This window comes from Pyrus communis, chromosome 16 (assembly GCF_963583255.1).
Source record: "Pyrus communis chromosome 16, drPyrComm1.1, whole genome shotgun sequence".
NCBI lineage: Eukaryota > Viridiplantae > Streptophyta > Magnoliopsida > Rosales > Rosaceae > Pyrus > Pyrus communis.
In genome coordinates, this window is record NC_084818.1 from 15,868,133 (window position 1) to 15,940,221 (window position 72,089).

General features: G+C 38.0%; 3 protein-coding genes and 1 long non-coding RNA gene across 5 annotated transcripts; 2 read left to right on the forward strand and 2 right to left on the reverse strand.

Moving 5' to 3' along the window:
- Positions 1-23,841: 23,841 nt before the first annotated feature.
- LOC137720585 (probable mitochondrial adenine nucleotide transporter BTL3) lies at positions 23,842-26,908 on the reverse strand. The gene is made up of 4 exons (XM_068459677.1): positions 26,260-26,908; positions 25,102-25,405; positions 24,383-24,850; positions 23,842-24,270 (listed from the first exon to the last, which is right to left on the reverse strand). The coding sequence occupies exons 1-4, from the start codon at positions 26,757-26,759 to the stop codon at positions 24,196-24,198; spliced, it is 1,347 nt and encodes a 448-aa protein (XP_068315778.1). The 5' UTR covers positions 26,760-26,908; the 3' UTR covers positions 23,842-24,195.
- A 90-nt stretch (positions 26,909-26,998) lies between these two features.
- Positions 26,999-29,756, forward strand: LOC137720586 (uncharacterized). Of its 2 annotated transcripts, XR_011066548.1 has the most exons (4): positions 26,999-27,459; positions 27,636-27,692; positions 27,986-28,064; positions 28,876-29,756. It is a non-coding gene; the product is annotated as an uncharacterized lncRNA (long non-coding RNA). The 2 variants fall into 2 exon arrangements; XR_011066547.1 differs by having other exon boundaries at positions 26,999-27,692.
- Positions 29,757-32,836: 3,080 nt separating this feature from the next.
- LOC137721338 (uncharacterized) lies at positions 32,837-39,644 on the forward strand. Its single transcript, XM_068460438.1, has 7 exons — positions 32,837-32,981; positions 34,703-34,821; positions 34,937-35,007; positions 35,937-36,221; positions 36,383-36,461; positions 36,936-37,044; positions 39,440-39,644. The coding sequence occupies exons 2-7, from the start codon at positions 34,707-34,709 to the stop codon at positions 39,522-39,524; spliced, it is 744 nt and encodes a 247-aa protein (XP_068316539.1). The 5' UTR covers positions 32,837-32,981; positions 34,703-34,706; the 3' UTR covers positions 39,525-39,644.
- A 23,762-nt stretch (positions 39,645-63,406) lies between these two features.
- Positions 63,407-65,838, reverse strand: LOC137720965 (ras-related protein RABH1e-like). Its single transcript, XM_068460091.1, has 6 exons — positions 65,603-65,838; positions 65,415-65,485; positions 64,807-64,895; positions 64,322-64,433; positions 63,925-64,015; positions 63,407-63,770 (listed from the first exon to the last, which is right to left on the reverse strand). Exons 1-6 carry the CDS (start codon positions 65,717-65,719, stop codon positions 63,627-63,629), a joined length of 624 nt encoding a protein of 207 aa, XP_068316192.1. The 5' UTR covers positions 65,720-65,838; the 3' UTR covers positions 63,407-63,626.
- Positions 65,839-72,089: the final 6,251 nt, after the last annotated feature.

A 72,089-nucleotide genomic window follows, 5' to 3' on the forward strand; every position in this document is an offset into this window, starting at 1 on the left:
CACATATCTACCAAGATTATGCATGATGTGTGCTTTAATCTTGGCTAAACAACCTGTGGTTAATTCAAATGATGATCAAGCATTAAAATCAACACACTAAGTCACAATTAAATCGGAGAATGAAACAAGAAATAGATAGATTAAATGAGAATTCCGAATTAACTACATGGCAATCTTGCAAGGCTACATCGAATCCCTAGAGAGAGATTAGTTACACTTCATGTTTACAAAAGGTTTGACATAAAAATATATAACATGAGTGAACATAGGATTAAGAAGAAAGAACCCTTGAAGCAAAACTGATGTCGAAATCCTTTAAGAAATGGGAGAGTGTATCTAATGGAATGAAGCCGAGAGGAAGTTCCTCATGGTACAAAACAAAGAGAATCAAAGAAACACCTAAACATTCCAACAACTCAAACTTGAATTGTATGAACGTTTAGGCCCTCTTATCTTCATCTTCGTCGTAGCACAAGGTCTAAGGGATGTTGTTGGTGTGTTGAATGGATTGGGGAATTATGGAAATGGATGAGGAGTGGTGTTTGGATTATAAGGGAATGGTAGCTCAAGGCAATAAGGGAAGATTGGATGTGTTTGTGATGTGTTGTGTATGAAAATGAGATGTGATTTTTGTGTATGAATGCATGGGTTTTTATAGGGGGAATGGGAGAATATGTGGGTGATTGTTTAAGAGTGAATGTGGTTGTTATGATTGAGAGTGCATGTGGATGAAATAATGATGGAAAAAGAGCTAGGTTGTTGGTGTGTGAATGCATGTATTGAATTTGTGGTGCAATGATGAAAGAGTAAGTGCATGTGTGTATGAATGGTGGTGCAATGATGAAATGATGAAGTAGGAAGGTGGAAATGCATGTGTTGAATTGGTGGTGCAATGATGAAAGAGTAAGTGCATGTGTGTGTGAATGGTGGTGCAATGATGAAATGATGAAGTAGGAAGGTGGAAATGCATGTGGCTAAGGGTTGTTGATTGGGCTAGAGGTTTTGCATGGCTCAAAGGATTGTTTGATTGGGCTAGGCCCTTTGTTTTATGTCCAAAGTGCATACAAGGCTTTCAAATTCGTCCAACACTTTGGCTCCAAGCATATGCTATCCATTCCAAGCCCAATTTTGCTCCAAAATGCTCCAAAATGCATCTTTTTGCTTCCTTAGCCATATGAACCTAAAAACACACGAAAATGGCTTAAACTACTAAAACAACTATGAATTAACAACATAGATGCACGAAAACAAGCTAAGTAAGTCGCCTAAATATGCTCCTATCACCCCTCCCCTAGCAATCTTCTACACTTGCCCATGCAAAGGACTGTCTTTCGTTACTTTCTTCGTCTTCTTCGTGCCGCATCGAGGTAAGAAAAAATTAATTTTCCTTGTGTTCTTGGATAATGCTGTCGTGGGGCAACTGTCGAGGTGGTGCGGTACGTCGGCTGGCAGGGGCCAAAATCCGGCTCTGCATGGGTCGATGAGGTGTTGTGGCAAGGGCCACTGCTTAGGTTGCTCGACTTAGCTAGAGCCAAGGGGAGCTTATGCAGTTGGCACTGCGGATTGAGGCGCTAGGGCGCAATGCTAGGCGAGCCGCATGGCTTATGTCTTTTGGGCTCTTGGACCTGACGCGGGCCGGGCTGGCAATTGAGAGAAATGAAGAGGTCGCGGGCCTTATAGGCTGTTGGAATGCTGGGCATGCAAGCCTCTTGCATACTAGTCCGAGAGAAAAAAATGAGGGAAAAGCCAGTATGGGTTGAGCTCCCCTGCTGAGTACCGTGAATGGTGTTGGTTGCTTAGTCCTCTTCACCGGAAGAAAGGTAGGCTGTTCCCGAGATAAGAGGTAAAGAGCATCAAGGTGAATGCATTGGCTCATCTAATCGCTGTTGTGGAGCCTACTATGAATGAATGTGGAAAGAAGAGATCTTCCCCGCCTGCTCAAGAGAGTCCAGTTGAGAAAAAACTGTAAACTTTCTCCACTGCTCGTAATGGTCCGCTTGCTACCGAGAGGCCTGTGATTGACATGACTTCTATAAATGTGAAGAAAAATGAGGCTGTTAGATCTGAGCCTGTGGCGCCTGCCATGTCGAGAATGGCTAGTATGATTGCTGATAGGATTGCTCAGCGTAGAGGTCATGTCATGCCCTCAGTGCCAAAGTCTGTACCAAGACGTCTGTGGGGAGCTAAGTCTGGTTCACCTTTGGAGAGGCTTGTTATTATGAAGAGCGATAAGGTGGACTCTACTGCTAAAGTGGCGCCAAGGCCCACTCCTCTTGTTACTGAAACTAATTTGCATGTTGGGCTGCTCGCATGAGCAGTTGTGAGAAATCCACTAAGCCTGCTTCTGGGAAGGCTGATGAGATCTGCATGCTTTTGAAACCAAATCTGCTCGAGGACATGGATGTGTGTGCCAAATTTATTAATGGCGTCAATTGGGTTATTGGCTGAAGTTCCTTTGTGATGCATATAACCGAGTATATGAGGACTGCTCTGCTAGCTATGATGCAGAAAAAGGCGATTTTGGCAGCCAAGTCTATGTTCCTTGATCAAGAGGATACCAAAGCTGCCAAGAAGGTGGCAAGAATTGTGGCAGTCGAAGCTTAGTCCTCAGCTGAGAAAGTCAAGAAGTTGGAATCTAAGCATACTGCTTTGAAAGGGTCTAATATCTCTGCCCCCACTTCTCTGCAGCTTGAGACCGCTTGCCAAGAGATCGTGGATTTGAAGACTAGGCTTGACGCGATCCAAGTAAAGTATGAAAATGCAAAGAAGGAGATTAAATGTTACATACCTTAGATTCAAGATTTGAGCGTACCGTTTCTGAGCTACGTTCCGTTGCTTATGCAAACGATGAAGAGTTGATTGTTGCTTATAACCAAGTGAACCACTTCAACAAGGTCGTTGATAGGTTTGAGTCCTAAGTGTTGGAGCTTCAAGGTGCGCTGAAGATCAATGAAAGTCTGAATAAGGAAGTGGATGAACTGCAGTGCGTCCGTGTTGGTCTGCTCAAGGAGAATGAACAGCTGAAAGGTGAAAAGGCTAGGCTCAAGGCTTCGCATGTGCAAAGTCAGGCCGATTTTTATAAGTTGGGTTATGTAAATCATCTCTTTGGTAGGCTGTCTGACTTTGAGTTTGTTGGGAAAAACTTCGAGACCTTATCTATTTCTTTGGAAAACTTACTTGCCTTTACCTTTGAGGTTTCTATTGGTGAAGTAGTTAGAGAGACTGGTGCCCAAGCTGGAGCAATCGAGGGTAAAGCGTCGAATGGTGCCGTTATTAAGAATGTCGCGGCTGCTGAAGGTGTGGCGACTAAGTAGTCATGGAGTGTTCAAGCTGCTGAAAAGTAGTCTTCTAAGTAGTCTTTAGGATTTTCTTTGTTTCTATTGTTGCTTTTCTCCATCTTCACTTCTTTTGCTCATGCCTTAACCTTTAGACTTTATAGACCAGTGATAGAAGTGTCATTTTTCTATAAACAAACAGGCCCGCGTAGCCTATGCAGCCATAGGTGTTGGTGTAGAACTTTGCAAAGTTGTTAAAGTTGTTAGCCATAGGGTCGGCAGCCGGACGCCTTGCTTACAGAAGCAGACAAGTCTTCGTAACCACTAGGATGTTAACCTTGGCTTTCTTTAATTTCGTAGGTTGTGTAGCAAGTATCACAACACTTTATGACTTGGTGTAGGTTGTTCCATGCTTGGTAGAAGGGAGGCTTATTGACTACATAACATGTTGCCAGTGGATAAAGCTTCAATTATGCACGCTCGCTTGTTTAACCTTTCACAAAAATGTGCAGTTGTATAAGTCTAACGTGATTTAACTGCTCGAAAGGCAAGCCGTAGACAATCTTCCAGAAATCGTATGCTACCTTAGTGCACTCAGTAGGTTTACCTTCTCGCATTGGAGAGCACCTATTTTATCCTCTCGCACTGGAGAGCAAACCCAGATGGGTGTTAGGGAATTGGTTTACCTTCTCGTACTGGAGAGCATGGTTGGTCCCTCGGGGGTGCAATTCCTACAATGAGTCCCTAAGAAGGGCCCTATCTTATTTTAAAGTGCATGAGTGATTAGTTGTTGTAAGCATGCAGCCACGCCAAGTTGTAGATTACTTCTGAATTCCTCATTGAAATACGAATGAAACGAATGAGAACTTAGCTATAAGGTAGGAACTACATAACAATTGGATAATCATTAGCTCGCAAGGTGATGCCCGTCAAGCTGCTTAAGTCTTCGGGCTTTGATGTGGTAGAAGGTCAGACATGGTACTTCCTCATATTGTAGGTGTTTCATTGCTTTTCGATCTCTTTGTCATTCATGGTGGCAAGGGTGTAACTATCATTGCCACCTATTTTGTTGATCTTGTACGAACCTTCCCAGATGGGATCCATCTTTTTGGAGCCTTCTCTGTGGGTAGTGATGAAGGGTTTTTTTAGGACTAGATCTCCGAGTTGGAACTGCCGGATCTTGTCCCTTTTATTATAGTTGGAGAGGAGCTACTTCTGGTAGGCTGCGATGTGGGTGATGGTCTGCTCGCGTTTCTCCTCTGCCAAATCTAAGCTTGTGGCCATCTTCTTAATGTTCTGCTCAATAATTGGCAGTAGAGTGTTGATACTTGGCCTGATGACATTTGGGAGGAATATTTTTTTTGAACCAAATGCCAAAGAGAAAGAAGTCTCACCGGTGGCTCATCATTTGGTCGTGCAATATGCTCATTGACATCCAGGGAGTTCGTCTGGCTACTTTCTCTTCTTGTCAGAGAAGAATTTCTTGAGGCAGTCGAGAATCGTCTTGTTGAATGCTTTGGCCTACCCATTGCCTTAAATGATATCTCGGTGTGGACATATGTTGCTTGATGCCATACTTTTAGATGTCGTTTGATGGATGCTTTGGCTCTACCAAGTCAATTGCCTACTGCATGAATGGCCAATGACTCATCTATGGGTGTAGCTCGCTGGTATCGGTTTGTAGCATTGGCAGCAGTTGCACTTTTGCACTAACTCCTTAGCGTCTTGATGCATGGTAGGCCATCAGTAGCCTATGTTAAGAGCCCTCCGCACTAAGGATCAGCCTCCGAAGTGATTTCCATAGACGTCTTCGTGGATTGAGCTTAGAACCTTTAGGTTATCGGGAGACGCTAGGCAGCGAAGATGTGGTCGAGTGTAGGATCTTCGAGCGAGAATGTTGTTCCACATGTAGTAGTGTACTGCCTTTATTCGGAGCTTTCTAGACTCCAACATTTCCGTGAGGAATGTGTCATTGACCAGATAGTCTATAATAGAACTTTGTCAGTTTGGAGTTGTACTAACCTGACACTTTGGTTGCCGGCTCCGCCTCTATGATTGGCTTGTCTAGATATTCCACTGGGATAGAGCGTTTAAGTTGGTGGTAGATGGTGGAGCCTAGGTCGGCTAGTACGTCTGCGTGGGCGTTGTCTGCCCGTGGAACTTGAGTGAGGGTGTAAGTATGAAATGCCTCAAGTTGCTTGCATACTTTCTCTAAGCATTGCGCCATCCTTGGATGTTTTGTCGTGTACTCCCTAGTAGTCTAGTTGGTGATTAGCTAAGAATCAGAATGAATTGCAAGCATTTTCATCGCTAAGTTTTTTGCCATTCGAAGGCCTGCTAATAGGGATTCGTACTTTGTTGTGTTGTTGAATGCCTTGAAGCCTAGAGTAATTGCATGCTCGAGCATCGAACCGTATAGGGTGACAAAGATCATGCCTGTTTCTAAGCCTTTGTAGTTAGATGCGCTATCAATGTGCAAATGCCAAAAGTCTCCATCAAACGAAGTAGGCTTGGCTAAGGCGTGCTCGGCTACCTCCGGAGCATTGTTGGGTCGCTTTGTTGCGTCACCTAGGCTAGGTGTGAAGGCATGGTAGGGAACCATGGAGCTAGGGCCATGTGACACGTAGCAGGAGATGCTCAACTGTCGATATCGGGCCGCTCTAGAGCTGAATTATGGAGCAAGGGTCGTCTAGGGACGTGTGACACACAGAAGGAGGTGGTGTTCAACTTGCTGATACAAGTTACTCCTATGTAGAATCTTTGATAGGAGCATATTTACGCACCTTAGTTTAGCTTGTTTTTGTGCATTTATAGTGTTTTTCCTTAGTAAAGTAGTCTTTTAAGCTAGTTCTATGTGCTTTCAGGTTTTTAGGGCAAAGTATGCAAAAGGATGCATTTTGGAGCCTTTTGGAGCAAATTAGAGCTTGGAATGGACATCATATGCTTGGAGCCAAGAGGATGGACGAAATTGAAGACTTGAAGATGATGATTCCTACTTGAGCAAGGTTTCCTAGTTGAAGTAGGAAAGTCCCTAAATGGAAGATGGTTTCCTAGTTGAATTAGGATTCCTAGTTAAAATGGGTTTCCTAGTTGAATTAGGATTCCTAGAAGAATGAAGATTCCTACTCAAATAAGGTTTCCTACTTGATGAAGGAAAGTCAAAATCCAAATGGTCTCAAGTGAAGCAACAAAGCAGTTTTCCAAGACCAAGAAGGAAAGGGAGTCCAAGATGATGAAGGAATGACAAAGACAAGGTTTCCTAATCCTAATAGGCAAAGTTTCCATGTGCAATGAGGAGTCCTTATCCATTTAGGGCACTTTATCCATTTAGAAACCTTATCCTTGTTCTAGAACCCTTAACCATCATTGCCGTGAGTTTTCCTTGCATTAGAGGGTTTCTAGAAGCCCTAATCTGCCCTATCCTTTAGTGCCGCACCTATCCCTTCTAGAAAGCTGATTTCCCTTGCCTTGCAAGGCATTCTAGAAGCCTTATCACCTCATCTCCTTACCTGCCGCACCTAGGAAGCATTATCCCTTTTTGTTTCTGATTTCTAAGCCTACTTCCTTGTGGATTTGGGTTATTCAAGTCCATATCTGATTACCCTAGGGTTTTAAGTGCCTATATATACTCATATTAACCCCTAGATCAGATCACCACCTCTCATACACATTCATTCATTCCAGAAATTCGTCCAACCCTCTCCACAACCTTGCCGCAGCCACTAAACACCTTTCTCCTTAGTTTTAAGCTTTGCCGCACCATCCCCTTCCCCTAAACACTACTACATCCTTCCATAACCATGCATCCATACACCTAAGGCCCTAAACCTGTCCCTAGACCTTTGTCGCACCAAGGAGGAGGAGAAGGAAGCTCGGAAGTTCATGCAATTCAAGTTCGCGTCACTGGAATTTCTAGGTGTTTCTTTTCCTTTGATTTCAATGTTTAATTTCAATTCTCTTTGTTTTGTGCGTATGAGGAACTAAACCCCCCCTTGGCTAGGGGGGGATTCGAAATACATGTTTATGCTTGCGATATGATTTGATTACTTCTAATTACGTTTCATAAGTTGTGAATTCAATTTACTTATCTATGTGAATTACATTGATTGGTGTGTGTTGGTTGAGAGTGCACGCTTAATTATCATGCATAAATTGGATGCTAGGATATAAGGAAATTTCACCTAATCGTTATGGAATTATATTCACAAGTAGTAAAGGTTGATGATCTCAATCGCGTTAAGTAAATTCTTGGCATAAGTTTCATGCAATCATAGTAACAAGTGCTTCGTCAATGCTTATGGTTTTCATAGAACTTAATGATTCTTGCTTGTATCTCTATTATGCAATCATGTAGGGGACTGGTGGGGAATGTTTTGGGTTGTCGTATGCAATCATCCAATTCAATAACGTTAGGAAAATTTGAAGGTTAATTTAAGCGAACCTAATTAACTTGGGGCGTTGAGAATTCATGGGTTATTGAAAGCAATTGGAAATCGTTTTATATGCAAGTATAACATGTGTGGAGATGAACCCCTTAGCTAGCTTCCCATCCATTCAACTCCATCAAATTCGTTTTTACAATCTGTTCTAATTTAAAAAGTTTGTTGTGTTTTTAAATTCGTGCAAAACCAATCCCCCTTTACTTTGTTGAGTCATAGTAGTTAGAAATCACTTTAGTTTGTGTTTTTAAGTGTCTTAGGTCAAAGTAAAACCAATTTTCGTCCAAAGTTGTGTCTAGTGTTCAAAACTGCCCAGATTGTGTTTTTAAGGCAGTTTTGAGTGTTTTGGTGCTGTTTTGAGTCTTTTGGTTTGTTTTGGTGTTTTAAAGTTTAGTTTTGCATTCTTTGAGTCTAGTATAGTGTTTTAAACTTGTTTTTACGTAATTGAGTCAGTTTCCAAGTGATTAACAATCCCTCCTAATCCCCGGTCCAGAACGATCCCTACTTACATTCTTCACTACAATTGATAAAAAGAGGGTTTAATTTGTGTGCTTATAATTTTCACATCAAATTTTTGGCGCCGTTGCCGGGGATTAGCAACTTTGCTAATCCCTTGGATTGTTATTTTCGTTTTCTTATTAGATCATATTCTTATGTTAATTTGTTTCATGTTTTAGGTACTTGTTTATGACTCGGAGTTCTAATCCGGTTCACGAACATATTTTAGACTTTGACGACGATTTTGAGCGTGATTTGAGACGTAAGAGGAAGAACCCGGAACCTAGTGAATCAAGTGCAAGTTCCGAGTCCGTCTCTGAATTTGAAGAAGAAGTGGAAGACATGGCAGCGGACAACCGAACAATCAAGGAGCTTTCTGCTTCGGGATTGGCCAATGCCGCACCCTTGTGCATCCAATACCCAAGGGCGGCTCAAGACAAGACTGCCGAGTTCGAATTGAAGTCAAGCCTGTTACATCACATTCCGAAGTACCATGGGCTATCCATGGAAGATCCGAACAAGCACTTGAAGGAGTTTGAAGTTGTTTGCTCAAGCATGACTCCGGTGAACGTGGATGAGAGCATCTTGAAGATGAAGGCCTTTCCCTTTTCTCTCCAAGAGAAAGCGAAAGATTGGTTGTACGAATTGGCTCCCGGAATTGTCACATCATGGGAGAGCATGAAACGAGCTTACTTGGAGAAGTTTTTCCCAACTTCTCGAGTCATCCTCCTACGAAAAAGGATAAGTGGAATTCAACAAGATGAAGGTGAATCATTTCCTACTTATTATGAACGTTTTAAATCTCTTGTTGCTTCATGTCCACAGCATCAAATAAAGGAGGAACTACTTCTACAATACTTTTACGAGGGACTTCTACCTATTGAACGTCAAATGCTAGATGCCTCAGCGGGAGGAGCCTTGGTGGACAAGACCCCCACAGCTGCAAAGACCTTGATTGCTAATCGAGCATTGAATGCTCAACAATACGAAGGCATTGGACAGAGGAGTACCCCACGGCAACACCAAGTCAATGAGGTAAGTACCATAACCGAATTTCAAAATCAAATGGCTAACCTTACTACGTTGCTTTCTCAGGTGGTGGAAGGTCCAAAAGTCAAAACCGTAGCTTCTTGTGGCGTATGCTCCATGCAAGGACACCCTACGGACAAGTGCCCACAATTAATCGAGAATGGAGGGTGGGAGACACTCAATGCCGTGGGATATGGCAACCAATACCAATCACGTGGTGATCCATTCTCTAATACTTACAATCCCGGTTGGCGTGATCATCCGAATTTCAATGGCGAGACCCCCAACAAGGTCAACAACAAAGCGAATTTAGGCAACAACCCCCGGGTTTCTATCAAAAACCGTTGGCACCACCACAAGCCTAAGCACAACCTGCCCAAAGCAATATAGGTAATTCAAGTGATAATGATAAGATTTTTCAATTACTTACTACTTTGACGCAGGAAGTCCAAACTCAAAACAAAGAGAGGCAAATCCAAGACAAGAGGGTGGACAACTTGGAGAAGCAAGTGGGACAGATTGCCGAGTTCATGGGGCAATTTCGTGAGCAAGGAAGGTTGCCTAGCTCAACGGTGGTCAATCCGAAAGGTGGATTCGAATCTGCAAAAGCTATGCATTTGCGAAGTGGAAAGCAAGTCGGATCTGACCTCAACCCATCCAAATCACGTTCCAACGAGGAGGACGAGTTGAGAATTGAAGAGGATGAGCAAAGGCCACTCACGGCCAAGGTGGAACCAAATGTGCCGCAAGTTCCAAGTGATACCAAGTCGTCCAATTCGTCCAATAAAGGTAAAAACGTGTCAAGTTTGGTTCCTACTAATGAATTTCCTGCGAATGTTCCTTTTCCTAGTAGGTTTAAGCAAACAAAGAAAGAAGAAGCGGAAAATGACATTTTGGAGACGTTTCGGAAAGTTCAAGTCAATATCCCCTTTTTGGATGCAATCAAGCAAGTCCCGAGGTACGCCAAGTTCTTGAAGGAACTTTGCACCAATAGGAGGAGGATTTCGACCAAGGAGGTGGTCAAAGTAGGTGAAAACGTCTCAGCCATCTTACAACGCAAGCTGCCCCCAAAATGCAAAGATCCGGGTAGTTTTACAATTCCGTGTGTTATTGGTAATTCTAGGTTTGAATCTGCCATGTTAGACCTAGGTGCATCTATAAATGTCATGCCATATTCAATTTATGCATCTATGAACCTAGGAGCGTTGAAAAACGATGGTGTGATCATACAATTAGCCGATAGATCTAATGCCTATCCAAAGGGAGTTTTGGAAGATGTGTTGGTGCAGGTTAATCATTTGATCTTCCCGGCGGACTTCTACGTACTTGAGATGGATGAATCGGACCATGCCCCTTCATTGCCCATCCTCCTCAGAAGGCCATTCATGAAAACTGCTCGTACGAATATTGACGTATATAATGGCACTTTGACCATGGAATTCGATGGGGAAGTTATTAATTTCAATCTTTCTGATTCTATGAAGTACCCTAGTGAGAATCATTCGTGTTTTGCTATTGATATAATTGACTCTTTGGTGCAGGACTATTTAGACAATTTGAAGGATGATGCACTTGAATTGGTCATTGCACAAGGAAGGAACATGCAAAACATGGAAACAACCACCAAGGAACCCCACGGCATGCATGAGGAATCCTTGGCCGTGCCCCCTAATGAGGATATTATTGCGATGGTGGCTGCCCTCGAGTCATTGCCATCACAATCGGGTAAGTTTTTGGACCCTATTTTAAGTTCAGTTTCGGCTAATAAAATGCTTCCCTCAGTTGTGCAGCCACCTACACTTGAACTTAAGCCGTTGCCTAGTCATTTGAAGTATGTTTTCTTGGGCGAGGATGACACGTTGCCCGTCATTATTTCATCCTCACTCACGGCACAAGAAGAGAGCAAATTGGTGCGAGTGCTTAAGGAGTACAAAACGGCAATTGGATGGACCTTGGCCGACATCAAGGGAATTAGCCTTACTACATGCATGCATCGCATACTTCTAGAGGAGGGGTCCAAAACATTCCGAGAGGCTCAACGCCGTTTCAACCCTCCGATGATGGAAGTTGTGAAGAAGGAGGTAATCAAGCTTTTGGATTGTGGAGTAATCTATCCAATCTCGGATAGTAAGTGGGTCTCACCCGTTCAATGCGTTCCGAAGAAATCTGGAGTGACTGTGGTTGCAAATGCCGAGAATGAACTTGTTCCTCAACGCATTCAAACCGGTTGGAGGGTGTGCATCGATTATAGGAAGCTAAACGCCGCAACAAGGAATGATCACTTCCCACTGCCGTTCATCGACCAAATGCTTGAGAGGTTAGCCAGTTATGCTTTCTATTGTTTTCTTGATGGTTATTCTGGTTATAATCAAATTGTCATAACACCCGAAGATCAAGAAAAAACCACTTTTACATGCCCCTTCGGTACTTTTGCATATCGTCGCATGCCTTTTGGTTTATGTAATGCACCTGCTACATTTCAACAATGCATGATGAGCATATTTTCTGATTATGTTGAGAAAATCATTGAAGTATTTATGGATGATTTTAGCGTGTTTGGTGATTCTTTTGATGGTTGCTTGCATAATCTTAGTTTAATCTTAAAACGTTGCATTGAAACTAACCTTGTTCTTAATTGGGAAAAATGCCATTTCATGGTTAAACAAGGCATAGTTTTAGGTCATATAGTCTCTGAAAACGGTATTGAGGTTGATAAGTCGAAAATAGATCTTGTACGTCACTTACCCTCTCCAACTTCGGTTAGAGAGGTTCGTTCTTTTCTTGGCCATGCAGGATTTTATCGTAGGTTTATCAAGGATTTCTCGAAGGTTGCACAACCTCTTTGCCGTCTCCTACAAAAAGACGTGACGTTTGAATTCACCAAGGAGTGCACGGCATCATTCAACCAACTTAAGGAGTTGTTGACCACGGCACCCATCATTGTTCCACCGGATTGGAGTCTACCTTTCGAGCTCATGTGTGATGCGTCCGACTATGCTTTAGGAGCAGTTTTAGGACAAAGAAAGGACAAGAGGCCGCATGTCATCTACTACGCCTCACGGACATTGAACGATGCACAATTGAACTACTCCACTACGGAAAAAGAACTTCTTACCGTTGTCTTTGCTTTAGATAAATTTTGATCATATCTAATTAGCACTAAAGTAATTGTTTTCACTGATCATGCAGCTCTGAAGTACTTGCTCACTAAAAAGGAGGCCAAGCCACGGCTAATTCGATGGATGTTGCTACTTCAAGAGTTCGACATAGAGATTCGGGACAAGAAGGGAAGTGAAAACGTGGTGGCTGACCACCTAAGCCGAATGGTGCACAATGAAGAGGCCCTACCCATTGCCGAGACATTCCCCGATGAACAATTGCTGTCCATTAAGGTTAGTGCACCTTGGTATGCCGATATTGTTAATTTTTTGGTGTCAAAACGTATTCCAAGTGAGTTCACTATGCACCAATGTGATAAACTTAGGCATGATGCACGGTTTTATGTGTAGGATGATCCGTACTTATGGAAATTTTACCCCGATCAGATTATACGTCGTTGTGTGCATGATTCTGAATGTCATTCAATTTTGAGTTTTTGTCATACATATGCATGTGGAGGGCACTTTGGCACACAACGCACGGCCCTCAAAGTGTTACAATGTGGATTTTATTGGCCTAGTATTTTTAAGGATGCTAGAACGTTTTGCCTAACATGTGATAAATGCCAAAGAATGGGTGGTATTAGTGCAAAGGACCAAATGCCGCAGGTTTCTATCTTAAATGTTGAAATTTTTGATGTTTGGGGTATTGATTTTATGGGTCCCTTCCCTTCATCGTATGGTTTCATGTATATTTTGCTTGCGGTTGATTATGTGTCAAAATGGGTGGAAGCCAAGGCCACCCGGACTAATGATTCTAAAGTGGTTGCAGATTTTATTATAACTAACATTTTTGCAAGGTTTGGAATTCCACGAGTGATCATTAGTGATGGAGGGTCACACTTTTGCAATCGGACCATTGAAGCGTTATTGAGGAAATACCATGTCACCCATAAGGTTTCTACACCTTACCATCCTCAAACGAATGGCCAAGCCGAGGTTTCCAACCGAGAGATCAAGCAAATACTTGAGAAGACTGTTGGGCCAACAAGGAAGGATTGGAGCTTACGGTTAGATGATGCACTTTGGGCGTATCGTACGGCGTACAAAACCCCCATTGGGATGTCCCCCTTTCGACTTGTCTATGGCAAGGCGTGCCATCTTCCCGTGGAGTTGGAGCATAAAGCTCTTTGGGCCGTCAAGAAGTTCAACATGCACTTAGATGAAGCGGGAAGTACTAGGAAATTCCAATTGAATGAGCTTGATGAAATACGGCACGAGGCGTACGATAATGCAAGCATTTACAAGCAAAAGACCAAAGCTTTCTATGACAACATGATCCGTGGGAAATCATTCTCAATTGGGCAGAAAGTGCTATTGTTCAATTCCCGTTTACGTTTGTTTCCCGGTAAGTTACGTTCTAAGTGGATTGGACCATTTGTTATTACTAATGTTTTTGTTCATGGTGCAGTCCAAATCCAAAGCTTGAAAACGGGACAAGAATTCAAGGTGAACGGGCATCGTTTGAAGCCCTATTATGACACCTTTGTGGAGCATGCCGTGGATGACATACCCTTGGAAGCCGTGGGCCCAAGTAAGGAGTGAATGAGGTCTTCGTCCGGCTGTACGACGTTAAAGCAAGCGTTACTTGGGAGGCAACCCATGCATTCAACAAAGGAAGCCTGAGAAAGCACTCCAATTCCAGATTTGCGTTCCTAAACTCTTCTCTTTGTTGCTATTTTGTTTCTGCCATGTTAGGTTGTTTAGTTGTTGTTTTGTTGTTTGTTTGTTAATTGTGTGAGTCTATGCTTGAAACATTGAGGACAATGTTTGATTTAAGTGTGGGGGGGGGGGGGTAACCAAGGTGTTTTGATGCAAATTCGTAGGGTTTTGTCACCCATAATTTCAAATGTTGTTTCTTGCTGTTTTTAGGTGTTTTTAGGCTGTTTTGGTGTGTTTTAGTATTTGTTGTTCTAAAAATCCGAAAATCCCAGAAAAAATTGAAAAAAAAATTGTTTTGAAAACCCAAAAAAAGTTGTTTTTAAGTTGTTTTTGTGTGTTTGTTTGTGTCTTAGGGTACCTTCCAACACAATGATGAGGATTCGGTTTGTAATTGCATGACTGTTAAAGAGAATGATTAACATGGATGAAAGTTTGATTTACTCTTTGTTTATGCTTGGTTGTGGTAATAACTTATGACTTCACATGTAATCAAAAAGAAAAAAAATTAGTTTTTGTAACATGCTTGAAGGAAGGAGCTCAAACAAATGCTACAACCTTATGAGACTTGAGCCTAAACGTTTATTTGGAGAGTTAAAATCTGTGCATTCTTGTTTTCTAAAGTCGTTGCATGATCTCATTATTCTTTGCTTGGTTGCTACTTAGAAGACGTTTCATCATTTAGTTCCAAACACTAGAACTCATGCCCAATTCATTCAAAGCATGTTATTGATTTGCATAACACATATTCAAGATGAAGTTGTGTAGTGACCACCATAGCCAAATTGCCATATTTCCCTATTTCATTTGTTTTGTAGGATTTAACCCCGTTGAGCCTTGTGTAGCCTACTTTCTTTGTTAACCCACAATTATCCTCACCTAGCCTAGAGTAGGACCACCCATACCTTTGTTCTTGAAGCATAGTAAAAGCATAACTCAAAGATGAATTCCTTTTGATCATTGCATTGTAGAAAACAAGTGTGGGGGAAGGATTCTTGATATATGGGTGTGCCAAAGTCTTGAATGAGGCACGAAAAAAAAAAAAAAGAGAAAAAAAAAAAAATTCCGTGCAAAATAGAAAGAAAAAAAAAAGAAAAAGTTGTGAAAAGTATGAAAAGGAGTTGAAAGAGCATAAAATGAGCTCTAAGTTGTTGGTTATTGAAGAAAGGGTCCAAAACGTTGCATTTGACCCTAAGTATGCACGTGTATTCCCCTTTGTGTTTAAAGTTATTTTCTGCACTCTAAAGTGAATTCTAAGTATCAAGTTCATTGCTTTGCTTACTATTGTTTAAAGAACGTTTGTTTTATCCTTTACCTTTCTTTGTTAGCCAATACCCCTAGCCCCATTACAACCCTTGACTTTAATCTTGAGTGTTATGTGTTTCAATTTGTGGAGTTTAAAATTGGTACGAGCATATGGTGTCACTGGTTCTCGCATCTAAGTAGTAGCGTTCCATTCATGAGATCATATCTAAACATGTTATTAACTCCGGAAAGTGCTTTCTTTGTCATACATATATGTGAGGATTCGTTTTCATATTTACATCTATCTCCTCACATATACCTAGTGTAGGGTGTGTAGTCAGAAAATCCGTGTGAAAATTGAGTGCATATCTAGTAAGGAATTGAGGAAATTCTCTAAGGCATGTTACTACGATCAGAATCATGTTTAAGTGGTTATTTGTGAACTAATGAGTAGTGACTATGATTAAGTAAAGGCTTAAGCGTAAAGATGGCTAAAATCTGTGGGAATGATGATTTTTAACATGTCATGTGCATTGGAAATCCCTGAGGCGATTGTTGGAAGGTGTAGGTTGTGTTTTACTCGTTTTACTTAGGTTATTTACTTTGTTTCATTTTGTTTTGCTCGAGGACTAGCAAAAGCTAAGTGTGGGGGAATTTGATAGGAGCATATTTACGCACCTTAGTTTAGCTTGTTTTTGTGCATTTATAGTGTTTTTCCTTAGTAAAGTAGTCTTTTAAGCTAGTTCTATGTGCTTTCAGGTTTTAAGGGCAAAGTATGCAAAAGGATGCATTTTGGAGCCTTTTGGAGCAAATTAGAGCTTGGAATGGACATCATATGCTTGGAGCCAAGAGGATGGATGAAATTGAAGACTTGAAGATGATGATTCCTACTTGAGCAAGGTTTCCTAGTTGAAGTAGGAAAGTCCCTAAATGGAAGATGGTTTCCTAGTTGAATTAGGATTCCTAGTTAAAATGGGTTTCCTAGTTGAATTAGGATTCCTAGAAGAATGAAGATTCCTACTCAAATAAGGTTTCCTACTTGATGAAGGAAAGTCAAAATCCAAATGGTCTCAAGTGAAGCAACAAAGAAGTTTTCCAAGACCAAGAAGGAAAAGGAGTCCAAGATGATGAAGGAATGACAAAGACAAGGTTTCCTAATCCTAATAGGCAAAGTTTCCATGTGCAATGAGGAGTCCTTATCCATTTAGGGCACTTTATCCATTTAGAAACCTTATCCTTGTTCTAGAACCCTTATCCATCCTTGCCGTGAGTTTTCCTTGCATTAGAGGGTTTCTAGAAGCCCTAATCTGCCCTATCCTTTAGTGCCGCACCTATCCCTTCTAGAAAGCTGATTTCCCTTGCCTTGCAAGGCATTCTAGAAGCCTTATCACCTCATCTCCTTACCTGCCGCACCTAGGAAGCATTATCCCTTTTTGTTTCTGATTTCTAAGCCTATTTCCTTGTGGATTTGGGTTATTCAAGTCCATATCTGATTACCCTAGGGTTTTAAGTGCCTATATATACTCATATTAACCCCTAGATCAGATCACCACCTCTCATACACATTCATTCATTCCAGAAATTCGTCCAACCCTCTCCACAACCTTGTCGCAGCCACTAAACACCTTTCTCCTTAGTTTTAAGCTTTGGCGCACCATCCCCTTCCCCTAAACACTACTACATCCTTCCATAACCATGCATCCATACACTTAAGGCCCTAAACCTGTCCCTAGACCTTTGCCGCACCAAGGAGGAAGAGAAGGAAGCTCGGAAGTTCATGCAATTCAAGTTCGCGTCACTGGAATTTCTAGGTGTTTCTTTTCCTTTGATTTCAATGTTTAATTTCAATTCTCTTTGTTTTGTGCGTATGAGGAACTAAACCCCCCCTTGGCTAGGGGGGGATTCGAAATACATGTTTATGCTTGCGATATGATTTGATTACTTCTAATTACGTTTCATAAGTTGTGAATTCAATTTACTTATCTATGTGAATTACATTGATTGGTGTGTGTTGGTTGAGAGTGCACGCTTAATTATCATGCATAAATTGGATGCTAGGATATAAGGAAATTTCACCTAATCGTTATGGAATTATATTCACAAGTAGTAAAGGTTGATGATCTCAATCGCGTTAAGTAAATTCTTGGCATAAGTTTCATGCAATCATAGTAACAAGTGCTTCGTCAATGCTTATGGTTTTCATAGAACTTAATGATTCTTGCTTGTATCTCTATTATGCAATCATGTAGGGGACTGGTGGGGAATGTTTTGGGTTGTCGTATGCAATCATCCAATTCAATAACATTAGGAAAATCTGAAGGTTAATTTAAGCGAACCTAATTAACTTGGGGCGTTAAGAATTCATGGGTTATTGAAAGCAATTGGAAATCGTTTTATATGCAAGTATAACATGTGTGGAGATGAACCCCTTAGCTAGCTTCCCATCCATTCAACTCCATCAAATTCGTTTTTACAATCTGTTCTAATTTAAAAAGTTTGTTTTGTTTTTAAATTCGTCCAAAACCAATCCCCCTTTTCTTTGTTGAGTCATAGTAGTTAGAAATCACTTTAGTTTGTGTTTTTAAGTGTCTTAGGTCAAAGTAAAACCAATTTTCGTCCAAAGTTGTGTCTAGTGTTCAAAACTGCCCAGATTGTGTTTTTAAGGCAGTTTTGAGTGTTTTGGTGCTGTTTTGAGTCTTTTGGTTTGTTTTGGTGTTTTAAAGTTTAGTTTTGCATTCTTTGAGTCTAGTATAGTGTTTTAAACTTGTTTTTACGTAATTGAGTCAGTTTCCAAGTGATTAACAATCCCTCCTAATCCCCGGTCCAAAACGATCCCTACTTACATTCTTCACTACAATTGATAAAAAGAGGGTTTAATTTGTGTGCTTATAATTTTCACATCAATCTTCTAGGGTGACGAGGACAAAACTTACTTCTGAGTATCCTTCTAGTGTTTGTCTGGCCTTGGCGTGCCTTTTAAGCTGAGTTATTGCGTTTGTAAAAAAACTTTGCACCACCAGTGTCTGCGCCTTTATTGTTGCACATCTGGATTGGGCGGAATAGTGCGTCATAAGCATGACTGCGTGTGTCTGAAGGTATAACTTGAGCTTCTGGGTTGCAACAACTATCGCCAAAGTTAGCTTTTGAATTTCTGGTTGGTGGTTTCCTCATCGAGGAGAGCTTTTGAACTGTGGAATACAGGTAGTTGGGCCTCCAGCTCTTCTCGTATGAGGGTAGAGCTTATTGCTGTTTCAGATGCGGCTGCTCGTCCAGTCAGAACTTGAATCTCCTTTAGAGTAATGGGGGACTTCATATTCAAGATTGCTCGAATTTGCCTTAAATGTGCATCGGCGAACCTCGTCCCAAAGTGCATGCTTATCTGCTAGAGCGAAAAAGTTTGCCAGACTTAGATCTTCTTTCGTGATCAATTCTCCGAACAGCAGGTAGTCTGCTAGGAGTCTTTTTTGGAAGACTGTTCTAGCTATCGAGTCGTTGCATCTGACTATCTTTGCCTTCTTTGTTTTGAACCTCTTCACATAGTCGCAAAATAACTTATTTGGGTTCTTCTTGACGTTGAACAAGTGGTAGGACTTTTTCTTAATTAAGCAATATAATGAATATTCTTTGGTGAAAACCAAAGAAAATTCGTCGAAACTCTAGATGGATTGTGGCAGTAGGGTGTAGAACCAATCTTGCGCCTCACCTTGTAAAATGGTGGCGAATATCTTGCACATGAGATCATCGTTGTTTCGATAGAGGATCATTGCGCTTCAATAATGCTTTAGGTGTCTCCAGGTCTCCATCCCTTTTAAAGGATGTGAAATGTGGCATGCTAAACTTGCATGGAATCTCTGCTTGCTCAATCTCATTCATGAAGGGTAACCTGCTTATGTTGGTCATGTCTCATCGTAGCACCTCGTTAGTGACCTTGTTGCGTTGGAAATCGTGCAATCTCTAGGTTAGAAGCCTTTCTACTTCTTCCTGAATTTGCCTTTGTTGGGGGTAACAGAGTTTTCGGTTGCCCTCGGTCGTGACCTACTGTTATCGACTTGTCTATGCCGCAGTTGCGGTGCATGTGGTTCGTTCCTAGCAGGCGAGGGAATTCTTCGCAGGCTGTTGATTGAGCTTGAGCTAGACTGAGTGACTACTTCTCTCCGTCCTTCGTGCTACCTACTCCGATGTGAGGTGAAGGGTGCTCCTTGCGGGCCTAGCCGCAAATGAACATTTTTCCTAGAAAGTTGCTCATGTTAACTATCGGAGTGTGGTCCCAACCGTGAATGTATGTTTGTCTGTGGGCCTAGTAGAGAGTGCATGCTTCTCAGCGCACTAAGATGGAAGTATATGCTATCTCGGGGGCCCAATAGGGAATGTAAACTGCCCAAACGCTCATTTCGTGGCTGGTCGAGTGGTTGCTTGCCGAGAAGCTGTTGGAGAGGTTCTTTGTTTGCCCTTGTCCTACTACGTTGCATCTCGGTGCGCTGCAAGAGCTAATTCACCAAGGTCGTCTGTTGTGCGAGGGCGCTCGTCAATTCTATGACTTATCGAGACAAGTGTTGTTCTTCATTTGGGTTGGAAGAGCTTGGAAGAAATGCGTCTCCTTAAGCAGTGGAAGTGTGGTAGACTCCGGGCATGAGATTTGAGTTGGAAAATGTTAAATTCGTGGAGAAATATGGTGAAAATGCCCCTGGTTCAATCATAGGCCTGGAAATTTGAAGCCGAGACGGTTGAACTAATCTTGGACCGATTTAGGCTGCTTAGAAGGCCATAGGAATAGGCTGGACCACGGGAGCAGGCTGGGCCACGATAGTGGGCTGCTCTGCATGTCGCACATGTGGGTGTGAGGCTAAGGCTTGACTTGGCAACGCGTTGGGACCGGCCACTTGGATGGTTTTTTGGGTGAGATTCTGATAAGAGCACATTTATGCGACTTTGTTAGTTTATTTCCTTGCATTTGCTTAGTTAGTTTCTATTTATTATAGTGATTTAAGTTATTTTCGTGTGTTTGTAGGTCTAATTAGCTAAAGGGGCAAGAAAAGACAATTTGGAGCATTTTAGAGCAGTTTTGGGCTTGGAATGGAATGGATAGCACATGCATGGAGTAAGGTGGATGAACGAATTTAAAGTTCAAGAAAGGCTAAGAATATGCTAAAGAGATGGAAGAATTAATTCAAGACAAAGAAGATTTGAAGCTCAGCAAAGAAAGAAGGAAACATGAGCCATACTACCTTATTTTGTCTTAACCAATCCTAATCCTACACTACCTATGTTCCAGCTGCTAGGGGGGTTCCTAATTAATTTAGGACACTTAAATATATGTTTCTAGAAGGCTTAATCCTATTCCTTAAGGGATGCTGCACCCTCTTCCTTCTAGAACAACAATTCCTTGCCGCAAACCCCTTTCCCTTTCTCTCTAGGTCTTGCCGCATATCCTTTTCCCTTTTCCTCTTGGATTCTGACATTTATTTACCCTTTTTCCTTGAGGATTTGGAGTGCAAATCTTTCCCAAATTTTAATTAATGTCTTTTCCTTTATTTCTATGCTTTCTGCCGCATATAAGGGAAGGAACCATTCATCCATCCATCCATCCTTCACCATAATTCACACCACATATCCATCATACACACAAACACCCTTGTGTCGCAGCCTTGCAAGGAGAAATGAGAGAAGACACTTGGAGTCGTGCCCTGCCATTCAAAGTTTGGATTGTTTGAGCGTTTCTAGGTGTATTCAATCTTTTGTTTTCAATGTTTAAATTTAATTGTACTTGTTTAATTGCGAACATGAGGAGCTAAATTCGTTTTGGCTAGAGGAGAATTCAAAGTCATGAACATATATGTGATATGAATTGATTTCATCCAATTATTGTTTCGCAAAAAAATGAATGCAATTTACTTAACTGCTTGATTGATAACTTATTCTTATATGTTGATTAAGGAGGCCTACTTAGTTTGCATGCATGAATTTGATGCTAAAATATAAGGGAGTTTCACCTAATTGTTATGAACTTATATTTGCAAGTAGTGGAAGTCGCTAGTCACGATCGTGTTAAGTGAATTCCTAGTAAGAGTATCATGCTTTTCATAATTACAAATGTCTTGTCAATGCTTATGATTTTCATAGAACTTAATGAGAATAATCTGATAGTTAATTTACTTGATAAGAATAATTTGATTGCATCGCTGAGTCCAATTCAATGAAATTAGGAAAATCTGATAGTTAATTTGTGCAGTTCACGGTTAATTTGGGGTATTGTCATTCATGGTTTATTGGAATAATATTTGGAAATCAATTTGTATGCATATGTGTCATGTGTGGAGAAGGACCCTCTAGCTAGCCATTCACCCATTAAAACACCCAATTTGTCCAAAGTTGTTTAGAGTCTTTAAATCTATTTGCTTTTACTTTAAATTCGTCAAAACCAATTCCTCCTTTAATATTTCGTGTTTTACTTAGTTAGAACCTGTTTTAATTTATTTCCTTTAGTGTTTTGAGTCAAAGTTAAGTTAGAATTCGTCCAAAATCACTCTTAGTTTCTGTTTTGAGTCAATTTACTTGTTTTGTGATGTTTTGAGTCATTCTAGTTTGTTTTGAGTTATTAGAGTCTAGTTTTCTGTTTTTGAGTCTAGTTTAGTGTAATTGAGTCTAATTTGAGTAGATTAGCAATCCCTCCTAATCCCTAGCCTAGAACGATTCCTATTTATCCATACTACAATTGTCAAAAAGAGGGTTTAATTTGTGTGCTATTTTATATCACATCATATTCATGATTTATTAGCTAATTAATAAATTAATTGGGTAATAAATCAATTAATTAGCTAATTAATATAATTAGAAAGGAATGATTTGAGGGTTAACTTCTGGAGAAGATTTGATGATGATGAATTAAATAGGTTTTGAATAATTACCTATTTTGAGCACTTTTGACCTTGATTGAGTCATGATTGTCCACTGCTCGAGTGTAGGAGTTCTGGTATTCCTCGAGGGTAATTTTGTCTTTTTACCCTAGAATCCACGTGTTGTCTCGATATTTTTCTCGATTATTTTTGGCTCCACAAACCCTAATTTCTCCCTCCCTCGCCAACAAATACATACTCACTGAACAAACAAAAAAAAAAGTATAAGATTACCAAGTCGCAGTTGCAGCGCAGCTTCAATCCACCTCAAGTCCATTCATCACCACAACTCCCTCTCTTTGCCTCTCTTTTCCAGTCTCCAATGAAAGATATCCACCGAGTAAAAAAAAAAAATCAAATTTTTTTAATTACACCTGGTCACAACTACTTGTGAGCTCGTCCTTTCTCAACCTTTAGATTGTCGTTTGTATGGATGGTCTGCACTCTTCGTCCGCACATTAGACAAGCCCTTATAAACATAGTTTCTAGATTGTAATGTATAACTTGAAAGTCAATTAGTGATTCTTCTTTACTACAATAAGTACAAGCAGAATGAGGTGAGATAATACAAACCCCATAATTCACTAAATGCTCTCATTTCTCTCTGCTCGCCGCCCTCTCCCTCTTTATTATAATTCTTCAGTTAAATATACCGATAACACGTTATCAACACGCTTTTGACGTTGCGTTAAAGAGTCTGTCCATCTTTAATGAGGGAAGTGTTACCTTTCAACCATTCTTATTATGGTTCACATATTATAACAGAGGTTATGGATTTGTCCATAGATTCACCTTCACAAGTCGGGGTTTCTTCAAAGGTTCTAGATGAACCAGCCTTATCAACTCCAATCCAAGCACATCTTTAATCCACATGAAATCGAGCGCTTACACCCTTCACCACCTCCCTCTCTCTGCCTCTCTTTCCCCACCTATACAACCCTCAATCTCCGACAAAAACACACCCATTGAATCGAAAAAAGTAAAGGTACATGATTTACCAACTCCCAATTAATCCACACTGAAATCGAACCCACCCGCTCTTCTTTCCAGGCCAAGGTAACCCTCTTTCCCTCCCTTGCCAACAAAAACACTCATTGAACAAAAAATAGAGGTATAAGATTACCATGTCACAATTGCAACGCATCTTCAATCCACCTCAAGTCCATTCCTCACCCCAGCTCCTCCTCTTTGCCTCTCTTTCCCCGTCTCCGATGAAAGATACCCACTGAGTAAAAAAAATTCAAAATTTTTTATTTACACTTGGTCACAACAACCCGGTTCTACTCGTGAGCTCGTCCCTTCTCAGCCTTTAGATCGTCATCCCTACGAATGGTCCGCACACTTCGTCCGAACATTAGACACGCCCTTATAGAGATTGTGATCTCTAATTGGGTACCATCTACAGTTTTATTACAGTAAAGCCCACCTTTAATTAACTGCAAAAACCTTCCTCAGAGCCTCAGATCCTTGTATGTTGACAATCATCTACCACAACATTCATGCCCATCATTATTCATGATTTTAATGATTAATTAGACAAAAACAAAATCGTTGATAAAAAAAAAAAGGACAAAAACAAATTCCAAGCATCTGTAAGTTCGCTAATTTATCTCAAAAAATACTAATCAACTACAAAACAATTACAAAAAACAGAATCTTTTTTCATTCAGTGGAGTCGGTTGAGTCAAATACAAAACAATTAATCTCAAAATAATAATACGCCCGGGTCAAGTACAATCAAACAATCAGCTTGCCCTTATTTATTCTTTCACTATATTTGACTGTTGTAGTCCTCTTTTAGCTACTCAAATGACACTAAAAATCCCAAGAAAAATTACAGCAAACTTTCTGTTAGTCAACAGAAAACATCGGAAACATTGTGCCTTGTTTCTTCTCTTTTTCCCAAGTACATATTGAAAACACAAAACAAGAAATGAAACACAACCAAACAATTCATTCTCGACAAGAACCTTTGGACCTTGATCTGGATAGAAAACTATTACGTCGACTCTACTCTGAGAAAAATCTTCATGAACTCGTATACAAGATAACTTATAGCAGCTGACGGTAAAACCTGGTGAGCACATGAGAAAAAGGTCAAGAAACTTCACCGCAAACCTGATCGAATGACAAAAGGGCTCGACAAAAGATGTGTTCTCATCTAAAGAATCGTGAGAGTACCATACCTGCAATAGGCTTGGTGTTAATCCTGCATAAAGAGCAGGTACACCTCCTTGCTCAACAATTTTCACACAAGTTGCGAAAGCACTTAACTTAGTTGCCCGAACTTGCATCTGAAGGTGTCTCCTCACAACTTCAAATGGATATGTAGCAGCTTCAGAACAAGCACCGGCAATTGCCCCATATAGTAATGTTCGAACGGGACCCAACTCCAGTTGTTCCATAGCATTCAGTTTATCACCTTCTTGTTTCTTGTGTTGGATCCTTTTAATCCCTTCAGGTGAATGCAGATAAGCTGATTTCAGTATATCATAAACACCATAGAAAACTGCACCTGAAGGTGCCATGCTCACAATCGAGGGTAGTAAACCCTTGTAAAGCGAAAAAAACCCTTCAGTTTGGATCATGTGGCGGAAAGCACCAATTACACCACCCAAGGTTTCTCCACCAGGTGCTACCATCTTTGTTCTGATCTGAAAGAATTGACATTTTAGAATAGGACTTGGGCCAATTCTTAAGTGCAAGCAATAGAATTCAGCCTATGCACACTCTTACGGTGTGACCTATAAAAGTGTGGGTCATAGACGATCAATCCTATTCTGCACATTGAACTACAAAGTTGAAGAAGAAATAATTTGAACACAAATTAACAGTGAAACCAGGAAAAAAGTGCTTACGAGATGAACTCAGCTGAAGCAAATAACAATAGAAGGTTGCAACATACCGTGTCCATAGGTAAGCAGAGCAAAGTGGCTGTAATTCCAGCCGCGGCACCAGCAAGAAACCTCTCGTAATTTGTGGACTCCTCATTCCGAAACAATTTCATCAGATGATTTCTGTAAGTATCGTAAGCATAGAAATTGATAGCCTTAAAGGGTGCCGTGCGAAGAATATTGACAAAATTTCCTCTCCAAAATCCCTTCAGCCCTTGAGAAGCTGCAATCGTCCTGATGAGCTCAAAAAGGTTCTTCTGTTCACCTCGAACTATATATTCCAGCTTTAGCCTCTCAAGAGGAGCAACAAACGTCCTAAGAAAAAGAAAACACCAAGAAGTTTCTTTTGAGTCCTGGAGAAGCATATGATGTACCATTAACCAAATTAAAGCATAACAAATGATTCAGAACCAAAATCACATCGAAAAGAGAAATGGACGCTCCATCTTTAGTTGCTTCAAAATCACAAGTTAACAGAAACTGACAATTGGGTTTTTGTTTTCCATTTATAGACCAACTCCAATGGAGTCATATAAATTTAGTTTTTAGTCCAAAATTTGCCCCCCATTGCATGTATCTCTAACGGTCGAGAATATCCAATAAAGGAATCATACAAATTTTGTTTTTAGTGCAAAGTTTTTGTTCAAATATCCACACAAAATCAAAACCACATCACAAAAATTTATTTGACCGGAATTTGAAATCAAAATAAAAAATTTCTCTTTATTTGGAGGATCAAAAACTTCAAAATCACCATCTTAAAAAAAAAAAAAAAAAACAAAACAAAACAAAAACGCTTGTTTTCATATGACAATGTATTAGAGTTTTAGTCAAAATAGAACGTAGCGGAAAAATTGCGTGATGGCAAAGGGTTTGAATATTTGACATGGATTTATTGATAAATTTTAGTTTTTATATTAATTTCATTTGCATTTAATGATAATTATATAAAAGGGCTGAAAAAAAATTCATATTTAAAATTTAAGTGAAGTTATACTGATTCAAATAAAATTTTCTTAAAAGTTTATTGAGTCCACCTGAGTCAGCTTAAAAATACAAAAATCTAAAACACGGGAATGGGAGAAGCATAATGTAATTCTATTGTCAATCTAAAAGCGTGCGGTAATTCACAAACAAATACAACTCATTCGGGTTTGGAGTGATCGAACCTTGAAACCATAGCAGCAACAGCTCCAGACCAAAGATGCTTGGTGGTATTCATAGCACCCGATCCCTTCCGTGCAGTCTCACCCTCACCCTCGAACACCGCCACAATGGCGGCCTCCTCCTCCTCCGAGGACGAAAAGCTTTTATCCCCATTTTGCCCCAGGACTTGTCCTGATTCCCGAACATACCTTTCCTCACCACCATCCCTTTCACTCCCCTTTATGGACAAGCTCACAGACAAAAGCAACCCGCCGCCACCACCTCGTCTTAAACCTTCAAAACGCAGCGTCTTGTGGCAGTGGCGCCTTAAACAACAGGCCGAACCGGAACCGGAACGCAAACGGGTACGGTGAGAAATCAAAGAAACGAAGGAAGGAGGGATGGTGTTGCTGGGGTGCAGGAACAGTCCTCCGAGGGAGATCGGATCGGGATCGGGATCGGACGGGTAGGAATTGATGAAACGGGTGAGGAGGTTGAAGCTGGAGTGGTCGGGTGGGAGCATTTCCGGGGACGTGAAAACGGCGTCGTAGAAGGGTGGAGGAGCGTGGGAACTAACGACATTTAGGGGTTAATAAGAGAGTGGGGAAGAGATGAGGGGGAGGAAGGAAGCCTGAAGAGGACGAGAGAGAGAGAGAGAGAGAGAGAGAGAGAGAGAGAGAGAGAATGGAACAATTAGAGAGAATGTTTGGAATTGTTGCGGGAAATGAAAGCGACGGGTGGGAATTTTGAATTGCTTGATGGTGGATTTGGTGCTTGGTTCCCATCGCCTTCACTTCATTTCAGTATCTCTGGTTTGGATGATTGCTTGATTGAACCCTTTCTGTTTGGAACTTTGGATCCCACCAACCTCCAAACCTCCAAATACTTGCTCCCTTTCCTTACAAACCATAAAATAATCGGACCAGAATCTGACGGCTGAGATTGGGCGAGCTCACGCGTAGAACCGGGTAATCTGCTACATCGAACGGGTCAAATTTCCCCGGGCAAAATCAGTCTCCTCTCCTTTTTCTGCAGACCACTCCATCAATTTCTTTGTCAATTTTCCCCCCAGCGAGTCGGGAGTGCTGAGCGTGAAGAGCAGCGGCACTTCTTCAAACAGAAAGATAGGATATTTTGTCGCTAAGAAGAAGATTGAGAGCTCTTCAAGCAAGCAGGCAGCTGATTTCAAGCACAAATTTGTGCACACTGTCACAAAAACTGAGGTTGAACCCATCACCCATGTCAAATATTTGATTAATTTTTTGAATTTTTTAACTTTTTGACCTCAAAGTTGTCTTCTTTGGATTGGTTTTTCAATTGGGTGAATTGGGTTTGAGGGGTTGTGAATTGATTTAGCTGTTTTTGATAGACTATGAGATGTTTTAATGACTCGCTATAGAGCCTAAGCTAAAGTCCCAAGAGCAACATTCTGGCCACCACCTTCTGGGACAACCAGGTATGTATGTATGTAGCCTTACATTCCGTTTGGTTGCTAAGAAAGTTTTTCTATAGGATTCGATCGGATTCAATTTCTGTCATCAGACTACCAGGCAATATAATATATGATTAGGATTCACGTATAATTATTTACTACAGTATGCTTATTGCTTATGTATATGTATGTATGATTCATGGGAACTGAAGTAGATACATGATTGGATTGAATTTATAATTTCTTGTCTTGTCTTTGCAACCAAACACAGTTTATTGGTAGGATTAAGTAATGACTGCTGGTATGCCCGTGTTTAGGTGCAATGCTGGGAGATACACCAGAGTGGACAAAATCTTGCTAGTGTGGCCAAGGCATCCATACCCCCACGACCAACCGGTAATCTCTCTCTCTCTCTCTCTCTCTCTCATGAAACTAGTTTGGTAGTCAAATTATTTTGTTTCGCAAGTTTGAATTCCAACATATTGTGTAATTAAGGATACATCCATACGCAACAATGTGTCAACTATAGTTTTTAATTATAACTAGGGTATGAATTAGAAATATCCGAGATGAGTTTATAAATGCTAGATGGCCTGCCTTTGCTTATAGAATTCGAACTTGGAACTTTTTACCACTCTACTGGGTCCTGGCAGAGCTAGGGGCGTTTACATCCGGCCATGGCCCTCTGATATGATTCATAACTTCTGCTCTTCATAGCAACTTAGCGTTATTTCTGGTTGAATATAAAACAAACAATAGTTTTGCTGTTTGTTTCTAGATATATACTCAGGAATCGAGATAAGAGTAGTTTTACACAATACTAAATATAACAAAAAAAAAAAAAAAAAGAAAAAAAAAACGGTGAGAAATATATTGGACGCAAAATGTTTTTACTGTTACAATTGGATGCACAATTTTGCTTAGATAAAAACAGTACAATCTCTGTGTAGAAGGACAATTGCTTTTAGAATTGTTATATGTTGTTGATTTTAAGCAAGTAATTTTTGTACTGTTATTCTACGATCTCGTTTAAAAAGATAAGAGTCCTTTTAATAAGGATCACCACTATTCCAAAGTTTTACTGATACATACATATCTTTGTGCATGCAAAAGTATGTGATTTAATTTGAGATCACATTAGATCAATGCATGTCAATTAGGGACATTCTGTGATATAACTGGGAAGGTTATATGTCTATCTGTATAGGTTTAGCGCTCAACTTGGAAGGATGATGGATCTACTGTGTTCTCTGGTGGTTGTGACAAGCAAGTTAAGAGTGGCCTTTGGCTGGTAACCAACCAGTGACCGCTACATACATGATGCACCCATAAAAGAGGTTGCTTGGGATCCCGGAGGAAATGAACTACTTAGTCACAGGAATCTGAGGAAGGAGGAGGGAAGAGAGAGGAGGCACGACACAGGTGTAAGCTATTACAATTACAGGGTGTACTCCAGCGCGAGCTTCCCAGGTAGTTGGAACCCAAGCCTTATCTACATTAATTTTGATGAGTGGACTTTGAGGGGCTTTGCAAGTGATGGTTCTCTGTACTGCAGGGCCCATGGAGAGATAGGAAAATTGATTGTACTGATGCAATGTCCGATACAAGCTTGGTGCCCTGTCGTCGAAAATAGCCGAGCATCGCTCTTTCCACATTAATTCTGGAAGGTTAGATGCTACCGATTAATTAGCCATAGAAGATGCCAGCAGTCTAGAGACACCATAGTTGGAGTTGGCCCAGGAATAGTCATCAAAGGCAGAGGGTGAGTGCGATCGGTGACGAGCAAATAATTGCTGGGAATTTGAAGCATGTCAATTTTATAAGTGGGCACCGCCAACGCCATCAATTTTATAAGCACCTATTTGTCGACGATATTCCTATGTCAAGACACAACTCACATGTCGGACGAGTCTCTGAAATAGTTAGAAAAACCCGTGACCCCCTATTCTCTCATGTTTCAGCTACTTTTTTGTCTCTTTTCTTTCTACTTTAAAGCTTCACGAGCACCAAAATTGCTACGTGAAGACAAATATCTAGCAAATAGTTAAAACCGTACACAAGATATTCACCTTTTGCTCAAGGTTTAAATATTAAAATGCCCTCCATCTTTTTCGATATGTCCTTAATGTATACCTACATGTTTTTGCTTTTGTGGTTGCATCTCGGAATTAAAATTTAAACGATGTGAATTAGTTCAATTGCTCACATCAGTAAAGTGGTTACTCAATAAGTGACAAATCGTTGATTAATTAGCGACCGAAAGCGACAAATTGATTGGCCATTTGTAAAAAAAGGGGGGAACGTGCACTTAGTTTAGGTATATGTTGAACAAGATGGTAGTGATATTGTTCTTTGTTCGGAAGAAAGAAGATGAGTGAGTGATTGGTGAAGAGAAGATTGTTTGTTCTTAAACTAATGGTATGGTTTGCACAAAGTGTAAAAAAAGCAAAAACTATCTTGGATGTGCAGCAATATATTCTCAAGTTCTTTCTACGTAATTAAAAATTTACAAATGGTGAATTCTTTTGATATATACATTTCACTTTGAATTTGGTCATCTAATAAATGTAATCAATATAATCACTATCTTTATGTTCTAAACTTAAAATTCAAAATTTAAGTTCTAAACTTATTCCAACTTGCTCCAATTCCTTGGGCCAAATATGAGTTTTAACCAATAACTCATTCCTAGGGCAAATTTAGGCCAAAATTTCTTCAGGGTTAATAGGCTGGCTCATCATATATGTGTACTTTTTTTTTTAGTTTTATATTTAAAAATTCATTGAATCAAACAACTAACTTCTAATATGATTAAATCCAACGATCAAAAAATTAAATGATTCAAATTTAAATCTAATGGCTAAAATAATTTTTAAAAATTCTTTCATGTGTAGTGTTCCACGAGTTTCATGATGTTGGTTTAGTGATTTTTTTAATATTTATCAGAATCAAAATATTTTTTTTTTTTTGTTAAAGTGTTCATAAAATTAAATTAGGATAGTCTACATAATTTATTATTATATTTTTTAAATTTACTTTAAAAAAATAATCATAAATTTATTTTTTAATAATCTCCAGCTAAAAATGTAACACAAAAGGGTTGGGACAAAAAAACTGCTTCTGAGCTAAAAATTTTAAGTTTCAATGTAAAAATAAATAAATAAATAAATAAATATTAATTTCTACTAATTAATAAAACTCTCTTTGTCAACCAAAAGAGGATGGAAGGACAAATTAGTCTTCTATCACACAAAAAAAAAATGATGGGCAATAATGTAATTTCACAAGTCCAAATTTTACTGTTTTTTATTGAAGCCTCACCTACATGTGATGTTAAAATACCTCCAATATTAAAATTTTTTTTTTTTTAAAAACCTCTCACTCCCCCACGTTCTCTTTCTCTCCCTCTCTCCTTCTCATTTTCTAAAAAAATGTGTTTATACACACAAAGTGTGTAAGCAAATGCTAGTGTGTGTGTATATATATATATATAATTTAAGGGAAAACTTGATATAAGTCCAATTTTTTGAACTAATAGTAAGAATAGTCCAATTTATTAAAATAAGTCCAATTCCTTAAATTTAATTATTTTAGAGTGCTACTATTACCACCTCTCTGTCTTATTTCTACACCCACTCTTTATTAAAAAAATTTAATTACCAATTTATCCTCACGTAATATGTCAAATAAGGACTAAGGGAAACAAGATCAGATCCTTCCACCCTCCCAGCAACTCGTAATCTCAATTCCCAAACGTCTCGTCGTCACTTTATTCCTTCTATATTTTAATTTATGTTTATTGGATCCTAAATTATTGAATCATGAATTGATCTTTGTATTCGTCCAAACACACTGAAAGTGTCAAGCCATATATGGATGTCATCGGAGTTTCTTTCTCTACCGATTTCACTTCTTATTCTTTCGGCTTTGATTCTATGATTGGTTGAGCGACTGACACTTCGTTCTATTGTTGCATCACCTCCGTGGTCAGCCATGGGGATAGTCAGGATGGTGGTAAAAAGTGCAGAAGGGTGGTCGTTGTTTTACTTCCCTCTATTTCAATCGTATAAATATAATCATTTTCCTTATATTAAAAATATTGTTTAAATAATTAAAAAATAGATGGAAGAACAGGCTAGAGAAGCAATATGGATGTCAAGGGGTAGGTTGTGCTTCTCATCAGTTAGTAATGGCTATGGGAAGGGGTAGGCTGTGTTGGTAAACGGTGTCAAGGGTGGAGATTGGAAGGGTCTTTGGGGATAATGGTGGGTGGGAAGATAGTAGGTTATTTTTCTTATTTTTATGGTGGGTGAGATTATAAGGTATGTCTAGAAATAGGACAATAGGGTGGATCTAGTAACACTCTTATTTTATTATTAATAATTATCTCTTCAAAGAAAAAAAATTTATTGTAAAAATCAAATTTCTTCCTAATTATCTTTTTAATTATTTCTTTGTATTTATTTTTTTGTTATTTCTTGTTCTTCCTCCTGCTTTAACCCATTTATAGATTTTATTTTGATTTTTATAATCAACCTATATCACAGGTTAATTGTATTTATCTACCTATACGACATATTCTTTTTCATAGTCAACTTGTTACAAATTAATGTGTCTTGCTTGTAGGTATATTATGTTTTTTTCTACCTTTTAGTTAGGTTTCACATCTCACTTATAGGTATAATATACATTCATATATTTACTACTTGAGTTAGAGTATAATGTTTTGCAGATAGATTTATGTTGGTATATTAGTTTTTTTTTGTTATAAGATATTAATTAGATATTTTGGAGTTGGAAAATGCATAATATTAAAAGATTTTAATTGATTTTTAATATTGTTAGAAAATATAAAATGAGTATAAAAGAAATAAAAACATTTAATTAGAGAATTGAAATCATTCCTAAAAACACTCTATGTTTTTGGCCCCAGATCTAAAAACCCCATAATTTAATTTCAAATATATAGTAGTTGCAGAAAAAAGGGCCAGGGGCAAAATGGTCAGTAGGTAGATACAATTGGATTAGATGGAACTTGTCGAGCGAGTGGGGGATGACGTCACAGCCAGTAGCCTTTCCTGCGAATCGCGCCATTTACAAAAGAACAAAGCTGAAATACAAAGCCCTCCTTCTCCTTCATCCCAGTTAACTCCCCTCTCTCTCTCTCTCTCTAAGACTATGGATTCTTGAAATTGCAGAAACTTGAAAAGCAAGCAGTAGCGGGTGACTCATAGTGGTGGGACGGAGACCTAATCTCTTTGCAATTACAAACTTGCTGCAATGGCGACTGTTAATACCTCCGATTCCGATAAGGTATCATTTCCAATCACATTTTCTCTCTCTCTACTTTTTAGTTTTAGGTAGCATTTTTGAATTTCTCTACTCCCTCACCTTGTCAGAAATTTAAATTTCCAAGTTGAAACAACAAATCATCTTTCACCTAACAATCTGCCATGAATTTTGGAGACACCCAACAACTTTAAAAAGCTGGTTTTCTCATGGCTGCAATGGTGGCTAATCTGGACATTTTTATGTTTAGTATTTTCTAGGTTAGTTTCTTGGCTCCGACTTCCATACTCCATCATTAAATGATACCCAAATCATCATTAAATGATACGGAGTATGGAAGATAAATCCGAGTTTTTCATAGATAGTGCATATCCAAAGGCCATGTTAAATCCTAGGTGGAATGTCTGCATATTTGAAATCAAAATTCTATCCAACCGAAGTGTTATTTGCTAATTGGATTTGAAGGCTTTGTGATTAGGAGTCAAATTTGACATCAATTTCAAAAAAAATTTGAAGTCATTTTCGGCTGGAGAAGTACAAAATTTGACATAAAACTTCAGATTGCCTCGGCCATCAATTGTAATTTTTTTATTTTAATAAATGATATTATCTACCTTGGAGGAGGGGGTGGGCTTAGCCTCAATGAGCTAGCAATAATGTGATTCAAATTTGCTTTTGGTGAAAATCGAATCTAAAAGCTCTCACTTGCAAGTGAAGAGGAATACCACTAGACGGTAGTACTAAGTGGCACCCTCAATTGTAATTTCACATTTCTTTTTGTGGGTCAAAACATTAACATACAGCTAGCTGGTTGATAGAGATTTTCATTTCACCGTTGGTGGGTGGGTGCACTAGGACAATCATGTTGGAATGAAGGGAATATCAAAGGGAAGATTAGTAGAATTAGAGCACTCTTTTACAATTCTTGCTGTTGATATTGATTGCATTCATGGAATCTTACTGACATCAAAGATTTCTACGCTAGTCAGTGAGAATCAAAGAACAAGAAAGGGTTTTTGTGAATAGAGCTCTTGAGATAACACGGAAATCCCAATGAATTTTATTCAACTGAACCTGATTAATTACCACTGAATCAGAGTTAAGGTTTAGACTTAAATGACTAAGCCTAACTAAATTGCAACTAACAGTACACATCCGCACATGGTCATGCTGATGTGGCACATCAAGGTTGCCCAGTGCTTTCCAACCGAATTTTATTTTGCTGGTGATTGTAATATGCTTGTTCAACTTTCGAATGGCAAGTCTACGTCACCTTTACTAATATTAAGCTTGTTTCATATTATTCTTCAGTAACTATCCATATGTTTTCACTTAGTGGGAAAAGGCTTTGTTGTTGTTGTTCTAACTATCCGTATATTAGATATATTGTTGGAGGTATATGTGATGCTTTGATGTTGCCGAAATGATTTAAGACAAAAGATGGATTCAGGTGCTGAATGTTGCATCTTGCTTGTTCAGTGCAAGAATGAAACTTTGAGTGTTATGGGATGAATAGCCCCAATCCTCAAAAACGTTGTCTAATACCAATTATCTTACCCTTTAGTGACCAAAAGGGGAGAAGGCAACCAGGAAAAAACAGAACTAACTTATCTCTTTTTTTTTTTTAATTCTGGGAATTCTCTTAGGCCTGTAAATCATTTGTATGACACTGGTTTTGTTCCAGTCATGATATCTATTCCAACCAAATATCATACGTTGGATGCTAAATTTTATTTGAGGTACAGTTTTATGCAGGCATTGATCCAAGGAACTGTGGATGGATGTTGCAGCTTACCTGCTAGCTATTCAAGTGTTGAGTTGCTAAGGCAAACTCTTGAAGAGATCGACCAGCATTGCTCTCTAGGTCTCTCTCTCTGTCTCTCCGAACTAAGGAAAAAAGACAGCTGTCGCAATTAGTTCGATTTGATGGCTATGTACGCTCTGTTAAATTCTTCAACATTTCTGGCATTTTGTTTCAGATATTCTTCCTGTTCTGTTAGAGAAGGCTCCACTTCAAGCAAGGCTAAGATGTCCCTTTCACAGCTCACATGTAAGTCCTCCTAGCAATTAAAATTTTGCTGAATAGTATTATGCTATTTGTGGGTTTGTGTTGGTTTCATTGCTAATTTAATAAAGCATAGTCCCCTTCTTAAGAGGGGTCCTGTTTTCTAAGAAGTATAAGGGATAGGATTATTGTGTCCATCCTGCAATGTGATCCAATGATCCAAACCATCTAAATTTTGTAAAGTTATATAAGAATCATTCTTGCAAAAAATCAAATGAAATGGAAATCGTTGGACCATTTGATTATCATGTTCACTGTTTTTGGGAACACTGTGTGTTTGTTTATTTGATCATATTTAGTGACTAAATGTCATCTGATTTAGTTGTAGCTATTTTTTCCTTGGATAATGTTAACAGATGGACGGTTTGGATCATTAGATCACATTGAAGGCCACTTGATAAACCAAAAACATGAATACACCTACTGATGTGTGATTTTGTATTACATTAGGAACTAAAAATATGTGTAGAATTTGACATCTAAGTCTACCTTCCTTGCAATTCATCAGATGACATAGACATGTATGAATAATTGATGTTTTCATCATATACCTAGACAGAGCCATTTGACTTAACCAACTACATGTTGTTTCACAATGTTATGCCATAAAATATGTCAATAATTTTTTTTTTCTTTTTTTTTTTTTGGATTCTCTCATTGACCCGCGTTGGTGGCATGGGGTTTCTGAAGACTCATCTACTTCAGCTTCCTGATTCCGTTATCAGTATTGGCTCCTAGTGGAGACCCCGTTTTGTTATTCTTGAATCACTTAGTTTTTTTGCTGTTATTTTTTATGTCACATAGTTTGTTTACACAAAACTAAAAAAATCTCATTGATGTTCTCATTGTTGTTGTTTCAAGTAAGGCTTTCCTGTTTCAGTTTCGCAACACTTTGAAGTTTTCTGTTTGTGAAGGCCACAGATGTCTATAGCATTTCAATGTTAGCCACAGAAAGCAACCGTCTACCATGCGCTTCAGTGTTCGGATTTTTGAACTTTTCAGAAGTTTCTAGTTCATCTAAAGGTCAGATGTGCATGGATGCTCAGCTGAGTTGCCAGAACTACAATGATTTACAAGCAAATAGGGCAGATTCTCATCCCCCATGCATCATTGAGATAGATCTGGAGAAGGGATATATTCAAGCACCAGAGTCGAAAGAGGAAGCTGTTGAAAGTTTAAAACGCGAGGGCTTACTAGCGGTAAGTTACAATAGCTTATGCTATATCCTTGATATTATCTAGAATAAACTTGAAACTGGGGGTGGTCGAAAAATATCATACTACTATACATTGATTGCTATTGATTTTGACATTTTCTGTTTACCCTTGTAAATTTAATGTCATTGGCATAACACTGTCAGAGAGTATTTCGGAGACAGGCAAGCCTAAAAGTTGGTGGGAAACTTTTGCAGCTTCTATTCAACCATGGCACTTCAAGAGGTATGTAAACATTTATATACCTTCAAATTTGTACAGTTTATTTTCTAAATTATTAATCGGTGAGTCATTATTTTTCCATACATCGTTGCAAGTAATAAGGCTAGGATATCCTCCTGGTCTTATAGAGTCTTAACGATGTTTTCTAATTGGATGTAGTGGGTTGAATATTGCACATCTATTTGAATGGAAGGGACACATATATTGGACATATCTTCTAGGGTCTCCTGTATAAGATGCATTTTGCGTCGATACAATCAATTTCTCTAGCAGCACTAGGTTGAGTCATCTGTCACTTAATGGAAGGGATACATATGTTTGACTTGTCCATAAAACTTCTCTTTTATCGGAGAATTAAAGCCTTTCATAATAGTTTAAACAATCCTGGGTCTCTCCATCCACTGCCAATTGGTTTTGGGTTGGATGATCACGTTCTAATAAAATGGGAAGTTGATTTTTACTCTCATATTTCAATAGATAACGCAGTGACTGAGAGAATTCATGAAGCGCCAAATAACCGGTGGAAAAGATGCAAACGCACTGCCTCATTTGATTCCAGAAAAGTCGTCATCTTGTTCTCAATCTTGTAAGTAGTAAAACAAAGAAGCTACTTAAATATTTGGTTTTAAATTTTTTAAATGTTTCCTTCAGAATACTATTAGTTTTACTACATGTCATGAGTAATTTAAACCAGTAATTGACTTGATCAGACAAGTGTAGTTTATCATGACAACAATGAGATGAGGAATATTGACATTTTAATGTTTTTCTTGTTTTGCTGTCAAGAGCAAAGCTGAATGGTCTAATTTTTACATTTTACCATCACTAGTTTTAAATTAGTACTTGACTCGATTGGACAAAATATAATTCTCAGAACAATAGTAGGATGGAGAGGCATTTTATCTTAGGGTTTGATTAATCTGAATATTCAAGCTTTCAATTATTTTGCATTAACATAGATCGTTGAGTGCTCAGATTCCATTTCATGCTCAATGTTATAAGAGGCCAACGTAGGACCTCAGGTCTTCTTTCTAACCTTTCTTCTTTAGATGTGCATCATTATATATATTTGAGTGTAATATTATTGAATGAGAAGTAAATTCATTAAGTTATTATTGATACAATGATTTAGAGTTCCTTTGGAATTAACCCTTTTTAAACTCCATCAATACAAGGTATGATTTACATAAAAAAAAAAAAAAAAAAAAATCCAAGGTATGATTCAATCATTTTGTTAGTGCATGAATTTTTTTGCAGCAAATTAGATTGTACTTCTTGGTGCACCTCCTTTTTAGATTAAATTCTGGTAGGTGTGATGGGTAAGCTACAGTTCAATCTGTGCTTTTTTGCATGACTAGATTTCCCCTTTCATATCTAGACATCCATCTAACAACCACAACTTTTTTTGTTCTTTTAATTCTCTTTTGATTTTTGGAAATAAAATCCGATAGAATGTTCGCACTATCTAACCTTCCGATAGAAATGGATGCAACAGAATGATATTGCTATCTACATATGCAATCAAAACCTCATATCCTTCAGTTGGGGAATATGCATAACCAATAAAGGGCGTAAACTGCAGTGTCTCCCTAGTTCTTCTACCAAGGTTGGTCCCTAGAAAGAAGAAAGAGGCTGCATGGTCGCCTACTATGGAAAAGCTTAGCTCCAGAAACAGGATGCTGACTACAAAAAATGTAATGTCGAACCTTCACCATTTATAATTCAGCAAGCAGGGGAAAATTGCTTCAAATAGAGGAAGATAATGTTTTCTGAGTGAAAGAGTTAAGGGATAGTGAAGATTCTTGGCCAATACTGGGATGAAAGAGTCACACACTGTTGTTTTATTCATCCTTCTTGGTCTAGTGTGTCTGCTTTTGATATTGAGCTTCAGAGTTCAAACAATTATGAAATAGATGAGATGTAATATGTTGCTGGATTTGTAGACAAATTTGAAAACACCATTCTAGTTTTTAAGATCAACATGAGAGATATGGGTAGTGAGTATCAGTCATAGTGTGTAAAGTGCTAGGAAAATACATGGTTTCTAGTCCGCGCACAGCCAGTTCAATCAGGGAGGCCATATTTTGTAGTGAATATAGAAAATTATAGATATAAAAAATATGTGGTGTGTTGCTAATTGGTGCTTTCTAAGTAAGGCACCAGCAGAATCTCTGGCCCTTCTCTTGCCTACTGTTCCATAGCCAGGAGTTATGGACCTTCATATTCTGAATGGCCTGCTGTTTGCGCGAAGAGGTGAAGCTAGTGAAAAGTTATCCCTCTTTGCATCTTTTGGTGCTTACGGTTTGGGTGGAATGGCAGAGCTATTGATGATGCAGAGAATTCTTTAATGGACTTGAAGTTCAACTTGCAACCTGGTTGAATGGACTAGGAAGACACCTGCAACTTAATTCTTTCTTCGGTTAGGTTCTATTTTTCTTTTGGTTCCTAATCTTTTGTATACAGCTTTTTTCTGGGCTGGCATCCTTTGTCAGAGAAGAAAAACGGAGGAAAAATCAGGGCATTGGATCTGAAATAGAATGGGGAACTGCAGATAGTAATGGGGTAGGCTTTAAAGGACTACATGCAAAATTGCAAATCTAAGTATATTAATCTATCGATACTATTTTGTATAATCATATTATACTTTCTTATCTTTGTGGTTATTCTACTGCTCTACACCAATGTGTGCTCTGTGGATTGGAACTTAGGTAGCGAGTTTCTTTTTTCGGTCTGTTTTGCATCTCTTTAGTGAAATGAGTTCTATTTTGATTGAAAATTTGCAAAAAGTTGTGTATTTTTCCCTAAAAAAAGGTGTCCTCAATCTTTACGGGTGCTGATGCGCTGTTGAAAGTTTGAAATGACCTGTACAAGTATTGATGTGCGTAAGTATTTGGTCTTAACGTATGTTGTAAACCCAGGAATCCGGTTTCACTTTTCTTGTCCGTTCTTATCAATGACGATCAGCAATCTCTGTTTTGCAGGTCAAGTTTGGGGACAATGATCTTGATATATCTGACATTGAGAGTTAGGCAGAATGCAGACGGTTTCTTTCACGATGCCATCTGATTCGCGACGCTTACTTAGCTGCTCTGCTGTTGCTGCGTCTCATGCACTAGTGTTGAAGTAACCTTGTTCATAATGTAAATATTGATACTTTACGGTGTCTTGTTGCAATATTTTTAGTTTGGATAATCTCCTTGACTCTTCATAAGATATTAATAGGCAATGCTTCTTTACTAATCAAGTCGTCTATTGCGCAAGAGGCCTTTTGAGTGGTGGAGATGAGTGTTGCCCTTGCATCACGGTGTAGATTCAAACCTGTCGTTTCACTAATCTAACAAATCTATCCTTTAGGGAAAAAAAAAAAGAAAAAGAAAAAAAAAAGTCGTCTAGTGGAATTGGAGGCTTCTCTCATCTTTGTTTGGTGTTCAAAACTGAAAAAATTACGTTCTAACCTACTCTGGTTTCTGAAAAGAAGCAGCCATTCGAATTTTTGGTTGTAAAAAATTATTCTATTTCCAATAAACAACTTGGAGTAGAAACCAAACACTCGCAATCTAGGTTCTTAATGTGGTTTTTCGTTAAAATGAACAGTACCGGAAGCTTTTCGTTAAAGTTTCCATGGGCAAATTAACGAAAATGACTTGAAAACTTTAAGTTTTAACAATAAGGACAAAATAAAGGGTAAGGTAAATAGTACCAGGATTGATTTTTTATTGTAAAAATGTGGTTTTTCGTTAAAGTGAATAATATCGAGAGCTTTTCATTAAAGTTCCCTATTAATATCTATAAGATCTATGTCCAACCAAGTTGGCTAGAACGGTGCGAGTCTTCTTTTGCATCTAAGTCTAAATCTACTTTCACATAGTTTAGATTGATTTAGTTTAGAATATCACTTGTGTGTATATAGAGGAGCACTCAAGCTTTAATTAGTTAGTAACTTAAGATGATGTTAATCACACATTGAAATCTTCATTCATAGATTATCTTTATAAATTTCATCTAAATCGGAAAATGTTTCATTATCTAATTATGACAAACATAAAATTGGCATGGTTGCCGAAAAAACAGTTAAGTTTTCAATTTAATAATCGAATGGCTAAATGATTTCTAATTTGGATTAAATTTTATATATCAAAAACCATACAAAATCCAAACATGACTATTAGGAACAAAAGTGGTGTATTTTAGAAAGGCAAGACGTCCCTTGAATAACTATTTGGAGAAAACATAGCATTAATTACATTTACACCCTTTAGGTTAGGGGTGCAACTTGGGTTGGGCCAATCTGAACCCACCCATGCCCAACCCGACTTTAAACCAGAACAATTGGGTTTTTTTTTTTTTTTTTTTTTTTTTTTTTTTTTTTTTTTTAAGTTATAACCTGCCCGAACCCAACCCAATTTCAACTTATTTATTAATTGGGTTGAGTTGGGTTGATTATTTGTCCATCCATCCCCAACCCAATCCAACCCGACTAACCAAACCCAATCTAACCGGATTGTAACCCATATTCAATTAATGCTCATACTACACCCAAGTAAGCCAAGTCCAAAAACCAACACGCTTTCTAATATATTTTTTTTAATAAATTACCCTTTATAATTACTTAAGCTTTTAGGGAATAAGAGACTTGATTAGTCAGCCCATATTTGTAGTTTCAAAATCCTAAAGCAAGCTTTATAGTAAATGGATTTATGAAGTTAAGGTTAGTTAGCTTTGATGCTACTTGGCTTAATTTTTTTAGGAATTCTTGGAAGCTAAGTTGTTACAAGATTAAACTTGAAAAAGTTGGGCAACCCGAGCCCAACCCAAGTAAACCCTAACCCAATTAAACCCGAGCCCAAATGAACCCAAATGAAACCCAACCTGCCTGTGTTGAACCCCTACTTTAGGTTGGAAGTGATTTTCAAATTGGGCCATTGTGTTATATCATTTTCACATTCGACATTGATGTTTTAAAATTGTATCAATTTATGTCTTTTGTCTAACGAATTATTTGAATCTTTATTAAATAGATGACATAGTGAGCATGGAACTCGTAATTAGGTTGACACGTAGGTCACCTTTGTACTAAATTGACTAAAAAACTTATCAATTTAATAGAGAATTAGACGTTCAAATACACAAGATGTGTAACTTGGTACAATTACAAAACTTTAGAGTAATGTGAGAAAATTGAAACCTCAAGCCCATATTAACAATCCAAAACCCCTCTAATCTAAAACTGGCAACACTCATACAAATGACCATTTACCGTTTGATTAAGTTTGGACGAAGAGTCTGTTCCATTTAAAGAACAAGTCTGTTCCATTTATACTACTCGTACAAATGACCACCATCTAGAGAACAAGTTTGTTCCATGTATACCACGTTTAATATGTACTTAGTAAAACCCATTGCGCCATTTATCCCTATCAAGATATTGCCAAGTCAATTGTCAGATCATTCTTTTAATATATATATATATAAATTTTTTTTTCTTCTGAAAATCATAAATTAGCGTTTGTCTTTGAATTTTTAGGAATCCGGACTATTAGTTCAATTTTAATCCATTGTATTGGCAAGAAGAAAAATAGTATTTTCTCAATTCAATAATGATCATTCATTTCTCGTACTATTGAGTAGTTTGAATTATTGAAGAAAAATTGTATTACTTTAGTCTAAAGTAAGGGAAAGGATGACATTGTGCAATTTAGCGTCAATTTCACTTTCTTTACGAGTTTGCCACTGGCCTGATTTCAGCCCAAATTTCGCTTCATTTACAAGATTGCCACTGGGCTTCAGAACGGGTCTTTGTTCTTTAGGCTGGATCTGGGCTTTGACTCGGGGAGAGAGAGGGAAGGGCGACAGAAGGGTTGAGAGGGTGACATTCGTCAGGAATTTGGGGAGAGGATTTTTGAGACGGACGTGCGGGTGGGTGTCCTGTGCTTGATGCATCGGTCAGAGGGTGGTTGGGGGGAGGAGAGGAAGGGGACATAGGGACTAACGCATTGGAGAGAGATAGGAGCTATGTGTTTGGACTGAGTGAGAAAGAGATTTAGGTAGGTTAGGGCCTATGCGATTTTCTCCTATTTGAGAGAGAGAGAGATAAAGAGAGAGAAAGAGAGAGAGAGGAGAAAGCATGGCTGCGTGCATTTTTTGGGGTTAATTAATGGGTTAGTACACAGGGTCAATGAGGAAAGAATGACAAAGGGATGTATGGGAGGGTATGGGTTTGTAGTTTTTTTTCCTCTGATTCAATAGGTAATGCACTGTTTTAAATTCATTGTTTATTGTTTTGTTTGCCATTTGCTTAGTTAAAACCATCATTCACATTGGCCACACTTCACATTATTTTTTTCTTCATAATATGAACAGTACATATTTTAAATCTTCATTCCTAGATTGTCTTTATAAAATTTCATCTAAATCGGAAAACGTTTCATTATCTAATTATGACAAAGAAAATCAAATTGGCAGTGTTGCCGAAAAAACAATTAAGTTTTCACTTTAATAATCGAATGGCTAAATGATTTCTAATTTGGATTAAATTTTGTATATATCAAAATCCATACAAAATCCAAACATGACTATTAGGAACGAAAGTGGTGTATTTTAGAAAGGCAAGACGTTCCTTGAATAACTTTTTGGAGAAAAAAAAGAGTTAACTAAATTTACACCCTTTAGGTTGAGAGTGATTTTCAAATTGGGCCATGGTGTTATATCTTTTTCACATTTGACCCTAATGTTTTAAAATTGTATCAATTAATATCTTTTGTCTAATGAATTATTTGAATCTTTATTAAATAGATGACATGGTGAGCATGAAACTCGTAATTGGGTTGACACGTTGGTTGTATTTGTACCAAATTGACTAAAAAACTTATCAATTTAATAGAGAATTAGACGTTCAAATACACAAGACGTGTAACTTGGTACAATTACAAAACTTTAGAGTAATGTGAGAAAATTGGAACCTCAAGCCCATTTTAACAATCCAAAACCCCTCTAATCTAAAACTGCCAATACTCGTACAAATGACCATCTACCGTTTGATTAAGTTCGAACGATGGGTCTGTTCCATTTATGCTCCTTATACAAATGACCACCATCTAGAGAACAAGTTTGTTCCATTTATACTACTATGTTTAATATATACTTAGTAGAACCCACTGCACCATTTATCCCTATCAAGATATTGCCAAGTCAATTGTCAGATCATTCTTTTGATATATTTTTTTTCTTCTGAAAATCATAAATTAGCGTTTGTCTTTGACTTTTTAGGAATCCGGACTACTAGTTCAGTTTTAATCCATTGTATTGGCAAGAAGAAAAATAGTATTTTCTCAATTCAATAATGATCATTCATTTCTTGTACTATTGAGTAGTTTGGATTATTGAAGAAAAATTGTATTACTTTAGTCTAAAGTAAGGGAGAGGATGATATTGTGCAATTTTGCGTCAATTTCACTTTCTTTATGAGTTTGCCACTGGCCTGATTTCAGCCCAAATTTCGCTTCATTTACAAGATTGCCACTGGGCTTCAGAACGGGTCTTCGTTCTTTAGGCTGGATCTGGGCTTTGACTCGGGGAGAGAGAGGACTCCGGGAGAGAGAGGGAAGGGCGACAGAAGGGTTGAGAGGGTGACATTCTTCAGGATTTCTAGGAGAGGATTTTCGAGACGGACGTGCGGTTGGGTGTCCTGTGGTTGATGCATCGGTTATAGGGTTGTTGAGGGGAGGAGAGGAAGGGGACAGAGGGACTGACGGATTGGAGAGAGATATGAGCTATGGGTTTGGACTGAGTGAGAGAGAGATTTAGGTTGGTTAGGGCCTATGCGATTTTCTCCAATTTTAGAAAGAGAGATGGACACAGGGTCGGTGAGGAGAAAGCATAGCTGTGTGCATTTTTTGGGGTTAATTAATGGGTTAGTACACATGGTCGGTGAGGAGAGAATGACAGAGGGATGTATGGGAGGGTATGGGTTTTCAGTTTTTTCCTCTGATTCAACAGGTAATGCACCGTTTTAAATTCATTGTTTATTGTTTTGTTTGCCATTTGCTTTGTTAAAACAATCATTCGAATTTTGTTGTTTCACTGTGCTCATTTCGGTGCTTCTTCATAATTTCCTGTTGTCTGCTTCTCATCCCTCTGTAGGTAGATTTTTTTTCCATTTCTTGGTTCCTTATGTATTCCTTGGTACAAATATGTTCACTATGTTCGAATGCAAACTCTTATTCTCTCTAATTTTTAGCTATGTGATGATCCTTGTAGGTGAACCATATGAACGTTTTTTTAGAAATAGAGAGCTTCATCCACTCAAATCTGCAATTGATAGTAGCAGGTTCATCCTGACCCTTTCACTATTATTTGCTTAAAGTGAAGCATTTTAATTATGGCCTTGGTTGCTTGACATTTTTAGGTATATAATTTGCTGTACTTTTGTTTTAGTTTCTTCAGTTAGATGTAATGTCACCCATTTGAGTCAAAAAAATTTCTCTTCGGTTGGGTTTCATTGTAAAAATTGATTCCACAATGTTTGAATAGGAGCTAAAGGTTGTTCGTTGAGATGTTAATAAGCTTTTCTAATCTCTGGTTTTAGGTTTTGAATTCTGCTTGAACAAACTGAAGTCTGTTTCACCTGCTTGATTCGGTATAATTTTGGTGGAAAGAAATCAAATTCTATATGCTTATTCTATGGTTGATTTCTTGCATTTAAAATTACTATCATCTTAAGCAATAAAATATTTATTTGGTATGAATTACCTGTGATGGTGGATAAAAAATGGTGCTTGGACTTCATTGGAGTGATTCTTTTTTGCATTGGGTGTGAATTTTGAAATGGGTTTGTAGTGGGTGAACTGAAGTTGTACAAGCTTTCATTGCCTAACTTCAACTGCCTATGTAAGTATTGGTTTGGTACTGAGGTGTTTTTTAAAAAAACGGGTATAAAAAAAAGCTGGGATCTTTTTTGTGTTTGGTAAACATACAACTTCAGTTTTTTTCACAGTTTTGGGTGAAAAAAAGTTGAAAGTTGAAAGTAGAAGCAGTAAAAGTTTGCTTTGAAAAACCAGCCTTTTTTGCTTCCACAACTTTTGCGTAAACCTAATTTGCAAGAAGAGCTGAGCCCTTTCATGAAACTTTCAAACACCCTAAATGACTTTAAACAATTAAATAATTACACATAATACCAACTGGAAAACGTCGTCGACTTCAATTGGGAGGTCGTCCTCGTCGATCTCGCCACAACGCCGTTCACTCCTAGCTTCAACAACCATTATTAACCTTAGATTCCATACCCTAGGACGTTGTTTCTGCCTCTATTCTTCCCTCCATCTCTTGTCCGTCCTCTCTCACTCCCATGCCGACAAAATCGTGCTGAGAAATACCACCATCTTTTCTGACACACTCCGATCGAGATCAGGGCATGCTGGCCGTCACGTGGAAGTGACGTAACCATGTGCACAGTGCGGAAGCTAATAAAATAATAATATAAATAGTACGAATAAATAAAAACTAGCTTTACACAAGGTAATAACGAACAAGTGCAAGCGTAAGTGTGAACACTAAGTTCAGAGCATGAAAGCCTAATGCAGTTCAAGAGAAAACGACACAACAAAAGCACACCCGAAGGTGGTCTTACACTGGTGGTGGTCTGTCAGATATGCCGGGGAAATCCTCAGGGAAGCCACCAAACGTGCTAGCCAACTAGAACCTGGAGGGGCGCAAAACAAAAGCGTGAGTGGGCAAAAACAAATCTTTTCAAAACCATTTCATAAATAAGTTCTAACCCCTAGCCGTAAAACCTGTATACTTCCCAGAAAATAGAATATATATATATATATATAAGTCATGCTCAGAAATATGTTATGCCAAAATCTCGAAGTAAAATGCAAGTGCTCAGGTAACAACACATCAATATCATATAGTCTGTCAGTCGGAGTCACTTAACGTGACCTGTACGGCTGAATCTAGAGCTCAAATCTCCGTCTCACTGACTAGACCTGCACACGAGTCGGAACCACCTAAAGTGGTATGTACGACAAGCCTGGGTGTAATATAAGTACGCTCAAGTGCTACGATCACGTGAAGGCTGGGTAAATAATTGCGGGTCACCTACGAGTCGGAACCACCTAAAGTGGTCTGTATGACAGGACTGTGCACCTAACTTGGATCCAAGATGAGCGTGTGGTGCGGGAGGTGAACATCACGTGAAGGACTGTGCCCAACTATGGGCGGGAGCACTAACACCGGGGGTGCAGGTTATGAGCTTTCTATGCATCTCAAATCACTACTGAATGTAAACATAATCACAACTCACCTGGCACTTACCTGTGCGTCCGCAGCACCAAACATACATATATATATATATATATATATATACACACACACACAATTAACAATGCATGAACAACGGCAAACAATAGGCATGGCATATAAACGAATAAACGTTCTAAATCAATTTCTGGGAAAAACATAAGTATATAGGTATATACGGAAAACCAAAAGCCCACTCATTGGTATGTGGAAGGGTTGTAACCCCCTTGCCTCGAGTGACCACGCTCGTCCTCGGGATAGGTATCACCTATATGCGAAATAACTATAAAAATGTTAATTTTAAAGCACATAACCAACCTTATGAAATAACTTCTCACACAATGCTCAAATGGGGTGTATGAATACACCAACGTGATCTACTCAACCTTAGGAACATCCCCATATTTTTAGAAAAATTTTTCACCGTCGCACGCGCCGGCCACGCTCAGGCACGTGCCTAGCACGCTGACGGCATCAGTTAACACCGTCAGGAATATTCCGTTAACTTTAACGGATTCCGTCAACGGCGTTAGGAATATTCCGTCCAAACTGACGGAATATTCCGTCGTCTTCTCCGGCGCTGTCGCCAGCGCCAAAAAATCGGGAAATCTTTAAATCGTCTTATCTTCTTCGTTTTTCAACCAAATTTCACAAAATTGGTACCAAATTGAAGCTTACAATGAAAGGAACAAAATCATACCACTTTCAAATGCTAAAATCCATGAAATCTCGCCGGGAAAATACCCCCAACTTCAGCCAACCTCGAAACTCACGATCCCGACGTCCAAAACCTTCAAACGAACCACCCCGAGCCTCCTAAGGACCTCACCAAGCTTCCTACAAGCTTGAAATTCCCAAAAACATAAGAATTTACGTGTGCATGAACAATACCAAAAATCGGGTATCCCGAGTTCGACGTGAAAACGAAAGTATCCTTGCCTGAAATGGGTATGGTTGAACTCTTACGGACCTCACGAGCATGGGTATGTACTTTGTTTCTTTGATCTGTGAAGATTACAGGGGTTTTGGAGTGTGTCCGTACACATGGATATGAAAATGGGAAGGGAAATGGCACGGGACAAGTGCAGGGATAGGGGAAAGGGTGAGGGAAAATATGGGAGAGTGTGTGTGTGGTCCACAATCAGCCACACCAAGCTCAAAAACAACCACGCAACGAAATTTCACGCTAGGGGCAAAATCGTCTTTTCACGCGTACGTTTTAAAATTTCCGGAACGGGCTGTCACATTTTCCGGCAAGGACCATATTCAATTTTGGCATCGCATATTTGCCCAGATTTCCCAGATTGCACCTCTTGCAGGTGACTGATCTTCGTATTTCTGCGAATTAGGAGAGACTAGATTACCTAGACGGAAACCAAAACTCAATTATTCCAAATACCCAAAATTAAATACAGGAAACTACTTCGTATGATCAAATTCACACTATATAGTTTCAAAAAGAAAAAATGATTAGTCCTGGAAGAAGAAAGAAACCAGCATCCTGGAGCATTGGCTTTGCCTGATGTATATAATGAACTCCTCGAGCAGTTAGACCGTTTATGTATTGCAAATTAGATGATAGGTGAGAGAGATTGAGGAATGGAGCAGAAAATAAAAAAGAAGAAGACAGAGCAAAAAAAAAAAAAAAAAAACTAAGAAAATTGGGGTTGTGGGGGAGACTTCTAGAGAGATGTTTTTGGTTTTTGGAAAGTCTGGTTCAGTAGTGGGGTAGTGGGAGAGACTTCTCGATGCAAATGGAGAAAATAAAAGGGGAAGACTTAAGAAAATTAAATTAATGACATATCTAGTATTATACATTTTTTGGTCATTTCACTCAGTCACAACTGTTTTACATAAAAGTTTACCAAACAATATAACACTGTTTTTTTATATTTATTTTTATTTTTTTTAACGAAAAGCACTTTTACAAAAAAGTTTACTAAACATTCTGCTATTTTATTTCACAGCTGCTTATTCTCACAGCACAGTAGAAACATTTTTTTTTCTTTTCAAAGCACAACAATACCAAATTAGCTCTAAATCTTAATGATAACATACTCATGGTGGGGATGGAGTTGGAGGACTGAGAATGCTATCTATATTTCTTACGTTTTTCATTTGACATGCATTTGGTTGACAATTATTCGTTAGTTGATATCTAATAGATTAATAGGTTAAGATGTGGAATCTGTCTTGTCTTAGGTTGTTTATTTATTTCCAGGTTTGCTTTACTTTCGTTGTTATGACTTAGGATGCCTTCAAGGTTTGTTGGTGGTATAATTTTCTAATTTCCCCTTTGCAACATTTTCTTTTTGGTTTTTGGAGTATGTATGTGATTTATGTTTCATCAGAGAAGAAGTAATCAAACACAAGAAGCAATTGGAAACATAGCTGCAAGTGATAAGCCAGAGTTCGTTTTTCAAATAACTGTATTACTTTTGTAGTGTATGCATGCGCAAGAAAAATCCAAATTGTACTACAGGATCTTAGGGCTGTGTGTTTTGTGTTTGGTAAATCAATGCATTGAGAGAATATGAACGGTTGCGTCTGGTTTGTATATGTGTCCATGGTGGCACCCCCATTCAAGGTAAATGGCAGCCCTTGAATATGGTCACCCAATAACTTTCTTTGTTGTTTTTTCGACTGTCTGCCTTGGCTTAGGTGGTAATAGGATTAGGTGGTGTTGAGAGCAACCTCTAAGTTGATTGGTAAATCAAGTATTGGATGCTAGCGCTAGCTAAATCCTCTAAAAAATTGGTTTAGTTAGTGTAAATATATATATATATATATATAATATTTTGATAGAAAATGTGTTATATTCTCTTTGTATTTGGTTCGCAAAGGGAGGGCAACATTTTTCGGGCTTTGGATATTAAATACTAAAGATGGTTTTACTTTGTTAATTAGTTTAATTAGCATGTGGTTTGGTGGGGTCTGGTACGTACGATGGAACTAAAGTGTGTGACAGATGAATCACAGTTGGTATAATAGTTGACAGTGGATCTTTGCACGATAGACGTCTTGCTGGATGGATTGTGCTTTTACCAACCCTAATAAAATTATATTTGAATCATGCTGTCTTTTGCCTATATATGCAAAAATCATTTCCAACTGGGTAAGTGTTTTCTGTTTGGTGTGTGTGTGTGTGTGTTCATTGTAGGAAATCTAATAACAAAACTGAATTATATGTTCGATGTTTTTCATTTTCATTTTAGGTTAAAAAGTTGGAGCTTTGGATCGGGATTTTTCTTTATTCAACTATAATTTTGTACTTAGGAGACTAACTTAAACTGCTTAAATTTGTTTACATAGGAACTTTTTTTTTCTTTTCGCTGTAATCTGTTTTGTTAAAGGTGATGATAAAGATTTATCAATATTGTCTAGTCGGCGTTAGGTGGAAATTGGAAGGGAGTAAATTGTGATCGTTTATGCAGCATTTGATAAAATTGGGAAATAAAATTGGGGAAATAATGTTAATGGTTTGTAGATGCTTAGGAGACTGTCTGGGCCTGCTTAAATTTTATATATTCAGTTGCATAGAGTCAACATAACATGCACAACGATGGTCACATTGTCACCCTTCAAATTGAAGATTTAGAAAATCTAATAATAAAACTGAAATATATGTTCCATGCTTTTTGTTTTCATTTTAATTTAAAGGTTGGAGCTTTGGATTGGTATTTACCCTTATTAACCTATAATTTTGTGCTCAAGACACCATCTTGGGGGTCTTAACATGATTGTTCTTCTATTTCATAGATTCGAACTGTGCTTAGTATCTCATTTAATTGATGTACCTTTGCTCATTTAACTCAAATTTAATACAATTTAGTCCTCTAATTTCTCTGAATTGCTAACGGATTTACTTTCTTTGGAAATTTCAGAAACTCTGGTTGTGGGAGGAAGAAGACAGTTCCTTACTATTTTTAGGTATAAGATTATGCGCCCTGATTGCATGTTCAAAGCCTAATTAGTTATACAAATTTTTTATTTATCTTTGCAAACCTTTCGTACTTGGATTTTAAATATTTGATTGGTTTGTGAAAAAAAAAAGGAGAAGGCTAATCATGGGACATTCTTACTTCTGAATTTTCTCCTCAGCATTGTTTCTTGAATAAATTTGGATTGGTACATGTAGGGGTAGAGCAACGGCCGTGGTGAAAACAAAAGGTCTAGGCGTAATGATTTATGGATTTAGAATTGATTGGAAAATATGAAAGAATGCTGTGTTCTCTAATTTTTTTATGTTGTTTGCTGTTCGAAACTGTTGAACTCCTTTTTGGATTGATCTTTGTTATTTTTGTTTTTGGGCGTATCTGATAGGTCAAGGTTGCCAAATCTTGGTTGTACTTTTTCCCAAGACATGGCACATTTGAAACTTTGAATTCTTGAGTTTATATTTTAATTCTCATTAGTTAATGCTTAACATTTGGCCTTTTGTTTTGCGATTAGAATGAAATTATTCCAATTTTTGGGTATATTTTAAGTGAGGTTTGGGATATGGTATACATTTGGCCTGTGTGACGCTCTGCCTGAGGTTTAATTAGCTTATCAAATCTCTTTAACCTCCTTACTTTGTGTAAATTTTGATTGAAATAAAGCATTTAGGATTGTTTTTAATTTTTCTTTTTTTAAAATGGAATTTAGCATTTTACGTGCTGTGCCTAAAGTGTCTACTGATGTAGTATTGTGCCTAAAGTGTATTTGGCATTTGACATGTGATGTTTACCTTTGTTGCCTCTCGCTTTATCTCTTCGTTTGCGGTGCTATAACCTGCCTTCCTCCACCCTTTTGTTCGTAAAATATTTGAATATAGTAATCTCGGGACTGTTAGTATCACCGTTCTGCGACGGATTAAGTTCATATCACGGCCTCAATACATTTTATGGGTGGGGATGAGTGGTAAAAATGTTTGGTTTTAGCATGTTTTTGTGTTTGTTGGAAGGTTTCAATAACATTTTTTAAGATAATCTATTATCTCAGATGGAAGAGTTGAATGCAAAAAAGATCATGATGACAAATTATACGTTCTCATCATTAGCTACTTTTCTTTCGTGAAATGTAGTTCTGTTGTAGATTAAGTCCATTGCACTGTCATAGATTGAGTCCATTGCATTGTTATAGATTGAGTTACTTTTCCTACGTTTGTTTGTATGCGCTTCGAATTCTTACTCTGAATCTCGCTGCTTTTTTGCAGTTTAGATTGGACTATCATTGCAACATCGTGATCAACTCTTGCTACTGCCATTAATCTAGGGGTTCTGAGGCATTGCATTTGAATCAAGGCTTTGGTATGTCACCTGAACTTCAATGCGTTCTTTTCCCATGCTTTTTGTTTGAGACAATGCGACTCTATGATTTTTTTGGTTTGATCGCCTTCTATTATTCGTTTGGTTTCTGCTTTGTTTCTCATTTTTGTTGTCTCTGTGATCCTCTGATTGTCCAGAGGTTTGATGGTTTGTCTTTTTTTTTTTTTTTTTTTTGGTTTTAATTTTCTCTGTGCGATTCTGTTAAGGTTGAAGGTCCCTTGCTATCTCTGTGATTCTAGTTTAACCCAATGTTTTTGATTCTTTATTGAATGTTGTTAGGCATTTTATCTCTGTGATTTTGTTATTGGTTGGTTGGTGTGGTTGATGTTTTCATTAGGTTTTTATGATAGTGAACTGTCTCATCCTCCTCGAAATTCTTTAACATGTAGCTTAATTTTGAACATAAAGCATCTACCCATGTCCAAGATAATAATTGTTATGTGTTGTTGAGAAGGACTAGATAATGTTTTCACTTTTTGTTATAGTGGAGCTTTCTTTTTCATTGTTATAAAGCTGCGGTTCAGAACTTTGTGACTTTTTCTGCATAGGTTGATTTAATTCATCTGTAGTTTATTATGATAATAGTGGTTGTCATTGTAGGGAATTATCATTTTAAGCAATGCTTAACTAAAACTGCTATGTCTTATTCTATCAATTTTGGAATTAAATGATAATTAGAGATTACAAAGAGAGATGAAAGCATCTTTTCTGATCACAACTTGGCTTCCAGCTTCTCAGAAAAAGTTCACACTTTTTTCCCTTCAACAAAACAACTTAGATTCCAAATTTATCCAACAATTTACTGATTTTGTATGTTTTTTTTTTTTTTTTTTTGTTTAGACTTATTTTCTTAAAACATATGACCCAACTTTTTGTCCTAGAGAGAAGAGCTTATGCATTGACTTCGTTGAGTGTTGTCCGCAAGAAATAGTTACAGGTTACTTCTTTTCATTAGCATTTAATTTTACCTTCAACCCCGCAAATTTTTATTATTTAGTGAAATGACACAAGCTTTCTTTTTATGCAAAAGTTTTTAGTTAACTTGGAAATTTTGTAATTCACCCACTGATCAGTGCCAATGCCAACAGGTAAAGGTGTAGTTAATTATAAAAACTTCTTCAATATTCTTAAACATATCCTGATAACACTACACATAATTAGAAAAAATTAAATTATATTTAGAATATATGTTTACAAAATAGCTCCCATATATCTATACATTATTTGTCATTCCTTACTGGTGATTTATATTTTTAAAACAATTATCTGTTCGTAAATAGTGATTGAGTGGTTACAGTTTTTCTTATACATTTTAAGGTCTTGGAAAAAATTTGTACACTTAATAAATTTATTAGAAGTTTTAAATGAATTGTGGTTTTCTTCTGACTGAGGTTTGAATTCATTGTTACTTTTGGTTTTTGAAGTGTTTCCTGTGACATCCCACATCGCCCAGGGGAGTGATCCTTATATGTATATTTCCATCCCTACCTAGCACGAGGCCTTTTGGGAGCTCACTGGCTTCGGGTTCCGTAGGAACTCCGAAGTTAAGCGAGAAGGGGCTAGAGCAATCCCATGATGGGTGACCCACTGGGAAGTTGCTCGTGAGTTCCCAAAAACAAAACCGTGAGGGAATGGTAAGCCCAAAGCGGACAATATCGTGCTACGGTGGTGGAGCGGGCCCGGGAAGTGGTCCGACCCGGGCCGAGTATGTGAGCAGGTGTGCTGTTTGTCAGCAGGTTAAAGCAGAAAGGAAGAAGCCGTTTAGCGGAGTTGTTTATCTCGAGGGTTGTGGTGTGCCGACGAGGACGTCAGGCCCCTAAGGGGGGTGGATTGTGACATCCCACATCGCCCAGGGGAGTGATCCTTATATGTATATTTCCATCTCTACCTAGCACGAGGCCTTTTGGGAGCTCACTGGCTTCGGGTTCCGTAGGAACTCCGAAGTTAAGCGAGAAGGGGCTAGAGCAATCCCATGATGGGTGACCCACTGGGAAGTTGCTCGTGAGTTCCCAAAAACAAAACCGTGAGGGAATGGTAAGCCCAAAGCGGACAATATCGTGCTACAGTGGTGGAGCGGGCCCGGGAAGTGGTCCGTCCGGGCCGGGATGTGACAAATTGGTATCAGAGCCTAACCCTGGTCGCGTATGTGCCGACGAGGACGTCGGGCCCCTAAGGGGGGTGGATTGTGACATCCCACATCGCCCAGGGGAGTGATCCTTAAATGTATATTCTCATCCCTACTTAGCACGAGGCCTTTTGGGAGCTCACTGGCTTCGGGTTCCGTAGGAACTCCGAAGTTAAGCGAGAAGGGGGCTAGAGCAATCCCATGATGGGTGACCCACTGGGAAGTTGCTCGTGAGTTCCCAAAAACAAAACCGTGAGGGAATGGTAAGCCCAAAGCGGACAATATCGTGCTACGGTGGTGGAGCGGGCCTGGGAAGTGATCCGCCCCAGGCTGGGATGTGACATTTCCTAATTGGGAATTGGCTACTCTTTATTTGCTTCTCAGTGGAAAAAAAAAACAAAAGGTGTTCTAGGTGATTAGTCAACTAGCTACATCATAGTTTTTACTCTCAATGTTGGTTTATGTTAAGTATAATGAGGGGACACAATTAGACATGAAGATTGAGAAAATTGGTTGCTAAACATTTTCATCCTACTACAACTTTTTCTAAAGATTTTATTCAGTAGCACATTTACAAAATAGTATTTTTGTTATAAATAGGTCAAAGTTAGAGAGATAACCTTTACTAGTAACAGGAGCGAAGCAGGTGTAAAATATTACATTGTAACTATAGCACAAGATGATGACAAATAAAGGAGGTAGGAATAGATAATGATGTTATTGATCTTTCCTTTCTTTCTCTCTGTATTTTGATTGCAGTCAAGTGCTCTATTTATAGAGCAACTCGCAATATTACATTTTGAAATTTACATCACATGACTTTGAAAATACAATCCTTTTGTTTCCAAAGTCTACATCACATTTGTGGGCATTGAAAACCTTGTGTGTGGGCATTCATAACAATGCCAATGTTTTCAACACTCCCCCTTGGATGCCCACATATCAACATCAGTTGCCTCGTTAAAACCTTGCTTGGAAAAACCCAGTGGGAAAAAACCATAGTGAAGGAAAAAGAGTACAACTTTACTTGGATTGTTGATATAGTGTTAAACATACTTATGTTGCCTCGTTAAAACCTTGATAGGAAAAACCCAGTGGGAAAAATCCTAATCGAAGGAAAAAAAGTACAACATGCATGTATCATGGATGCTCCCCCTGATATATATCTCCCCCTAATTCCGCATTCTCCAAATTTAGCTGTTTGGTAAGTCGACGTAATCCGATACTTTGCACTATCTTCTGAAACGTGCACTTTGGTAGGGATTTGGTGAACAAATCTGCCAGATTTTCTTTGGAATGGATTTGTCTGACTTCAATAACTTTAGCCTTCTAAAGCTCATGTGCACTGAAAAACTTTGGAGATATGTGTTTAGTCTTGTCGCCCTTGATGAATCCTTCCTTCATTTGGGCAACACAGGCTCCATTATCTTCATGAATGACAGTTAGTGTGTCTGTCTTTGAAGGTAGACCACATGAATTTCGAATATGATGGATCATTGATCTTAATCAAGAACATTCACGACTTGCTTCATGTAAAGCAAGTATTTTTGAATGATTTGAAGATGTAGCAACTAATGTTTGGTTTGTTGAGCGCCATGAGATTGTTGTATCTCCATTCTTGAACACATATCTAGTTTATGAGCGGGCTTTATGCGGATCAGAGAGGAAACCAGCATCTACATATCCAGCAAGGATCTGGTCATTTGTGGATTTCTTTGAGTAGAAAAGACCCATGTCTGTTGTCCCATGAAGGTATTGCAATACATCTTTGACTCACTTCCAATGACGAATTGTTGGAGCAGAGCTATACCTTGCTAATAAGTTGACTGAAAAAGCTATATTTGGTCTAGTACATTGTGCTAAATACAATAAAGCATCTATTGCACTCAAATATGGTACTTCTGGACCAAGGACCAGTTCATCATCTTCTTTTGGATGGAATGGATCTTTCTTAATATCCAAAGAACGAACGACCATAGGCGTGCTAAGTGGGTAAGCCTTGTCTATACCAAATCGCTTTAGGATTTTTTTCAATGTAAGCTGATTGGTGGAACAAAATTCCATTAGCACAATGCTCGATCTGCAGGCCGAGACAAAATTTTGTTTTTCCAAGGTCTTTCATTTCAAATTCGCTTTTCAGATATTCAGCAGTTTTATTGAGCTCTTCAGGGGTTCCAACTAGGTTCATATCATCGACATATACTGCCACTATAGCAAATCCAGAGTCAGATGTCTTAATGAACACACAAGGGCAAATGACATTGTTGATATACCCTTGTTTGATCAAATGCTCACTGAGACGATTATACCACATTCGTCCAGATTGTTTCAGCCCATACAATGATTGCCTTAATTTGATTGAGAACATACCTCGTGGTTTGTTAGTTGTTTCATGCAACTTAAGTCCTTCTGGGACTTTCATATATATGTCAATATCTAATTCTCTATATAGATATGCGGTGATGACATCCATAAGTCGCATGTCAAGTTTTTCTGAAACCACTAAACTTATTAAGTAACGGAACATAATTGCATCAACATATCCAGCAAGGATCTGGTCATTTGTGGATTTCTTTGAGTAGAAAAGACCCATGTCTGTTGTCCCATGAAGGTATTGCAATACATCTTTGACTCACTTCCAATGACGAATTGTTGGAGCAGAGCTATACCTTGCTAATAAGTTGACTGAAAAAGCTATATTTGGTCTAGTACATTGTGCTAAATACAATAAAGCATCTATTGCACTCAAATATGGTACTTCTGGACCAAGGACCAGTTCATCATCTTCTTTTGGATGGAATGGATCTTTCTTAATATCCAAAGAACGAACGACCATAGGCGTGCTAAGTGGGTAAGCCTTGTCTATACCAAATCGCTTTAGGATTTTTTTCAATGTAAGCTGATTGGTGGAACAAAATTCCATTAGCACAATGCTCGATCTGCAGGCCGAGACAAAATTTTGTTTTTCCAAGGTCTTTCATTTCAAATTCGCTTTTCAGATATTCAGCAGTTTTATTGAGCTCTTCAGGGGTTCCAACTAGGTTCATATCATCGACATATACTGCCACTATAGCAAATCCAGAGTCAGATGTCTTAATGAACACACAAGGGCAAATGACATTGTTGATATACCCTTGTTTGATCAAATGCTCACTGAGACGATTATACCACATTCGTCCAGATTGTTTCAGCCCATACAATGATTGCCTTAATTTGATTGAGAACATACCTCGTGGTTTGTTAGTTGTTTCATGCAACTTAAGTCCTTCTGGGACTTTCATATATATGTCAATATCTAATTCTCTATATAGATATGCGGTGATGACATCCATAAGTCGCATGTCAAGTTTTTCTGAAACCACTAAACTTATTAAGTAACGGAACATAATTGCATCAATTACGGGGGAGTATGTCTCCTCATAAACAATTCTAGGTCTTTGCAAAAAGCCTTGTGCAACGAGTCGTGCTTTATATCTTGTAATCTCGTTTTTGTCATTGTGTTTCCTTGTGAATACCCATTTGTAACCCATGGGGTTTACACTAGTCCGGGTTTGGACTATTGGTCCAAAAACATTTCCCCTTTCCAAGGAATTTAATTCTGCCTGGATTGCATCTTTCCACTTAGACCAATCTTGTCTCTGTTTGCATTCATCAACAAAATGTGGCTTAAGATCATCACTTGATATGATTTCAGTGGCTACCGCGAATGCAAACATGTCGTCAATGATTATTTCATTCCAATCCCACAATTCATTAGTACAAGCATAATTTATGGAGATTTCTTTGCTTTCATGTACCTCTGTTTCTTTAGGTACATGTGTCTCATCAAGGACATTTTCTTTTTCTGAAAGTACAGAATCATGAATTGTGGATGTGTCATTCATTTTTTCTTCTTGAATGATTTTATTTGGATTCAGTTATGCCCTCGACTTTCTCTTTCGAAAGGCTGAATCTTTTGAACCTGGAGGTCTACCATGCTTCAGGCGTGCACCAAATGAATCATTCACTGCCACCTTATTTTGTCCAACAGGGACATTAATTCTTGCAGGTGCATTTGCAGCTGGTATCTGTGATTTTGTCACTTTCATAACATCATTAAATGTATCTAGCATTTGATTAGCAATACTTTGAAGATGAACGATCTTTTTCATTTCATTTTCACATTGAGTGCTACGTGGATCAAAATGAGATAAAGTGGGAACAACCCATGTCAGCTCTTTCTGTTCTTCTAGAACGGTTTTTTCTCCCCCTAATAACGGGAATACTGTCTAATCAAAGTGACAATCAGCAAAATGAGCTGTAAACATGTCACTTGTCATGGGTTCCAAATATCTAATGATAGATAGTAAATCAAAACCCACATAAATTCCCAGTCGGCGCTGGGGTCCCATTTTAGTGCGTTGTGGTGGTGCAATAGGTACATAAACAGCACAACAAAAAACTCGTAAATGTGAAATGTTTGGTTGATGCCCAAACACGAGTTGTACTGATGAGTATTGGTGGTTGGCTATAGGTCTTAATCGAACCAATGATGCAGCATGTGGGATGGCATGTCCCTATGTCTAAACTGGCAATTTTATTTTCATGAGCAGAGTGCGAGCTATTAACTGAAGTCACTTGATCAATGCTTTTGCTAAACCATTTTGAGTATGGACATGAGGAATAAGGTGTTCAACATCGATGCCCAATGTCATGCACTAATCATCAAAAGTTTGAGACATTAATTCACCAGCATTATCAAGTCGGATTGACTTAATGGGATAATCTGGGAACTGTGCTTGCAACTTAATTATCTGAGCAAGAAGTCTCACAAAAGCTACATTCCGAGTAGACAAGATACAAACATGTGACCATCGGGTAGATGCATCAACCAAAACCATAAAATATCGAAATGGTCCACAAGATGGTTGAATAAGCCGACAAATATCCCTCTGAATTCTTTGCAGAATGATGGGGATTCAACATCAACCTTTAGTTGTGATGGTCTAATTACTAACTTCCCTTGAGAACAAGTCTTGCAAGGGTTATCATTTGAGATAACAATTTGTCTGCTTAATAATGGATGTCCATTAAAGTTGACAATGATTCTACGTATCATGGTAGATCCTGGATGACCCAGACGGTCATGCCAAATCATGTAAACTTTTGAATCAATGAACTTTTAGTTCATGACAGCATGTGATTCAACTGTCTTTATGTATGTATAATACAATCCACTCATCAAACCACGCAACGTCTCCAATATATGTTTCTGGGTATCATTGGAGGTAATGCATAGATACTCCACATTTTCTACGCTTTTCATTTCAATGTCGTATCCATTTAAACATATGTCTTTGAAACTCAACAAATTTCGAGTAGATCGAGTAACGTACAATGCATTCTATATGGACAATATTGTTCCATTTGGTAACATAATCTGGGCTTTCCCTGAGCCTTCAATCACATTTGATTGCCTTGATATTGTTATTACCCTTACTTTTGTAAGCGTCAATCTTGAGAAATACTTTCGATCTCGAAGTATTGTATGCGTGGTTGCGCTGTCTGCAAGACAAATATCTCCACTATTTCTCATGTTTTGAGAATGACCATAGTTTTTATCCATGCTCTCTGAGTAAGGGAATCACAGTTAAAAGCAATTTATAATAGGAAATTTAAATGCCATTTTTATTGAATCTGAAACGTTAGTTTTTAAACTACAAGTTCAACATAATAAAAGTACATCAAACATCAATGATTCAATCAGACCGGTATATTTTGTTTCCCTTTTCCACCATGAAGTCTGAGACCTCTAGGTGGGTTGTGTTCAACTGCCCTGATAAGTCACACACTGGATCATGTATATCCATTGGTTTAGCCTGATTGAGAAAATTGGTCTTGACACCCTTCTCCTTAAGGGAGGCTTGATATAGATCCACCAGATGTTTTAGGGTACGACAAGTACGCGCTCAGTGCCTATCGCCACCACACCTATGGCAGGCTTCTTCAGAGTTTCTAAGAGTATTGTTCCTATGAGCTCTGCCTTTGTGGCGATTTACATTTTTGAAGTTTAGGCCAGAATTATGCCTTGAAACTTGGTTGTGAAACTGGACGCCATGATTCTTGCCTTTCCCATTCCACGTTCCTCGCCTGTGGCCACGTCCTCGTTTATGATTATTACCACCAGAGGATGTGGCACTCTCTTCGAGGGAAGCAACATTCACTTATGGGAATGATGTAGATCCAGTAGGTCAGGACTGATGATTTTTCATCAAGAGCTCATTGTTTTGTTCAACTACCAAGAGCACATATATCAGCTGGTTGTATTTAGTGAAACCTTGTGCTCTATACTGCTGCTGCGGGAGCACGTTGGAAGCATGAAAGATGCTGAAAGTCTTTTCCAGCATATCTTCCTCAATAATGGTATCCCTACAGAGCTTCATTTGAGAGGTAATTCTGAACAACGCAGAATTGTACTCAGCCATTGGCTTGAAATCCTGGATCTTTAGGTGAGTCCATTCATAGCGAGCCCTTGGAAGAATCACCGTTGTCTGGTGATTGTATCTGTTTCTCAATGCCTTTCAGAGAGCTAACGGATCTTCAACAGTTAAGTACTCGCTCTTTAGTCTCTCATCAAGATGGCAATGAATAAAGATCATGGCCTTTGCCCCAATCTTGAGAGGATGAGCTGTTTTTCTTCCTTAATGGTATCTCCAAGATTCCCTGCTTCCAGATGGATCTTGGTATCCAGTACCCAGGTAAGGTAATCAAGTTTTACCAAGTTCGCCATTTTCTTTTCTGAAAGAAAATTAAGATGTGTAAGAACTTGCAATAATATGTAATTTGGGGGATGTAGTGTTAGAACTTCTGGTTTTTACAAGTTCTTCATTTTGACCTTCAGGCCAAAATGATAAGCACTCAAAACTTCTGGTTCGAGATTTATATGATGAATGAGGATGACGATTGTACCGTACCATTCTCATAACATAGGATGGGCGATTATTCTGCACCACTCAAGTAGCAAGAAATTTAAATATGCAGAGCAGGATGGACGATTATACTGCACCACCTAAAATTGCAATGAAATTAAACAGCAGACAAATTTAAATATACAAGGTATGATGGGCGATAATACCGTTCCACCTAAATTAGGCAAATTTGATAAAACCTGTTTCAAAATTTTCAGTTCATTATTATTATTATTTTATTTAGCTTCTTTTTATCAATTTGTTTTATTTTGTTGGAAAATTAGGCCTTTATTTATTTGTTTGGTACAAGTTTTCTAAGTTTAAATAAGATTGTTAAATTAATTTTGTTGCTCTGCAGCGGAGTTTATTTGCATTTTTAATTAACGAATCTCAGTTTGTAACGCTTTGATTCTTTCAATTGCAGGTATTGAACTGTTGTGTTTCTGAAATTTTCACTCCAATGATTAAAAAGAGGCTTTTGTAAACTGGGAATAACCCCTGCATGTATTATTTATATCACATAAAACTATTCCTTCCCAGCCATATTGTTTCTATTGCATAAAATTATTGCCACACAATCAAAGTATATAGTAGACACATAGGTACAAGACACCTTGGAAATAAAGTATGGTTATTAATATTTAATTAATTAATTGATAAAAGTTGGTGATCCTAATTCAAGGCTGCACAAACTAAATTTGTTGAGGGTAGACTCAAATTTGGGTAAGAACCACAAATCTCTAATTCTTTTCAATTTTTGTTCATTGGAGCTTTAGTTTATTCTAAAGCCATGTTTACGGAAGAAAAAAACAAACTCCCACTATGAAATTCAAGAAATGTAGTAATCTTCTCTTTCCTTGTCAACTTGTTAAAAAATGATTTCCTAACCATTGTTGTTTACACTTTTTTGCTTATAGTGTGAAGAAGTTGTTCATTATCTGATTGACCCTAGCCTGTGTTGCCGCCACAACTGATACACATTTCAATTCACTTTCTGTAAGTAATGTCTCGGTCTTTCTCCATATTTCACATTGAATTATTAACTAGAATTCAATCTGCTGGGCTTTCTACACCCACAAAATTGTTCTATACTTGATATCTCATTAACACGGCCATGATCCAGTTTTAGTTTCTTTGGACCACATTTTTCTATTTAGCTAAACCTCAAACTCCTGCTAAGAGTTGAAACTTGTATCTAAATTGTTCAAACTATTGTTCTGATGTTCCGGATCTTTAATTTTTTGTGTGCTCGTCTGCATAAACATCCATCTACTTATATTTTTTAGGTATTTTAAGAATAACCCTTTCTTGCTTTTTTTTTTATTTTTTATTTTTTATGATTTTGTATCATATGGTATGAGTTAACATTTTCCCTGCTGTGCTGCAATTGATTTTACATTTCTTGGTAAAAAGTTGTTAAACAATGTACTCAGCTTTTTGACATTTTGTTATACAGTTTCCCATGTAGAATTTGTAAGTTCGAATCATGTTTTTTTTTTTTAGTTATATGTTTGAGATACTGCATTCTCCAACTAAGCTGTTGTAAAGCTTTTGTATAAAACTTTTAGTTGCTGAAAGTGTTTGATCCATTCTAGCAATTACTCTACTAAATTATGTCTAATTTTTGAATGCCCTATCAAAATAAACAAATCATTTTAGTTAGTTTAGGCGAAATCATATAAATTTTAACATTAGTATTTTAGTTGTGCATATATCTCAAAATAACACTTATCTTTTGTGTCTCTTATAAATTTGTATTTGTTGTGTCTTTCATATATAACACTGTTATATTCTCTTACTAATTTATGTTACACAATCGATCACTCACAGGTCATACTATTCATAAAGTGGTTCAAAGAATTCTAAGAGCTTCGTTCACCTAATTTCTGCTCTTCATGTAAATTTTTTTTCAAAAAGTTGAAACATCATTAAGTGTAAATAACATTAACCTTCTTTGACAATCCCTTATAGCTTTGAAACAGATTTTTTCATAGGGTTTCTAATCCCGCAGCAACGCGCGGGCAATGTTTCTAGTAATTTACTAGAACAACAGGTTTCATTTTCAATGTATCTTTTCAGAAAGCGCAATTTGACACAATTCTGGTATCCAGCTATTGATGATCTCCTTTTCTCAATCTCTCGATATGCTAATTTAGTGGGACAACGCTTTGTTGCTGCTGTAATCTCTCGACATTCTGCTCCAAAACACACGGGGAGCATTTCACAATTCACATATATACTGCAGGAAAAAAAAAATGTTGTAGGAAATATAACAATCAATCCAAGCTCTCATTTACTAGTAGGTTAGAACACAAGAAATGCTACCATTAGTTTCCTATGAACACTTAGAAAACCGCCTGATACATGATGGAACAGAAAGCATTAAGACCTAGGCCACTTCACACTGCTGTAAATCACTATGTTGGCTGGATTTTGATTATGCTAATTGCTTTCTCTTTTTTCCTTCGAATAAGTGAATAGCCGCCGCCTAGCATGCGCAACCTCCTCCTTGCTGCTCTGTATGGGACGAGTTAACAGTCGGTTTCAGGTTTACATCGACCATGTCTTCCTGTTTTGTGGAAGAAAGGGTTTCCATCCCTGGCAAAGCAGCAGCAATTTTACGGAATAGAGGCTGCAATTTTGCAATCATAGTAGTCAAACAAAAATGATGGAAACCATGAATACTTATATCAGAAGATATCATGCTAAATAAGGTAGTAGAAAAATCCTACTGGGAAATATACCTCAAATAAATATGATCAGTAAATTTATTTGTTTATCTTTACCTTGATGTTAAATCCTGCTTTTGCACTAGTTTCAATGAACATGACTCCAAACTCGCGAGATTTTGAATCTCCTTCCTCTATCGAGACTTGCCTGTTTGATCAACAAAACCATATAGTCAGAACAATTTTGAAAATTTATTAAAATAAATTAACTACTTAAGTATTGTTTAAGTGACTGGATAGACACAACAAATGGTGGCCGGGACTTAATATCGTCTTAAAAGTTTTGACGGTAATGGTTCACTTGCGGAAGAAAAACCTATCTTGACCATGTAGGTTTTGGTTGTATGTATATGTCCGGGTGGTTAAGATGGACTGGAAATAGAATTATTAATCAGAAAAAGTACAACATTACTGTTTGCAAAATCAAGGAGAAGGGAATACTTTTAGCCCTCACCTTTTATCGACGAGATCAGTCTTGTTCCCCACAAGCACGATGATGACATCAGTTCCCCGTTCTGTTCGTACTTCCTCAATCCACTTATTAGTGTTCAGAAATGACTGTCTATCTGCATGTGACGGTTTAGCCAGGAATTTAGAAAACAAAATGTCTGTATGAGGAGCAGAAAGTAAGGGTTAATGATGCAACATTCAACAAGTTTAATGTTCCATGTGGTAATGGCTGTGCAATGAGGTGAGAGTGCCCACGTACATGGATGTGCAACCACACAAACAGAAGCAGAAGGAAAGAAAGTTGGTTTTCTGCGTATCTGATTTCCAACTATCCGAACAAAATTGTTTAGTGTTTACCAACCAAGAGGCTGAGTCATGATAAACGAGCTTTCTAGTTTTCCGGGTGAAATTAGATTCAGACTGAAAGAGGAAACTGATGAATTTACAATATGATTCTAAAAAACCCAACTTGTCTTGATCAATACTCACTGGCTACATCATAGACGATTACGGCAACAGAAGAATCCCTGATGTAGCTTGGAATCAGACTCCTAAATCTTTCTTGCCCTGCAGTATCCCTGTAAAGTTACAATACCTTGGTTCAGAAAAATAAAGATATTATGTACGTCATATAAACAAACACGAACTTACGAAGCAACAACTGAGTTACAGTAACAATCCCTAACATTTGCTTCACCAAATACTCATAGAAACAAACATGAAAGAGGACAACACATTTGCTTGTCAACTTAGACGTGCCTACTTCAATTCACTTTTTTGGCTCCAAATGATGTAGCATAATTAAGATGTTAACCATGGTCATAATCGAGATGTCATCCCCTATATTGTACGTATTTTAGGATCCTTACAAACAAATTAAAACACTACGAAGAGACAATTATTCGTATCATATCGTATGCGTATGTATGGATGGCACGCAATCACATTGCAATCCACAGACAATCGCACCAGCCTCATTGCCTCAAACAAATTGGCATGTATATGATTTTGAAGCTTGCAATCACCATTCATTTTATCAACCCATAAATCACAATCTTAATCACAAAATCAACCGAATATCACAAAGGAATCTGTACCAGAGCTGCAAACGAACTGTCCGATCTTCAAGGTACATCGTTTTTGACAGAAAATCGATTCCAATCGTAGCCTGCAAGCAAATTAAAAAAAACATTACACCAAAATAAAATTAAAAAAATGGCTCGACTGTTTTAATTGATTGATCCAACGAGACGAAGACGAACAGATTGGAAAATTGGGAATTGACCTGATAAGTGGTGTCGAATTTGTCGTACATGAAGCGGGTGATGATGCTGGTTTTGCCGACGGACTGATCGCCCAGGAAGACGAGCTTGTATTTGGCCAGAGGGGACACCGTCGCCATTTTCAAAATTGATTCGATTGATTTTGTTTCAGCTCCCTCGATTCGTTTTCGTTTTCTACCCACTGCTATTTTGGATCTGACTCTACGCTTTCTTTCTCTCTTTCTTTCTTTTTTCCAAATTTGGTTTTTTTTTTTTGGTTTCCATTTTTTGAGTTGAACGTATTTATATATAGCGAGGCGAGGAGAAACCGCCAACCACGACGAAGCCGGCAAAAGTCAGAAACCTTTGATATTTGGTTTAGTGCCCGAATTTGCCCCTCTTTTTTTCAAAATTACGTTCCTACCCATAGTGACTAGTGGCACGTTTACGTATCCGTAATCGGAATCAATTTATGGAATTAGATTCCGATTACGGCATACATTTTTATTTACGTAATCTTGGGTAATCAAAATACATGTGTGATCCATACCCATTAAGGAATCCAACTCCTAATTTTGGAAGAATTGGACTCCCTACATAAGGGAGGTATTTCAATTCCTTGTGACTTGAGGAATCCGGAATGGATTTTATTTATCAATTATGCCTCACTTGTTTTTTATTATCCCAATATTGCCCTTCATTTGACACTCATTATGCCATCTTTTAATAAATAAATAAAACCTATTTATATATTTTTATATAGATGAATTTTATTATATAAATTTAATTCAAGTAATTAGTATGAAAATAATTTATTTATGTAAGGGCAATTTAGTAATCAACCGAGCTTTCATTCCGATTGAAATGAATTAGTAAACAACTTATGTGAACTTAACATCATTCCCACTCCGATTCCAGACAGTTTTAGTAAACAACTTCAACAGGAATCCGATTCTGATTTCATCTCATTTCAATTCCTCCTCAATCCAATTCCTCTCAATTTGATTACGGATTAGTAAACATGCCCTAGATGTTCTTAGTACTCTTGTAAACACGCACTCGACATAATATTAAGTACAAGATAAACGTCCTTAACTACTCCACGTCACCTTGCAAATATGCGACTAATAATTAGTCACTCTAGCCGCCATGCCTCTTGCTTTTGTTATGTAAGAATTTTGTGACGGTCAAACTACGGCCAAGCAAGGAGAGTGGGACCAAAAAAGAAGTGCGGGGTGCTTGAAACTAAAGTGTATACGGCAAGCGTGAGTTTTTATATCTGTTGTCGTATTGTTGAAGTGGTTCGAGATTCAAACCCAAAATTTCTTACTATGTGAGATCTCGTGATCACGTTTCACTTTCTCCCTTCACTTGTACTTTTTTATTTATAAAAAAGTTCAAATTGAATTATTAGTCTTTGTGGTAATAAGGTAGTTGGAAGATAACTTATGTAGTAAAAAAAAAAAAAAAAAAAAAAAGGTTTTAAGCCTCTGTGGTGAAGTCTGTTAGGATTTATATCCAAAATTGAAAATTTCGTCAACTCTCCATTAATTATTAGCATGTGAGTCACACACATTAGGCTAAAACAGATATTTCTATTAATTGTTAGCACATGAGGCTTAAATATGAGGCTAATTTTATCTATCTAGTCTTACATGTGAGCCTCATGTGCTAACAATTAACAGAGTGTTGGCGGAAATTTTTAATTTTGGCCTAAATCCTAGCAGACTTCATTACAGGGCTTAAATCTTTTTTTTTTTCTTCTTTTTTTTTTTTTTTTACTACAGGGGTTATTTTCCAACTACTCTATTACAACGAGACCATTAATCCAATTAAGCCATTAAAAAAAAATGAATTCGCCAAGTCAAATGGGGTGGCGCCGGACTTTTCACAAATCCGCACTAAAGTGTAAAGAAATGCCAACAAAAAGTTGCCCTTTTCGTGCATATACCTTCAATTTGTTTAGCTCAAAGAGAAAAAGGCGATGTGTATTTTACACAAAAGTGCATGTGCATGAACGAATCGCAAAGACTCACAACATGCAAGCACGACGTCGTCCATGAAAGTAGGATCCTAAATTAAGGTCCAACATCGAAAAAAAGGAGCTATAAAAAGCTTGGATGCTGCTTTATAAATTAAACAAAGCTTTTGAAAACCTAGGAGACCCAACAACATCTAACAATATATACGCGCCAAAAACTAACATTTTTTAAAGGGTAATTCTTACTATACTGCCTTCAAGTATTGTGATTGTCAAACTTTAATACATAAAGTTATTTTCATCCCAGCTATTACAACCTATACCTTAAAATATTGTATTTTATTCTCAAATTCATATAAAATAACCAAAATACTCTTAGTTAGGTGTCTTGAGTAATTATCAAGCCTCGACTCAAATTTTAATTTCTTGTGCTTGCTTCGTGTCCTTAAATTGGTTTTGGACTCACGAGTATGGACGATAACGAAATCGATTTCAAAGTTATGGAAGTTACGTTCTGTTCCGAAGTATGTGAGAGGGCAAAATTGTAATTTCACCTAAAACGATTTTAAGTGGGATTATACCCCACTCCGGCTCCTCCTTCATTCCTGCACCCTCACGCTCCCTTTCTCTAACTCTCGAAGCTCTCTCTCTGTAGCTCCATCAAAACTAGCCACCACCACTCGTTCCTTCACAAATTTAACCCCAAATCTTGATATTCAAAACCTATGGGACTTGGGGAAACTAGTTATGTTCTTGCATGCATCATCGGAACACCATGAGTGCAGCTCCATTGAAGCCGTGAGCCTCAAGCTCCATTCTCGAACTCAGGTAAGGTTCATGTAAGTTCTATATGAGAGCAAACACTTGGTGATTTGATTAAAGACATTTGGAATGATAAGGAGATTAGGATTGAGTGACACTTGTGGTAGACTTATCAGGAGTTGTATTACTTAAAGTTTCAGATACGTTCTCGATAAAACTAGAACTCTTCTGGCTGATATAATGCATAAGTGTTTCACGGTGATAAGGCTACTCTTTGATAAGGATCACTTAATGGGAGGGATCCTTATTGAATTTCATCGTATGAAGTATAAAACTGAGGTCCCTGTTCTCTCACTAAACACGCAAGTTTACAGTAAACTCAAGCCCTATTGAGAGAGCCTTGCTTTCAGTTGTGTAGAGTTGCAAAAGAACATCAGTTTTTAATCCTAGTTCTTTGAGAAGATGTCTTCCACAGGTAAGCGGTTAAAGTTGATAACTGTGAATAAGTTTTTCCGTTGCACAATTAACTTACATTTGGTATCAGAGCCCTTCACATATTAACCCTATGTTGAAGGCATCATGAAAATATTCCTTGTCTCGCAGGTTACAGAACTGGTAGTTTATCATTAGGGAAATATATATGAACACGATCAAGTGATGGCTAAAGCTATCCTTGACCATAAAGACATATATTTTCATTCAAATATACATATCAGTGATGGTGTTTAATTTCAAGTCATGATCACTGGTCATCTAAAGAAGATCATTCTTTCATGCTTAGAATTTAAGTAATATATCACTTTATGTACGAATGTTTGAATCGAATTACTATTGTCAAACCACAAAGGTTTATAATTTTGATTACAGAATTCTTCGAATGTTGGTTATAAAGGTGATATGATTAAAGAAAGTCTTCACATGTTCATCAATCCAAAGATGTTGAAAAGGTGATTTATAATATGGGGATTTAAAGATTAATACTTGAACTATGTCCTTTGACAGTTATGAATCCAAGCTCCATGCACCTTAATATAGTTGAACCACTCACTGGTGTCAACTACAAGAAATGGAAGCAAGTTCTTGAGATCGTACTAATCTCTCAAACTTTCTTGGTACATGTGACATTGAATTCTCTGCCTGATAGTTATACACATCTCAAATTGTCCTACAATGCATTGCGTGAAAAGTGGGATGTGAATGAGTTAATTTCAATATGTGTGAGTGAAAAGGAAAGGATGAAAAAGTCTGAAAATGAGAAGATCGAGTCTTTGAACTATGTACGAAGTACCACCAAGGCACATATACCCTAAACCACCAATGCTACTAGAAAGAATTCTACCAAAAGGGTTCCCTCTCCTAAAAGAAACACCAAACCTAACAAGCCATCGATTCTCAAACCTTACTTTTGTATAAGGCTTGGCTTGCCACATGAAGAAAGGTAAAAACTCTTTTGCTTGTTTTGAGTCTAATTTAATTGATATACCAAGCACTGAATGGTGGCTTGACTTTAGCTTTTCTATTCATGTTATGAATTCATTGTAGAACTTCATAACAAGGAGAACACCAAATAAGGATGAAGTCAAATTTTCAGTTGGCAATGGAAGAAGAGTTGAAGTCAAAGCTTTAGGAAGTGTTAGGCTAAAGATGGATTTTTATTTAGAATTATAAAACATTGTCTATGTGCCTTCCATGAGAAGGAAGCTGATTCCGTTTCAAAGTTAGTTTTGTTGAGTTTTTATTTTACTATAAATAATATTGGCTTCAACATATTTTACAAATCTTCTCAAGTTGGTACTATTTTTTATTTTATTTTTATGATGGCATGTTTCATATAAAAACTCAACAAAGTCGAATTTATTTTTAACATTCAAAATGAACATACTAAGACTCAACAATAATCAAACTTAAAGCAAAGGAGGCTGTCATATTTCAAAACAAAGGATAAAGTTACTTGTCAAAAATAATATTTTGCCTCCATTAAATTTTTAATGGTTTTGAGTTCTGTGCGGATTATGCTAAAGGAAAAATGACAAGTAGTAGAAAGAAAGTCTCAACAAGAAGCAAAGAAACTTCATAAATCGTCCACACGTATTTCTGTGGTCTTTTTCCCATGCAAACTACAGAGGAACATAAATATTTCATAACCTAATTTCAGAAAAATCAAATGCACTTGAAACTTTTAAGATTTACAAAAGTGAGGTTGAAAAACAATTGGAAAAGAAAATTAAAGTGGTTAGGTTTGATAAGGAAGGTGAATACCATGGTAGATACACACAAACTGGCAGACACCTTAGTCATTTTGCCATTTTTTCTACAAGAAAATGGAATGGTAGCTCAATACCCTACACTTCGAAATCCCAAGCCAAACGAAGTGGCTGAGAGAAGAAATAGACCTCTAAGGAACATGGTAAGGAGTGTGATTTGTAGGACAAATCTACCAAGTTGTTGATGGAGTTAGAGATGGACGATTATGCAAACACAAGAACTGACAATTTTATATTTGAGGAAGATAGTGAAATGGGGTAATGTAGAAAAACAATCGGAATGTGTTTAAGGAAATAAAATATTCAATTATCTGATATGATTTGGAGTGATTGTAGGACACAATAATCCATCTTGGAGTGATTGTAGGAGAGGATTGTAATGGCATAGAATTAGTTCCAGTTTACCTAGAATAACATCTCAATTCTTGTATAAATTCATACCTCTGTACAACTTCAGTTATGCAATACAAAAGACATTCACATAACAATTTGATATGGCATCAGAGCACCGATTTTGGTGACTCTCGAAGCCCATTCCACTTTCGCTACAAACACAACCCAAATTCTTTCCATTAAACACATCTAACATAAGTGATGAAAAACCAACAGAGGTGATGCCACACGCATTCGATCCTCTCATCTTACACCACTCAGATTCACCAAGTTTTGTTTTAGTCTCATAGCTTCTTGACGGACACAACTATGGACAGCGGAGCTGCTCTCAGCGCCAAGAACAAACTTGGGTTTATTGATGGATCAATCAAGAGCCCTGCAATCACTGATGCCAAGTATTCAATTTGGTAGAGATGCAACGACATGGTCTTGTCATGGATTTGGCAGTCGTGCTAGGCAATATAACTCGCAGTATACTCTACTACAAATCTGCATTAGTAGCATGGAAGGATTTTGAGGATTGATTCTAGCAAGGAAACGATTCAAGGATCTATCAAATTCGACAAGGACAACTATCCGTTTCAGATTATTACACAAAGTTGAAGGCTCTTTGGGATGAATTGGCATCATACCATAAGCCAATTGCTTGTGAATGCGAGGGATCTAAGATATGTGTAGAAAGGGAGGAAAAGGAGAAGGTCATGCAGTTTTTAATGGGGTTGAACGAGAGTTACTCAACCATACGAGGCTCTATCTTGATGATGAGTCCACTTTCAGATACACGACGAGTCCATGGGTTGATTCTACAACACGAACACCAAATACACGTGGCACATTGTCGTGAACCTGCTGCCCAAGCAATGCAAATAAGTTGTTTGACAACGCCAAAAACATGCTCTGGTGGTAGCAATTCCAATTCAAGCAAGACATTCAAATGCAGCTACTGTGAAGGAGGACATCCAGTAGAACATTGCTTTTTCCTTATTGGATTTCCTGAAGGTCACAAATGGCATGGGAATAATGAGCAGCCCAGGAATAAACATACAAATCTAGCATCCCACAATGTTGATGCACCTCAGTCACAAGCCACTAACATTGATACAACCAAGG

What these genes read in the sequence shown, in the direction of transcription:
- LOC137721338 (XM_068460438.1), top strand. Translation starts at nt 34,707, where the DNA reads ATGCAGGCATTGATCCAAGGAACTGTGGATGGATGTTGCAGCTTACCT. An exon ending in GTCCCTTTCACAGCTCACAT is followed by an intron (nt 35,008 to 35,936) that starts GTAAGTCCTCCT and finishes CTGTTTGTGAAG; the next exon opens with GCCACAGATGTCTATAGCAT. An exon ending in GTCATCTTGTTCTCAATCTT is followed by an intron (nt 37,045 to 39,439) that starts GTAAGTAGTAAA and finishes TCTGTTTTGCAG; the next exon opens with GTCAAGTTTGGGGACAATGA.
- LOC137720585 (XM_068459677.1), bottom strand. Translation starts at nt 26,759, where the DNA reads ATGCTCCCACCCGACCACTCCAGCTTCAACCTCCTCACCCGTTTCATC. An exon ending in TCTGCTTACCTATGGACACG is followed by an intron (nt 24,851 to 25,101) that starts GTATGTTGCAAC and finishes CAATTCTTTCAG; the next exon opens with ATCAGAACAAAGATGGTAGC. An exon ending in TAACACCAAGCCTATTGCAG is followed by an intron (nt 24,271 to 24,382) that starts GTATGGTACTCT and finishes TGTGCTCACCAG; the next exon opens with GTTTTACCGTCAGCTGCTAT.
- LOC137720965 (XM_068460091.1), bottom strand. Translation starts at nt 65,719, where the DNA reads ATGGCGACGGTGTCCCCTCTGGCCAAATACAAGCTCGTCTTCCTGGGC. An exon ending in AATTCGACACCACTTATCAG is followed by an intron (nt 65,486 to 65,602) that starts GTCAATTCCCAA and finishes ATTTGCTTGCAG; the next exon opens with GCTACGATTGGAATCGATTT. An exon ending in ACTGATCTCGTCGATAAAAG is followed by an intron (nt 64,016 to 64,321) that starts GTGAGGGCTAAA and finishes TTGATCAAACAG; the next exon opens with GCAAGTCTCGATAGAGGAAG.